The sequence below is a fragment of the Glycine soja genome, unplaced genomic scaffold (assembly GCF_004193775.1).
Source record: "Glycine soja cultivar W05 unplaced genomic scaffold, ASM419377v2 tig00104345_1_pilon, whole genome shotgun sequence".
NCBI classification, from domain to species: domain Eukaryota; kingdom Viridiplantae; phylum Streptophyta; class Magnoliopsida; order Fabales; family Fabaceae; genus Glycine; species Glycine soja.
The window spans coordinates 1-54179 of record NW_021144422.1 but is presented as its reverse complement, the minus strand read 5'-3'; the positions used below and the strand labels follow the sequence as shown (position 1 = coordinate 54179).

Below are 54179 nucleotides of genomic sequence, written 5' to 3'. Positions count from 1 at the left end.
TACAGAGATAGTGGAAAATATCAAGTGGATTGCTTAAGGACTAGACATAGGCACGGGAAGTGGCCGAACCAGTATAAATTGAGTTTGCATTTCTTTCTTCCCTTATCTCATTTATGTTATTGCAATCAATTTTGTCTTGCATGATTAAATTACATTATTAAATTGATTGTTGCTTCTTATTTTGTATTCTAAACCTATCATTTAAAAAGGGGGTTAAAAGTTTGTTAGTGGGAATTTTGTAAGACTTAATTCACCCCCCTCTTAAGTTATTGAGGCCACTTGTCCAACAACATTGAGTAAGAACCTTGAGAGTCTGCTTATACTTTTGTTCCTTTCAACTCTTGGGTCTGGTTCTACTCCTTTTGTCTTATGCATTAATTCTTATTGCACTTTTGTGCCTTTCTTGTAAAATCGGGAGATCTTTTGTCTCTCTTTTTCTTCACGTGCCTTTGGCGGATTTTATTTTCATTGTTTCCCAACTTCATGGATGTGTTGTTTGCATTGCTCTTCCCGCCGATTTAGTGGTGGTTCCTACTCAAGGTTCCTATTTTTTTTTTGTTGTATTTTTGTGTTGTTTTTTGAAAACAAGTATGCTTTGGCTCGGAGGGGGTAGCAAGGGATAAATTTGTGTTTAGGATGTTGAAACATGCCCACGTGTCATTTCAAATCTTGACTAGATAATTTTGTAGTTTGGATTTTGGGACCAATCCCATGATAAACACGCTCTTGATTCTATCTTCTTTTTATTTTTTATTACCCTAATTTTTCCTAGGCCGCCCTTTCAGGTTTTCAACCTATCGGGTGAGACGAGTGAGAACTTCTAATCTACCCTTAGGTTCGCTTGAGGCTTATGCATAGTGTCTCTCATTGCCCCAATGTAGGGCTCTAAGGTATCTATTGTTGTCTTTTGTCATGACCTTGTAGCAAGGAAAAAATAAGGTCACATGAATGTCTATACTTCTTATTTTTATTTGAAACACAGTCAATCAAACATTTTTTCTTCTGTTTTAATTTGCTCGTCGTTCACGGCACCTCCATCAAACATTTTGAACAAGCAATTTCTGATTAAAAAGACTTGGAGATCAACTCAAGAGCGCAGGTCACTTGGGCAAACAAATCATCGACTTACATTCACATTCAAGTGAAAGTTAAATAAGCAAAGATGTAATTGTGAGAGAATGAGAGACAAGGACATCAAATTTATCCATATTATTAGCATTTTGACTATTGTTTACAGTAGTGGCATAAACTTGAAAATCCTAATCAGTCATTGGAGACATCTAACAACCTTCAAATTGCCCCACGCATAGTATCGCTTGACAATGTCAGAATTCACAAGCAATTGTCCTCCTCGAATTTTAGCCAGCCTCCATCAATTAGACTTTGCACCTTATGTTTCAGGGTCATACAATGCTCAATGGAATGCCCCGAAATTCCTCAATGATAAGCATATGTTGCATTCGAGTTGTATCCTCGGGAAAATGGAGGTTGAGGAATCTTTGCTGGGATTATGGCTACCATTGCATTATTGTTTAGATATGAGAGTAAGTTAGCATACGACACCGAAATTGGGGTGAATTTTACAGGCTTCTTTGCTGGAAAATTCCTTCCCTGGTTGGTGTTTTGGTTTATGTTAAAGATGGTGTTTGGTATCGGATGTGCAACATGCGGGTTCTGTGGGTGATTTAGGGGTGACCTTTATGGATGATTGGATGTTCTTGGCTGATAGGATGGTGGGTAATAAGAAGGGTTGATATTGGATGAGTGTTGACATTGTTGAGCTGGTGGGAAATTTGGCCATGTAGGGACAACGGTCACAACATGGGTTCCTCCCTCCTTCTTATTCTTTCCATTTGCCCCAGGCTTAATATTCATCAAAGCAGGATGATCAAATTTTCCTCTTCTCAGACCCACTTCAATACTTTTGCCAATGAAAACCAAATCAGCAAAGCTTAAAGGCACATAACCCACCATCTTCTCAAAGTAGAACACTGGTAATGTGTTTACTATCATTGTTATCATCTTCCTCTCCATCATTGGGACTTGAGCTACAAGATCCCTCCACCTTTGGGCGTATTCTTTGAAAGATTCATGCTCATTCTTACACATGTTTTGTAGCTGCATTCTATTCAGAGCCATATTAGAATTGTACTAATATTGCCTAATGAAGGCAACCATTAGGTCCTTCCAAGAACAGACTCGGGAAGGTTCCAGATTAGTATACCAAGTGATGGCTGCCCCAGTAAGACTTTCCTAGAAGAAATGCATCAACAATTTTTCATCTTTCGAGTATGCCCCCGTTTTTCAACTGTACATCCTCAGGTGATTCTTGGGGCAAGTAGTTCCCTTGTACTTATCGAAATCCAACACCTTGAACTTCAGAGGGATAACGATGTTGGGCACTAGACACAGTTCTGCCATGTCAGCAAAGGCATAATCCCCACCTCCTTCAATAGCCCTCATCCTTTCCTCTATATAATCAAATTTCTCCCTTTCCACCATGGCAGGACGCAGTCTTTCCAACGCAAAATGCAAGGGTTGTGGTTGTGGGCGATACTAAAGGCCCCCAAAGTGTTTGGCAGGGGTATGCCACAAAATGTCTGCCCCTTAGTGGCATATCCGAGGTGAGGCTCAAAGTCGACTATAGTGTGGCAGGGTACTTCATGTGTCTCCCCCATGGGTTGAGAGACATGTGCATGATTTGTTTGGAGTTGTTGGCTCACAATGGGTATGGGAGCAGAGTTATCGACATTCTCATCGAGAGTGTGAAAAATTGGGTGGTGTATAGTTGGCAGGCAAGCCATATGGTGGGAAGGAATGCTTGTTCTCAACTTGCGCAAAATGGGGGCCGCTCGCAGTTCCCAATGATTTGCCTCCCTGACCCACCATATCCGAGGCTAGATGATTTACTTGATTGAAGCCAAGTGGGTGAGTCGGGGCCACTTCTGTGTTGGTACTTGCAGCAACAGCTGTAGCCATATTGACCTCCATCATTTTTTTCATAGTATTTCCTCTATTTCACTCATCACTCTAGCTTTGGCACGTGTTCGGTAAGGGCACCATAAAGCGTGTTCTTTCCTTTTTTATTACAATTCGATGGTCACATGAAGAACACCAAACAAGGAACGATGTAGGGAATGATTGCGGTCACGATTCAATAGCGCCTCGGCCCTGTTTTCTCTTCTTTCTTCTTCTTCTTTCTCTCTTCTCTCAATTTCCTCACCTTCTGGACTTTCTCCATTGATTCGTATGGAGGAAAGCTCCTCGTAGTAGTTTTTTCTTCATTTACATTTAAAGGAGGAAAGCTCACCAGTTCATCGCAACCTACCCTATGACGAAAGTGCGGGTGAAAAGCCAAAGGAGCGTCTTCCAAAAAGGAAAATGTGCAGGAGTCGCCACCAATGTTATTCGAGGAAAACATTAGAAAAACCAAAAAAGGGTCTGCAAATTTTGAAAATAAGGGTTTACAAGTTGTTTATGCATGGGGAAGGTATTAGCACCCCACATGCCCATCACAAGGGACGAAAAACTTTAATCGAGTGTGCGTAACGTGACTTCAAAACTATGTATTTTCCCTTTTTAGGTTTCTTTATTTTTTGGGATCGACAAGGGTGTTGCCCTTGCTCCTACGTATCCTAAGGTGCGATGAGGAATTCAGGCCTACGTAGTTCTTTAAGTCTGAAAGTTTGTTTGTTAAATTGATTTTATGTTTTTTTTTTAAAGATTAATTTTAATTGCGAACAAAAGTCGTTTAAGGTGTTGGACCTTGAAATGATGTTTTAAACTTTGAAAAGTGGAGAGAGTCGTTAAGGCGTTGAACCTTGAAATGATCTTTTGATTTTTGAAAAGAGGAGAGAGTCAGTAAGGTGTTGGACCTTAAAACAATCTCAAGTGATATTTGATAAAAAAAAAAAATAGTAATGAGTTGGTTTTATCTTGGTTTTGTTTATTAACTTTCAATCTCTTTAAAGACAACTTTACAACACTAGTGATTAGTTAAGATTGAACTTTACAAAGAAAAACAAGATCACCGATGATAGATGGAGAAGATGGATGTGCACATAATAACAAGGGGGACCCCTAAGGGTACATAGATCACTTTCAAATCTTAAAAACAAAACTAACCGACGGTCGCATGAAGAACACCGAACGAGGAATGATGTAGAGACTGATCGCGATCGCGATTAGGCAGCGCCTCGGCTTCGTTTCCTCTTCTTTCTTCTTCTTTTCTCTTAATTCTCTCAATTCCCTCAAGTATTGAACCTTTTTTATCCCTTAGCCTCCATACCATGCCTATTTATAGGAAAATGGGCACTTAGGGCAAAGGCAGCTCGCCTTGGCGAGCTGAAACTTAGTGTTGAAGCAATGAGCTCACCCAACCGAGCTGGAGCTCGCCCAGGCAAGTTGGTTTCTTCACCATGAAGTTATTTGGTGGCCCAAGCGAGCCAGAGGCTAGCCTGGGCGAGGTAGGGTCCAGGAAAACCAAGGAAAAAACCCTTTTGCCCTCCCAATACCAGTGTCGGATGTTAACTTACTCCTTTATCTAGTCAATAATGTAATGGTAGCCATAATCCTAGCCAAGATTCCTCAACCTCCATTTTCCCGAGGATACAACTTGAATGCAACATGTGCTTATCATAAAGGGGTTCTGGTGCATTCCATTAAGCATTGTATGACGCTGAAACATAAGGTGCAAAGTCTAATTGATGCAGGCTGACTAAAATTCAAGGATGACAATCGCTTGTGAATTCTGACGTTGTCAAGCGACACTATGCATGGGTCATTTTGAAGGTTGTCTTTAGATGTCTCCAATGACTCATTAGGATTTTCAAGTTTATGCCATTACTGTAAACAACAGTCACAATGCTAATAATATGGATAAATTTGATGTCATTGCCTCTTATTCTCTCACAATTACATCTTTGCATATTTATTTAACATTCACTAGAATATGAATGTACGTCATTGGTTTGTTTGCTCAAGTGACTTGTGCTCCTATGTTGATCTCCAAGTCTATTTAATCAGAAATTGCTCGTTCTCCACGATTGGTGAGGGTGCCGTAAACGACGAGTAAAGTAAAAAGTTAAAAAAACGTTTGATTGATTGTGTTTCAAATAAAAAATAAGAAGTATAGACATTCATGTGACCTCATTTTATCATTCTTAAAGGTTGTCTTATGAGAGAAAAGTGAATTGTCAAGAACAAGAGTCATTCGACTTATCATGTCAATTGAAAATCCTGTAAATATTTCTTGCCCCTTGAAATTCATTTTCAAAAAGATGCACAGTTTCTTTCTTTTTTCCTTGCTACAAAGTCATGACAAAAGACATGAATAGATACCTCAGAGTCCTACACTAGGGCAATGAGAGGCACCATGCATGAGCCTCAAGTGAACCTAGGGGTAGATTAGAAGTTCTCACCCAGTAGGTCGAAATCCTGAAAGAGTGACCTAGGAAAATATTTGGGTTAATAAAAAAAATTAAAAGGAAAAAACAATCAGGAGCGTGTTTATCAAAGGTTTTGTCCCAAAATCCAAACTACAAAAGGATCTAAGTCAAGATTTGAAATGACACATGTGATGCAATCCTATCCCGCAAGGGCATTGGGTAGAAGACTCCAAGTAGATTGGGCTAGAGATCCAAGGGAAGGCCCTAGGGTTCTCATGAACCTTAGGGTAGATTTCGAGCCCATGGGCTAAGCATGAGCCCGCTTATCTTTGTAAATATTAGAATAGGTTTTTTTCTTCGTTTGGGCCTTGTATTTTGGCCATTCTAGTAGTATAGGGTTTTAGCCTTGTATTTCGGGGCATTTTGAGTAGTCTTTGTAGTAAGGACTTTTTTTTTTGTATTTTCATGTTTTTTGTCATGGGGGTGAGCTTAGCTATTATAGGGGGTGTGTAGCTAAGCTCTAGCTTCTCATCTCAAGGAGGTGAGCTTAGCTATTAGAGAGGTATGTGTAGCTAAGCTCTAGCTTCTTTAGGAATCTTCTTAAGGAAGCTTCTCAAGGAGGTGAGCTTAGTTATGATTGGGGTGTGTGTAGCTAAGCTCTAGCTTCTCAAGGAAGTTTTCTCAAAGAAGCTTCTCAAGGACGTTTTCTCAAGAAAGCTTCTCAAGGAAGCTACCTAGTCTATAAATAGAAGCATGTGTAACACTTGTTGTAACTTTGATGAATGAGAGTCTTGTGAGACACAACTCAAAGTTCAACTTCTCTCCCTTTTTCTTCCTTCAATTTCGTGCTCCCCCTCCCTCTTTCTCTCCCTCTTTCTTTTCCTCCATTGAAGCATCCTCTCCAAGCTTCTTATCCAAGGCTCATCTTGGTGGTGAAGCTCCTTCTTCCATGGCTTATTCCTTAATGGATGGCGCCTCCTCTCACCTCCTTTCCTTTGTCTTCCGCTGCATCTCCATGGTGGAAAATCACCATTAAAGGACCCCATTGAAGCTCAAAGATCCAGCCTCCATAGAAGCCCCACAAGCAAGCTTCCATCAACATGGCCGTGTTTAAACATCCCAAACACCAATTAGTCCCTTGCTACCCCCTCCGAGCCAAAGCATATTTTTTCTAAAAACAACACAACAAAAACAAAACAGGAACCTTGAGTAGGAACCACCGCTAAACCGGCAGGAAGAACAATGTAAACTACACATGCATGAAATTGGGCAACAACGAAAAGAAAAAGAAAATAAAATCCGCCAAAAGTGAGTGAAGAAAAAGAGAGACAAAAGATCTCCAGATTTTACAAGGAAGGCACAAAAGTGCAAAATGGATTAATGTGACAAAAGAAGTAGAGCCTGACCCAAGAGTTGACTAAAAGGAATAATGTGACAAAAGTACAAGCAAAAATGATTAATGTGACAAAAGTACAAGCAAGACTCTCAAGGTTCTTACTCAATGTAACCCTTAAACACTTTTTAAGCCTCTCTAATCCTTTCCTTCATAGCCCTCTTACCCCTGACAACGTTACAAGCCCAATAAAGCCCATGTGGATCAAGGAATTACTAATTTTTCTTTTAAGTTGGGATTGTGGAAAGAAACCCGCACACACTTGTGATTGTTGAAAATATATATAAAAAAGAGAATCCTCGAGGTTTCAAAGTTGCACATTGGAAACTCATTCGACCAGGAGCTCGTGAAAAATGCTCAAAGACAATTGTGATTGTAGGGTACATTTGATGTTAGTCGCTAATGCGGACTCCTTAGGATTCCTTTTGAATCCAATGGTGGCCTTTGTTGTATAAATTCTTTCGGGATCAACCCATGTCATCAAGTTTCACCGGGATCGACAGACCCTTGACATCACTCTATAATCTTAAATCGGGAAAGTTTCACTGGGTCATACACCAAAGTGTAACCATCCATTGCCATCCTTCCATGGTGCATGCGGTCAGTCCCAAAGCCATATATTTCTTCTTGTGTAGAATAATCAAAGTTTTTAAATAAAAATAAAGGGACATATCCTATGATCAATATTTTAGTTGATTGATTAAATGTCAAATGGTTCCACTGCTGTCATCCAAAATTGTCAAGTGAATCAAACAAAACATACACTCTGAGGGAGTCCCCGAAGAGATTTGCAAAAAGATAGGATGAAGTCTTATGAGATATCACATCTTTCAAAAAGAGACAGTCAATCTATGTTTGCCACAAAAAGGAAAAAAATCAAATCAAAATCAAAATCACTAAAATAGGAAAAAATGTCATAAGCATTAATTTTCATGATTCAAAATCTTTTGCATTACTAGCATTTCAAGATGAAGGTTGCATGCATCTACATCCCAAAAATCATGTTCATATCAGGCTATAAGTGCTTTGATTTCTCTTTATATACCAATTTCCTAAATCTAATGTCCTATCTTTTAAGTTTTGGATGAGAGGCCCTCTCAAAGAGTCAATCTCTTGCTTTCTCATAAGGTTGAGCCCTTTGGTAGTATTGTCTTATTACATAGGACTCAACGTCCTTTGCTTTATGATTTCATGGAACTCAAAGTCCTCCCTTTTATCTTTCATAGGACTCAAAGTCCTCGCCTTTATCTTTCACAGGACTTAAAGTCCTCACTTTTGTCTTTCATAGGATTCAAAGTCCTTTGTCTTTGTGCTTTCATAGGACTCAAAGTCCTCTATCATTTACATTTCAAAGACTTCAATGTCTTCAGTCATTTACGCTTTCAAAAGACTACAATGTCTTCATTTACATTTCAAATCAAAAGACTACAAAGTCTTCATTTACATTTCAAAGATTTCAATGTCTTCAGTTGTTTATGCTTTCAAAAGATTACAATGTCTTCATTTACATTTCAAAGACTTCAATATCTTCATCCATTTACGCTTTCAAAAGACTACAATATCTTCATTTACATTTCAAAAACTTCAATGTCTTCAGTCATTTATGCTTTCAAAAGACTACAATATCTTCATTTACATTTCAAAGACTTCAATGTCTTCAGTCATTTATGCTTTCAAAAGACAACAATATCTTCATTTACATTTCAAAGACTTCAATGTCTTCAGTCATTTACACTTTCAAAAGACTACAATGTCTTCATTTACATTTCAAAGACTTCTATGTCTTTAGTCATGTGCGCTTTCAAAGACTACAATGTCTTCATTTACATTTAGAAGACTTCAATATCCTCTATCTTTTACACTTTATTAGACTTCAACGTCTTCTGTCTTTCATAGGACTGAATGTCCTTGTCTTTGTGCTTCTTAGGACTCAACGCCCTCTGTTTCTATGCTTTGAAAAAAAAACTTCAAATGTCTTCTCCTCTATAGGACTTTCATGTCCTCCTTTTTTACTTTTTATAATACTTCAATGTCCTCTTGTTTTTTTCGGTTTCACATCCTTGGTTTTCGCCAGTTGCCCAGTCGAATAGCAAGGTCGCTCGAATGAAATTAGTGTCCTTATCTTTACTTTCCTTTTATTTCCAATAAAAGATAAGTAAAGAGGGGCAATTTTCATACTCTAATTTTGTCTAGGGACTATCGTTTGTTGATCTTTTGATCCTTGCTAGTTGACTTACAGTGTTGAACGGCGGTTACAATGCGAAACAGATGATCATTATGTGTTTTGATCAAGAATGCAAAAAATACCTAAAAAAAAGGGAAAAAGGTCTTTTCCTTGGTTTTCCTGGACCTTAGCTCGCCCAGGCTAGCCTCTGACTTGTGACTGTATGAATATAGGGTTTATATGATGCCAAAGTAGAATTAATACAAGGTTGCTTCAACAAACATTCAAAGGTTAAGCATTGCTTCAAGATTAATTCAAGGTCAACCAAACAAGATCAAGAAAAAGATAAGGCCTCAAACAATCTCATTGGTTGATAAGCTTTTGCCTCAAAACACATCATTTCCAACATATCAGGGCACTGATAATCGATTACCAGAAGAAAAGTTTGCAAATCAACTTTTCAAAAGGGTTTTGAAATTTGAATTTTGAAAGCTGTAATCAATTACCATTGGTGTATAATCGATTACCAGTAACGGAACTCCTAAAATTCAATTTGAAAAGTCATGAACCTTCAAAATATTATTGTGTACTCGATTACCAATGAAAAATTAAAAAAAAAAGCTTTTTGAAAAGACACATCTCTTCAAACCATTTTGAAAAGGCATGATGGACCTATATATATGTGTGTCTGACTTCAAAAATTAAGAGAGAGATATTCTAAGAGAACTTAATTATCAAATGCTCTCTCAATAAGTCTTGGGCAAACACTTGCAAATCTATTGAGAATTCATCCAGGAACTTTAAATTGTATTATCATCTCTAAAAGAGAGAAATTCCTCTAGGAACTTCAATTTGTATCATCCACTCTAAAGGAGAGAAATCTTTCTATTCATCTCAGAAAGTCAGTTGTAATCAAGAGACTAGTTGTCTCTTGGATTGTGACAATTGTAATCAAGAGATAGGTTGTCTCTTGGAGAATCTTTGAACACAAGGGTCAGGGATCTCAAGGTGTGTCCAAAGTCTGTAAAGAATTTATAGAGATAGTGGAAAATCTCAAGTGAGTTGCTTGAGGACTAGACGTAGGCACGAGAAGTGGCCGAACCAGTATAAATCAAGTTTATATTTCTCTCTTCCCTTATCTCATTTATGTTATTGCAATCAATTTTGTCTTGCATGTTTAAAGAACATTATTAAATTGATTGTTGCTTCTTCTTTTGCATTCTAAGCCTGTCATTTAGAAGGGGGTTAAAAGTTTGTTTGTGGGAAATTTTGAAACTTAATTCACACCCTCCCCCCTCTTAAGTTATAAAGGTCACTTGTCCAACAAGTGGTATCAGAGCAGGACTCTTGTTTAAAGTTTAAACACTTCAAGAATAATTGTGGCCTCATCTAACTTTCCATATCCTGAGGGAAATTCTATTAATAGGCCTCTTGTTTTTAATGGTGAAGGTTATCACTATTAGAAAACCCGAATGCAAATATTTATAGAAGCCATAGATTTAAATATATGGGAAACCATTGAAATTGGTCCCTTCATTCCTGCAATGGTAGTGGGAAATGCAACTATAGAAAAACCTAGAGAAGAATGGATAAGTATTTTGGAGTCTCAAATTGTAAAAATGCAAAAGAAATATGGGATACATTACAAGTAACCCATGAAGGCACAACTGATGTTAAGAGATCTAGAATAAACACTCTCACACATGAATATGAACTGTTTAGAATGAATCAATATGAGACCATACAAGATATGCAAAAGAGATTTACTAATATAGTTAATCATCTTGCATCACTGGGAAAAATATTTCCTATTGAAGATCTCATTAACAAAGTGTTTAGATGTTTAAGCAGGCAATGGCAACCAAAAGTAACAACAATTGCATAATCAAGAGATCTTACTAACATGTCTCTTGTAACTCTTTTTGGAAAGCTTCAGGAACATGAAATGGAACTTATGAGACTCCATCAACATGAAGAGAATGACAAAAAGAATAAAGGAATTGCACTCAAAGCCTCATCATCTTCTATTCATGAAGAAAGTGACAAAGAGGACTTAAATGTAATAGAAGAAGATGATGGTTTCAGATTTTTTGTGAAGAGATTCAATAAATTTATGAGAAACAAAGGAAACCAAAGGAGATCAAATATCAATCCAAAGAATCAAGGTCGAATAGCAAGGTCGCTCAAACGAAATTAGTGTCATTATCTTTACTTCCCTTTTATTTCCAATAAAAGATAAGTAAAGAGGGACAACTGTCATTCCCTAATTTCGTCTGGGGACTATTGTTCGTTGATCTTTTGATCCTTGCTAGTCGACTTACAATGTTGAACGCCAACTACAATTTGAAATAGATGATCATTTAGTGATTTGATCAAGAATGCGAAAAGTACCAAAAAAAAGGGGGCAAAATGGTATTTTCCTTGGTTTTCTTGGACCCTAGCTTACCCAAACTAGCCTCTGGCTCGCCTGGGCCACCAAATAACTTCATGGTGAAGAAACCAACTCGCCTGGGCGAGCTACAACTGCCTCAAAGTAACCCTTTTCCTATAAATAGGTGTTCTAGGGGTGGTTTTAAGGGTGAGAAGGTCCAGAAGGTGAGGGAATTGAGAGAAAACAGAAAGAAGAAGAAGAAAGAAGAGAAAACGAGGCTGAAGCGCTACCGAATCACGATCATGATCATTCCCTACATTGTTCCTTGTACAGTGTTCTTCATGCAACCGTCGGTTAGTTTTGTTTTTAAGATTTGAATTTGATCTATATACCCTTAGGGGTCCCCCTTGTTATTATGTGCACATCTATCTTCTGCATCTATCATCGGCGATCTCGTTTTTCTTTATAAAATTCAATCTTAACCAATCACTAGTGTTGTAAAGTTGTCTTTAAAGAGATTGAAAGTTAATAAACGAAACCACGAGAAAACCAACTCATAACTAACTTCTTTTTTTTATCAAATATCACTTATGATCGTTTCAAGGTCCAATGCCTTAACGTTTCTCTCCGCTTTTCAAAATTTAAATGGTCGTTTGAAGGTCCAATGCCTTAACGATTCTCTCTGCATTTCAAAATATAAGAAGAAATTATATGTGTAAAAAATATATTTTTTGGACTAAAATAGTGAATCCAAATACTAAATGAACAAAATTAACAGGAATAAAATTAAATAAAAATATTTAAGAAAAAGTAAAAAAAAAAACACTCATATTATAAAGAGTAAAAATATATTTAAACCAAAGTATTATCTTATTCATATAAAATATTATATCACTTTTTACAGTACTATTTTCTTAGTCTTCTTCGTAATATTAATTATTAAAATGTACAAATGCAAATTTTGTTGAGAAAAGTATAACATAAGTTTCAAAAATTATACCATGCTTCTGGTCTGCATTTCTTGTTAAGTGCAAACCGAAATGTTTTAGTTCCGAAACCAAACATGTCCTTTATGGTTAGTAATTCTATATGAGTAAGTATTACTCAATTATTGAATATGTAACGTTTGTCAAATAATTAAAATTTAATAATTTGAATAATTAAATCTTAACAATTAAATTCTAAATAAATGCTATAACGGAATTGTAAACTATAAAAACGTATGTTATATTAAAATTATTAAATATCAGTTATGGTTCTATTAATTAAAATTATGAAATTATTAATTACTAATATTAAATAAATAACACAAATATTGTATATTGATTACTTATTAGTTAAATAAAATAAATTATATTATTTTTTATAAATTAAACTTAACTTACCATAATTAATTAGTAGAAAATTTCTCACATTAATTAACTTATGCATTATTAATCACTAGTATTAAATAAATAACACAAATATTGTATATTGATTACTAATTAAATAAATAAAAAATAATTATATTACATTTTTATAAATTAAACTTAACCGATGCATAATTAATTTCTAGACAATTTCTCACATTTTTTTTAAATTAACTTAACCATAAATTATTTTGCTTATTTTTGTTTAAGTTTATTTTAAATTAAACATATTTTATTTATAATTTATTTAAATCTAATGGTTACACATAATATGCACGAATTACACCTAACTTCAAGGTCATGATTTTTTAATATAATTTTCAGAAATAAAATTTATATATATTATCTTAATAAACTTCAACGCTGTCTATAATTATAGCATAGCAGTATAAAAGTTAAAAAGTTCTTGCTATGTCCTACATTAAATTTCTGATTACTGATATTTTAATGATTTATTTTAATTTGATTTATCCCAATTGAATTGGTTATATTCTAAGAATCATTTTTTAAGGGGTTAAATAAATGTGTTAAATGTAATTATTTGAAATAATTATATTTTTTGGAATATTTTTTCCAATTAATTCTGATTAAATTTGTCAATAATTTATTATGGAAATGATTTTTTACATAATTGGTCACTGTTAGACCCTCTAATTGTAAATGAATTCGTTAATAATGTGTAAGTTGAATATTTTAAAATTAAGATTATTTTAAATAGGCAAAAATAAATAAAATATTTAAATCGTACTGTAAATTACACAAAACTTAAAATAGAAAATTAAAACAAAAACAAATATAGTACTAAAAATTAAGAATAACTCGAAAAATTTATTATTACTATTCTATTAATGAATCCTGAAAAACAATATTTTAGGATTATCTTTAAACCAAAATGTCAAAACATCTTTAGTCTTTAATTTATTATCTCTGATGAATGAATACCACTTTTCTTTTAGATACCAGTCATGAACTCATTTTTTTTAACACCAAGCTGACACGCATAAATTTTTCCTTATACATGATTTAAAGTAATTTTTTCTTCTTCTTTTTTGATAAATTTATCCACAATTAATATTGGTATGTGTTGCGAAAACAAAAAAAAAAAAAAACTTTAATAACTAAATTTAGAATTTCGTGATAAAATAAAAACAACAAAATAACTCACCAATGTTTGGGATTTTCGAACATGATATTCTAACAATACCCTATCCCAAGTTCATTGATTATTGAATTTCAATGCTTTGTTGGTTATAAAGCTTCATCACAAAATTGTTTTGTCCAACATAATGTACACCAAGTTGATGTTTTCCGTTTATGTTGTAGAATTCAAAAAAGAAATGTAATCAAAGAACATTCATATCAAATGTCTTCGTTATTTGAAGTTATATTAAATTGTTTTTGGGATCCTTCAATTATGTATTAGCGTCAATTTTTTAACCCTAAAATTATGAAAAAGAATATCAATTGATTGGAAACGTAAAGTTCAATAAATTCTCCAATCATTGTTCAACTAAAACTTACTATTTTATATATATCACGTTACTACAAAAATAAGTTTTAACGACATTGATTCAATGATGGTTCAACCAAAATTGTCGTCGTAAAAATTGTGGTGACATTTTTGTAAATAGTAATAACATTTCAATGGTGGTTATAAAAAAAAAACATCATTGAAATTGCAAATCGATGATGGTTTTAGGGGAACCATCGTTGAAATCAGTTTGAAAGTGAGGAGTTTTGGCTTTTGAGTCTCATGCCCTTTTAGAGTTTCACTCCATCTCACTTCGTCTCTGTCGCACCCAAAAATGCATCTCTGTTGGAGCTGCCCAACACAGACACCGAAGCTGTCTAGTGTTGCTGTCGAAGCTTCTTTTTACTAAGAATCCTCTGTTTGGATATCTCTTTTTCCCTACAATCTTCCTCTCCTTCTTTTTTTTCTTATTCTTCCCTCTCACCACCACTGCCAAAATGCACCATTTCGCACGAACCGTCTCCCCCTCCACCTAGGTCCTCAACGACCAACAATAGAAAATAAGCCACCTCTATTTATTCTTCTACATCATTGTCAGTGGCTAGAACTAGATTGGTGAATTAACTGGGATTGATTAGATTGCGCTGAAAGTGTGTGGGCACATGTGCAGTAGGAAAGTGATACCGAGAGAGGCGGTCTTGATGAAGATTAGAGCCGATGTGGATGCAAGAAGAGAGAGCACTACTATAACTGGTAACTTATGATTGAGGCTAAGACTTTCTGGTGCATTGTTTGGTTTTCATACAACTACACACTACATGTTTAATGAAAAACTTGAATGACTCTGTATTAGGTTGTGTCTCAAAGCTTGTTTACTTATTATACCCACCTTTTTGGATTTTTTATTTTATTTATGAAATCTTGGTTTATCTTGTTTTGCAAATCTTTATGCCTTTTATTATGTTCATGCAACGGTTCAACTCCCATGATATGTTCCCAAAGGAATCTATTCTTTTCATATTCATTTTTTTTGTTGCATCAATTTGATTCAATTTTCTAATGCATTTATTTACTCTAAAGCAGGTTTAATTGTTAGCTTCCAGAAGAATTCACTTCAACACTTCAAGAAGCCTTCTGCTCACAAACATGAGCCTGTTAATAGTCTGCAAGAGGCAGTCAAGGTGTTTAGTATGTCTATTTATAGTCTATAATAGGTTATCTTAGATATGTCCTTAATATGCTTGATTATTGCACACTTTCAAGTGATCAAGCCAACAATTATGATTAGATCATCAAGAATGGGAATAACATTTACAAAGGAAGTAATTGAGGCTATGGATTCAAACAATGATGTAAAACCTTGTGTCCCTCTTGTTGTGGATGAGTATTTGTGTGAGTATTTAGATGTATGATTTTAAATATTGTCATGCCCGACTTGCATAAACCTCTCATTTTTGGCTCTCTCTAGTCCCTTCTCACACTCTAAGTGTATAGTTGAAGAAGCTTACCAATGGAGTGAGGAAAAAAACTTATGATCACATCTTTCTCTAAAATTGTTTAAGTATTCTCTGATGCAAATTATGCTTAACACTCCTACATTTTTGCAGTAATATTAATTTTTTTGCTTGCTTCTCCAAAAAGGGTCGCACAATTTTTGCTAGTGGGAGTCCATTTGGTCCTATTGAATACAATGGCAAAGTTTATACTTCTAGCCAAGTTTTAAAATCTTCTTCAAATTTAGTATTATTTCTCTCTTTTCATTTTGTAAACAACATAATATCATATATGATTCTTTCCTTGTTAATTGAGGAAACCAATGCTTACATTTTCCCTAGCTTTGGTTTGGGTTTAGTAATGCCAAGAGCATTTATAGCACATGATGATATGCTTCTAACAGCTTGTAAGTAAATATGTCAAATTTAGCATGATACTTCCAATGAACATCATCATGCTGAGTAATTGATTTCTTTTTAATGGTAAAGAAGGGAATACCTTACTTTATTTTAATATTCTTAATTCCTTTGTATTTTGTTGGCTTACATTCACCTCTTTGCCGATGATAAGAGTATTTATAAATACAAATAGCCCCAAAATATTAAATACACTCTTTGACTAAATATATGTGTGAAACTTGGAGCCTATTAATATGTGATAAGCAATGCTTAATAACAAACAATGGTTTTAGATCATATAAAATTTAGAAAGAAATGATATTACCATATTGAATCAGTAGAATAGATTGTTGTGGCTAAAAATATATGTAAAATGTTTTGGAAGGATTTTATTCAAAATTGTGGTAGAAGATTATATAGGGGATCTTATGCAAGACACAAAGGTTCTGAACTTTAAAAAAAAAGTACATAGTCTTTGTTTTTTGTGAAAGTCTTGATTGGTGGAAAAAAAACACATTATCAATATTGGTTGATTGTAATTGTTTTTTTTTTCAATATTATCAAAATCAAATTGCATAAAAAAGATATTTGCTCATTTCCTTAACACTAAGATCCTTGTTTACTATTTAAACACTTAAAAAATGTTAAACTGAAAATTCATCTATTAACATTTTATTTTGAAAAAAAAACTATTATTTTATAATCTAAGAGTGCCCCAATTGTAATATGCACAAGTCTAGTTTGAATTAGCTTATAATTTATTAAAAGTTTTCAAATGTGATATGAATATAAAATTAATTTATATCTAATTTTTATAAATTTATAGAATTAAATAGTGAACTTCTAAAATGTCAAAATATATAAAGTAATTTTAATTTATTATACAATAAATATGATTCATTTTATATCAATGGTAGGTACTACGATCTTGTGAATGAAAAGCCATTCCCCAGGTGTTATGAATGGGAAAAGTTGAAATTCTAGATGGCTAATGTAGTGTTCCACCAAGACATCCTTGAAGTGGTGAATTTGGAAGTTGTTGAAGTGGTGGTGGTGTTATTTTCCTTTTCCATAAACTTACATTTACTTGTAAAGAAAGTAGAACCTTTAATTTAGAATGTGTAGACTAATGATTCATATCATATGTTGTAGTGGTTAGTGATGGATGTAACACCCCAATCTAATCACACCAGAATGAGAAGGATCGAGAGGTTGTATAGGTATGAGACTATGTAGTTGAGGATGAGAATGACTTGAAAGAATTAAGTGGTACTACATATACAAAAGATGCATCTACTTTTCGGTAACCCATCACTTAAGAACTCCATGTTAAAAAGATGTTGGTGCTCCAAAGTCCATGCGAACCATATTAAATAAAATATGGTAAAAAAATATTTATTAATTAAATCCTTAGATAAATGAATAAAATATGTGTTCCAATGTTACATTGTTTCAGAGCATCCATAACCCTAAAATCAATAGTAATATATAAAGTGGAGACCTAAACATCTCTTGTAACATCATCATCATAACCTTACAAACACTCACCTGCAACGCTGGCATTTAGCCCAAACACAAACAAGACAAACAGATAGGGAATAAGATACATCTCAAAATAAATTTAAAACATTAAGGAAGACATAAAGATATAAGATATATTTATAAACAATTGTGTTCCAGAACACAAGCATGCCACATGCAAATCAAACATTACATACACAAATTCACACACGAAATGTGATGGAGATTAGACCCATAGACTTGTATGTGCATGTGGTACCATTTTGGAAAACACTGTGAATGTATTCCGGGAGTCCATGTAGTCGACGAATTGTCACACAATGGGCATCTGACACTATCACTCTTATCAAGATGATATGGATGGCGACGTGTTAGGATGTTTTGACCTTGCAAGGATACTCCAACATGCGACACCTTCTATCCCGACATGCACATTTATATACTATCATACAAATTACAGAATTAATTAAAGTGATTTTATTGAATAAACATAAAGAAGCTCATGTGGGTAAAAGGTTCACATTCGTGTTAATCACCAAATAAAAAACTTATCAATTAAGGGTGTGAAAACATCTCTGGCCAAAAACAAGGTCATCCAATTTTTTTACAAAAGAAAACAAATTAAGCAGTGAAATAACATAAAGTAACATGTTCAGAATATTATGCAAATTATTCAAAAACCCATGTCCCAATGTCACATCCTATTAGAGCATTGTGTTCCAACATCCTCTAGCATGAGGTTCTCCATAGCCATCTACCTAACCATCTGCTCTCACAAACACAAAGTTTGAGATCATCACAGGATCCAAACATAAACTGTATACACAAGGAGTGAGTTATCACATTCCTAACTAATAGAGAAAAACGAAACAACATATATATATATATATATATATATATATATATATATATATATATATATATATATATATATATATCATATAAATGAAATACAACTTACTTTAACACAACTCATGTCATTCCACCATTTATCGCATAATATCACATCTCAATGCTACACGTCTCACACATTTTCACATCTTTCACCTACTCAAGGATCAAAACACAATATCACTCAACCAATCTATATTGATCAGTATACAAACATTATGCAACAAATATACTAAGACTCAATCTTATATGCAATGTGGTACCATGCCAGTGAAAAACCTTGTCGGGCGTTTAGGAGTACATGACAAGGCAGACCACACACTTGTAAGTCAAGTCACTCTCTCTAGGTAAAATCATAAGGAGACTAGTCAGGGTCACTCTATTTTGTGATAACGCTCCAATCATATGAGATCAGCATAGGCTTCAAGGAACATTTAAATCGAGTGTATTTACCCCCAAGGCCTACACTCCGAAGAGTCTGTCAAGTCCAACCCATAAAACATTTGAGCATGCAGACACTATCTATGAATTGTACACAACACAATACTCCTTAATTGTTTTCAAAATAATTTTAACCTCTCGCGCATCAAGATGATTAAAATCATCTGATTCCTACAGTGGATCCCATCATAATACTCATCGTGCATTAACTCGTCGTCCTTAAAGGGTCTTACAGTCGTGTGATTGTACGGTTCATAGCTCACAACTCAATGCACACAACATCTCAATACACATGTGTGATCTCACAATTTATCACATAGTTCATCACATATTCAATTTGTCACTTACTCACAATTTCAATCACAATTTCATGATCTCAATATAATAATTTATCATGCTAATCAAGTAAATCTTATCCAAAATTCAAAAAATTTATACAAAAATACTTCTCAAAACATGAGGAGTAAAACCCATCAAATAATTTCACATAATCATATCAAAATTAAGGAATCAAAATCATAGGTTAAAAACACGAAAACACCAAGAGCACTCAATTTTATCAACCAATTTGCATCAGGACATGAATTGGTCCATCAAACACAACAATATCATAATTATAATAGTAAAAGGCAGAATTATAATTCAGTAAGAATCCCAAAATAAACCCCAATTTAATCCTCTAAGCATCTCTACACATGTTCATTCTAATCCCAATTGCGATAAACTCATCCCTTACCTCTAAGAGGGCTCAAGTGTATAGTCCGACACTAATAGTAGCATCTCTAGCAGTTCCCTAAGATTCCTCAAGCTTTTCCTCTGGTTTCTCTGCTAGGGTTTCCAAGCGTTAGACAGAAGGAGAAGGGATTTGAGCATTCATTTCATTATCTCCGTGTGAGGGACATCTCTCTAAGCATAAATATTTTTCTCACAAATCCCAATACTAGGGATGTTTAGAATGAGTTCCAAACCTGGTGTTCAAATTTCGCAACGATCCAACGGTTAACGAGTCAGGGATCATAGTTTTACTATCATGGGTTTAGGTATGTGGGAAAAAGAGAGAGTTTCGGAAGAGGGAGAAGCGAAAATGAATTTTAGAGAAAAAGAGAGCCTAGAGACGTAATGTTAATTTAAAAACTGACCTAATATGTCTCTATTTATAGCTAGGGTACTCTTAGCATATTATTTACTCTAATTTTCTTTATTTTATATTCTTTTTATTTTCTAAGAACATATATTTATTTTATTTACCATAAAATCATTATTTTAATCAATAAAATTATCTCTTCTTATTTATTTAATTACAAAAACCTAATTATTTTCCTAAAACTCTATTTATTTTTAAATAAATTCTTTTTTAATTTATTTTACGAAAAACTGGGTGTTACACAACACATGTGTTCATAATAAGCTTAAAGTGAATTTCAAACCGTTCCACTCCCGAGGTCAGAGTTATACATCAACTTAGTCATGACCTCCCCGGTTAGGTTCATAAATGTCATTCACTTTAAAACACATATGCACAACATGATGCATGGTTCATAGACTATATGAACATGTTTTATTTTCGAATTCCCTTGGAGATTCCTATCCTGTGGGGATAGGTTCTCCTAACATTTTTCACAACACATATGCATACCATAGCAATTACTTTCACATATACTCATGGACATCATGCATTTAGTCACAATATCAAGCACGAGAACATTCACTAATTTACACAACAATATTATCACATCGCTTCATTCATCAAATCATAAGTATAACATCATGCATCATACTACCACTCATTGTGATATCAATATTACACACTCATTTTTCCTTCTACATTACTATGACATTCATAGAGTATATTAATCATGTATAGAGTTGTACTAATCTATTAAGATGGTTTTTATCTCATTAGAAAGATAAGACAGTTATATCCAACTTCTATGTTGACCTCAAAATCCCTTTCAATAGTTTAGACACCTAAAATTAGGAAATATACTAACTCATCGCATAATTCTGACAACTTAACCTTTACTCACTAAAATTGAAATATCTAGAGTTATATAAATCCTTTTTGAGTGAAATCAAATCCCTTAATTAGATAACATCTAGGGACGCAACTCTTATGAAGACGAAAAAGTATAATCCTATCATTTAAGTACATGTTTTGGTGTTCTAAGTTAACATTTTCTATTCGAAAATCAACATGTGCGTCCAACATCAATTATCAAATTCAATTTCAAGAACATCAAAATGACAAAATGTCAAAACATACAACAATTAAATTCACCCAAATCATAACAAAACAATGTGTTTTAGCGTATTCACAACTCATCCAAGAAAATAAACTTGCTATAATAAAAAACCTAAGATCATACAATCTACTTGTGACTTATTACCACTCAAACAACAAAAGAAAAAAAGAGAACCCACTCCCCTTAACCTCCAATGAAGAAATTTCTCAACAAGAAAAAAGAAGAAGATCTCGTGACCATTCCCAAGAACGTATTGACCCAATGGTTTCGTCCACCACAATCTTTATGACAACTCTTAATGTGGCAAAAACTTGGTTGTGATTTAAAACACAATCTCAAGCCGCCTAAATTCCCTGAGTTTGAAATCTCAAAGGGAAATATAAAAATATTGTCCGAGGGGCTCTGCACCTAACACTAAGCCCACTTAATTCTTTGGTGCATATAAGGCTTGTGGTCTCCTTTATATATAGGGAAAGAAAGGGATTCGTGAGGTTATTGTATCCAATGTGAGACTAAGAGCGTTTTTCATGATCAAGTCACCTACTTTGGAGTTGATTTTCTCTATGATAGAAGTCGATTTTGGTTTTCAAGGTGTATGAATGAATTGTAGCTTTTTCAGCATGTTTTTCAACGATGCAAAAAAACACCTCAAATAGACAACTATAACTCAAGATATGATGTGTTCTATCTAGGTTTGTCATTAGGGGGTGAGAATAGGCTAGACCGGCCTACAGGGGCCTACGACCTGGCCTACATAAAGCGTGGTCTGGCCTGGCCTATTTAATTAAAAGGCTAGGCTCAGACTTTTTTAAAAGTCTATTAAATTAAATAGGTCAGGCTTAGGCTTATTAAAAAGTCTTATAAGTCCGATAGGCCAGCCTATATATATATATATATATATATATATATATATATATATATATATATATATATATATATATATATATATATATATATATATATATTTATATATTTATATATATATATTTATATTATTTTTTGGGTACAATTAATATTATTTTTTAAAAAAATTAGCAGATTTCATTCCTATAATTAAGTAAAATTTTAATTACAAGGTGTGAGTCATGTGTTCCTTTATATTTCTCATTATTTTTATTAGTTTTCCTATTTCTGTTAACAGTTCCTTTTTTCTATTCCTATTAGGTTTCCTTTTTTCTTTTATTACGTTCCTGTATTCTAGAGCAAATAAAAATCATATCCTATCATATCCTATTACGTTCCTATACAAAAATCATATTCTATCATATCTTATTAGTTCCTATACAAAAATCATATTCTATCATATTTTATTACGTTCCTATACAAAAATCATATCCTATCATATCCTATTACGTTCCTATACAAAAATCACATTCTATCTTATGGTGAATATGGAGGAACTAATAATGAAATGACGTTACTATTAATTTTATTGGTAGATATTTTATGTACCAGTTCTGTTCAAATAAAATGGAGATGTAGGTTTTATTTTTTTGTTGTAATAATTAATATGTTGGTTTGATAGACTTGGATGATACTACCTCAAGTATGAGGTTTTCTTTTGTTTTAGATTATTTTATATCATTTGGTGATTTCTGTTTATATTATTAATATATTTTTAGAACTATCAACTAAATTAACGTTAGATAAAAATTAAGGCAAATTATATATTAAGGCCTTGTTTAGCTTATTATAGAAGGTGCGTTATTTTTTTGTTTTTGGTAAAAACAACTAAGAATATTAAAGATTTAATGTGAAAAAGATTTTTAAATAGGATTTTGAATAGACTATCAGGTCAAGCTAGACTTTTTAAAAAGTCATACTATAAAAGGGGTTTTTTAAGTCGGTTCTATGGGACATTTAACGACGATTTTTAACCGTCATAGAATACAGTGTCATAAAATGACATGCTACTTTTTACGACGGTTTTGGAACCATCATCATATATATGGGTTTCTAAGACGGTTATTCAAATAACCATCTTATAATGTGTCATTTATCAAAGACGGTTTTCTTGCAATATTCGACTTAGTATACAGGACTTTCTAAGACGGTTATTAGAAAAATCGTCTTAGAAAGTTAGACATACTAAGACGATTTTTGGAATAACCGTCTTAGATTCTCAAGTCACATGAGACATATTAGGATGATTATTTCAAGAACCGTCTTAGTATGTCTAGCTTTCTAAGACGGTTTTTCTAATAACCGTCTTAGAAAGTTCAGTATTTTTTTTTGCAACAATTTTATTTTTTGTAATATTTGTGGCTGCTATTTTATTTTTTGTAATTTCTTTAACTAATACAATACTAAACATTGATTTTGAAGAAAATTAAAGTATACTCATTATTTTCAATTGAAAAATCATTATATTACATAATACAAAAATTTACATAATTAATTAGATTCTCAAATTTTGCAAGAATTTACATTACTATTCACACCTTAAGTAGAACAGGGACTAAAGAGTAAAACACAAGCATGGCCACTGCAAATCCAACCAAAGTCCAACCAAAGGAAGCACCTGAAACCAACATTGAAAGAAATGAATATGAATGATGATGCTTACAGGTCTTACATCACTGTTGAGAGCATGTTATGACAACATATAACATTATAACTTGATATCAGGCATCCTAGTTAAAGTGAAATAGTATCGTTTACTCAACCACAGAGAGAGAGTGATAAATAAAGCTTAACGCCTCTGTCGACCAATGAATAGATTTAAGTTTATTGCACTCAAGTATGCTTATGTAATAATTAAGGATACAACAGGAAAAAGATGCAATAATTCTAGTCAATGGACATAAGTTTTTTTTTTTTTTCAATGATAGGGGGACAACCATTAAAAGTTGCCATTGTATTAAAACATAATTCCAAGTTTAAGACTCAAGTCACAGTGAAGTTATATTCTGGCCTCAACCAATTACAAACTAGTTAAGAATTATCATTGCTATGGAATAAAGTTATTAGATAGGAGATTATGCAGAACAAAAGAAACATTAGATTATCCAAGCTCATATTAGACCCTTTTGGGATTAAAAAAAACAATAGTGTGATTTGCCATCATATGATTCCTCAGGTTTAGAGATAACATTAGCAATGTATTAATAGCATTGAAGACAGAAAATTTTATATACTACATATAATGAAATGACAAACGTTATTTCTGAATTCAGCTAGTACTACAATTCATCAGTACGTTAACTAATATCTTAATTAATATCACACAGGCAAGGCACAATAATCTTTTATATCTTAATTAATATTTATTTATTGTGAAAGATTTTTTTAGTTGGATATAAAAAAATGATTTTTTTTAGTACAATGAAACGAACAAGCACAAATTGAAAAAAAAAACCTCCCATATATAATTAAAATAATATTATATTAAATTAGAGTGTTTTAGGAGCTACTATTTAATTTAACAATAACATTTGAAATATTTTTTTTAGAGAAATTTCAGAAAATTTTCTTAACTTTCTATATGTATCCATCTATCATTCTTTTATCTTTATTTTAAAGTTAATTTTTAATATATATTTTTTCAAAAATACCGCTAGTTAAAAGTAACCTGATATTATAATATGTTTCTTATAAATCTAAAATACAGTCCAATTTATGTTAAAAATATTTATTTGTAATAAATTTTATTTTGTGTAAATTTTAAATGTATTTAAATGTATTTATTTATTATAAATTTTAGTTATATAAAATAATTATTTATTTTGTGCAATGCACAAACTAAAATACTCATTACTAAAAGAAGTTCTAATTTTGAATTTATAAAGTTAAATAATGGAATCAAACTTTGCTAATCCCATATCCCCTTCCCGTACTTGTTTCCAATCAATTCTTTAAAACTTTAGCAGGACGTACTGTAAGATTGAAACTTTTTTAGTAATCAATGCAATTACTATAGTTTATTTATTTTTTACCGCCGGTACAAGGTTTATTTATAATTTGTGAACAATTAATTAATAATGAGCAAGTGTTAGAGGAAATTATATATATATGAGCCATTAGCATAGAGAAAATTGAAATGAAATCCAGTGATTTCAACAGCCCAACTCCAAGTAATATGCAGAAAAAAAGTTATAAATAAAGCAGCCCATACCAGAACTTCTATTTGAACAGTAGAAGGTTGTTTTTCATGAACATAGAAGGATAGGGAAGTATATGCATATTCATTGGGTACCTGTAGGAAGTCATGACTTCGGGATCTCTTAAAAGCCTTTGTCTTCATAATACATTGACAATGAGCAAGTATAGAACCTGCCACAAAGTGTAGACATGTGGTATGCATCATGTAACAAGTCATCAAAGTCAATACCCCAAAGTATTCATATTAATTGGAGTCAGTTTTTCATTTTAAAAAAAAAATTAATTATAAATATGCATCACACTCAAACAGAAGAACCTAGAGAATATACTAATAATATTTTATAATCCAAGAGAGCAGCAAATGCAATGCATGCCTCACGCCTTGAAAGAAACTAACACATCTCTAATATTTCTTCTAGTTGTTTGTCATATTGTTCAACTAATCATGAATCATGCTTCTAGTTCTAGAGTTCTATTATTCAATCACTATCCATGAGTGCGTGCCAAGTGTCCCAATTTTATTATTTTAAGAAAATGATGCCTCTAGTCTAGTCCATTTTCCTTTTCATTGAAAGTCATATATATTACCTAACTGCTTGCCTCTAAAAAAAAGAAAGAAAAACCTGACACGGTCATCAAAGCCCAAAATGAATTAAAGAGCATTTATAGCAATAGTGAAGGCAATTCTAAGAAATCATTCTTACCTTGAGAGTATTGTGAATTCGATCTAATGCCATGCTACCAAAGTTTGTGAGCATCCCCAGGATAAATTTCTACCATGAAGCTACACCAGTTAGATATCTTTAATCATATGCATTGCACACTCCCTTGCGTTTAAATACCTCAAGATGCATTAATGAATAAATTGTTTGCAAGAAAACGATTTGTGCATATTGGCAAAACTAGGAATAACAGGCTGATGAAGACAAAGAACTGCATTTATTTACTCAGGGAACATTCATTCTCTATAGTGTTCCTTCGTTAAATAGATTTCCCAGCCCCCATGTGAATGAAAGCCATTAAGAAAAAAAAGAGTGCCTATCCAAGAAATAATCCAAGAGAGAAGAGAAAGCTAAGCTTACAGCTGCCACGGGAATCTCAAGAATGTCAAACCATGAAGGCATTACAGAACCATCTACAAAAAGAGCAAATCAGTAGATTAATTATCTTTTAAAATGAATAAGCATACAACATTTTTCATAGCATTGTATCTAAAAGAAAACAGGACTGCAAGGCTATCATGATGTCAACAAATGCCATCTTAGATGATGTTAAAATTTGAATGGATGTACAATAAAAGATACCAAGTAGAAAATCCAGGGTAAGCAAAGGATGAATAGGAGAAGAGATGGCAGGAAACAGATTTAGCATACAGTTATATGAGCAAGGACCATCAATCAGAACAGAAATTCTAATAAATAATTTCCTTGAACTTACGTATGCTATGATCTCCCAAACACCTCAATTACAATATTTGGTGGTTGAGATTTGAGTGCTGATCATAAAATTTCAAGTGGTATGGAACTAGAAAATTAAATTAGACCAATTGAGGAAATCAGAAGGTCAATTTTGTACACAGCATAGCCGATCTATGAACCGGGATGTAGAATGAAAGTGAACAGGCAAATTCAAGGTAATTAAGTTGAAAGTACAGAGAAATTGAGTGTAAAAACATACAGTTGCAAGTGACAGGGGCAGAAGGGAAGGACCATTTGGCATCTCTGAATTGGGAAGAAGTGAATAAGGTTTTGATGGGTTCCCATGAATGCCCTCACCAATCTCTCTGACCAAAGGGCCCTCCTCTATTTTCTCTACTGCTCCTGCCATACTTTCCATCACCCCGCGAGAATGACGGCCGACTATCATCTTCCAGCATCTTGTCGTTGCTGAACCGATAAATCGCATACCCATGACCATGGCCTTCAGAAAATATTCAAACCAAAAAGGAAAATATAAAAAAAAAATCAACACAAGCAAAGGATATATTCTCGCATCCAGAAAAAACATAGACCAAAAAATAAGACACACAAAAATCTTGCAAAAAGAAAAAAACCCTCCTCAAGGCAAAAAGTAAAAATATTCCAATAACAACAACAGAAGCCACGGATCTTCAAAAATAACCCAAGGTCGACCCTCCAAAACACATCAAATACACAAAGAACAACCCACCAAATCTTAAACCACTGAAAAACTCTTTCCGATAATGAAAATAAAAAAATAAAAACTAAATAAGAAAACAGATGCGCAAGTTTTCCGGCATGTTGTGCAAAACAAAACGCAACCGAAACAGAGAGTTGGAATGAAAACTCACCTAGCGGTCGGCGAAACTCGGCGGATCCCCAGCGGTTGAAGTCGCGGTGGTGTGAGGAATCCCTCCATCTGGCGATAGACCCAAGCAACTCGAACCTCTCGTGCTTCCTCTCCTTGAAGAAGTCCTTTCGATCTCAAGGCAATGGTTCAGGCGGCATCAAAACCAACCCAATAGCATGGGCAGCCACAGATAACAATACCTAGGGTTTACCACCACACCCGCCGTGCATGCAAATTAATAAACCCTTGAGGTATATCTCGGCATACCCTAAATTCGTATCGAACTCGTTAGCGGCAGCGCTGGAGCTCGGCCAGCCAGTTTCGGTCACAATAATCGACACGGTCTCGTGAAGGAATTGGAGGAGTGAACCGAATAGGGTTGCGCCGTTGGGTTCTTGAAACTGTGCGTTGGAGGGAGGGAAAGGGGAGGTGAGTGTGGTGACGAATGAGAAGGAGGTGGAGACCTTGATGTTTTCGAAATGAGAAGGTTCAGGAACTAGGGTTGGTGAAATGAGTATGTGGGAGGACGCATTTTGTTTTTTTTTTTTTTTTAACTACGACGGTTTTTTATTAAAACCCGTCGTAAACTTTATTGCATATAACATTCTAAGGCGGTTTTTAATAACTGTCTTAGAATGTACGACGTAAAATGTAATTTTTTTATGATAATTACAAAAATGTCATTGCACCACTTTTTAAATCGGGTCTACAATAACTGTCATAAATCACACGTCGTAAAAAATGCTTTTTTTAGTAGTGTCAGGCCGAGCCAAAATAAAAGTCTTTGATAGGCTATAGGTCAGGCTCAGGCCTAAAAAATTAATCGTAGGCTAGGCTCAGGCCTTTTAATGTCTGGCCTGGCCTGGCCTATTCCCACCCCTATTTGTCATCATAAAACTAACACTAGACTTTGACAATCTTTCAAGCATTATAACTATAAGAAATTAATCTAATACTCTTCTAACACCAAATATAATATGATATAATAAAGACGACAACAACAACAATAATATATACAAAATACACGCATGTATAGGAACATACACACTATCACAATACAAGTACATGTTTAGAACAAAATTAATAATATACAAAATAATCACAACAAATATTTACAAAACATATAACAAAAGAGTTCTAATAAGAGTTTTCCTTAGGGTATTTTGCTAGTACTCAAAACTTGGGGTGTTACAATGGAACACCATTGGAATTGGAGATGATTATAACAATTAGCAAGGAATGAACAACATACTTTTTAAAATGTAAAAATAATGTGTGTATTTGAACAATGTTTGATAATATTGTACATCATTTATATCATATTTATTTATTTATTTATAATTTTGTTTGGACTCCTTGGATATATTTCCTATATTTGTTTTGGACTAGATTGCATATATTTGTTCTTTGTTAAATTACAGGTTGAGTGCTCTTTATAACAAAAGAAACATTAAAAACAAAAAATTATATGACTGTTCCCAGAAAATTGTCATAAAAAACTCAAATCAATGATTAATTTTTAAAAAATCATCATAGAAGTTAGACTTTCTATGATGGGTTTTTGAAAAATTACCTTTAATGTTGACCTTTCTATGATGAATTTATGGAAACTGTCATAGAAATTTCATTTTCTATGATGATTTTCAAAAAAATCTATCATAAAAGTATGGGTCATTTTTTATTTATGAAAACATAACATATTTTATGATGATTTTAAAGCCATCATGAAAAACCATTCACATTTAACCGTCATGGAAAGTCCTACAAAACTATCTTCAAAGGCTTTATTTGTAGTAGTACGAGTTGACTTTTAAAATTATGATATTCTCTTTCATTGGTCTCATTATATATATTGTCCTATAATTTGAATATTTGTAAATAATATAATTTATTATATTAACGCAACTCTATTAATGCTAATAATTGAGATGCATGAACAATAAATACAAAATTAAATAAGACCACAATTTATGCACACGTTACAAAAATGCAAACTTAAATATTAGGTTAAATTTTTTTATTCTATTACTAATTTAATCATATTTATAAGACAAAATGGCATTTACAAAAGTGCCCTTACCTATTTCGTTTATATATATATATATATATATATATATATATATATATATATATATATATATATATAAGGTAAAAGGATAAAGTTTTCTTCCAATACTACCCACCAATCCCTTTTTATATATATAAAGATTACCAACAATTAATTAGTATAATTTTAAGACATTTGCATTAGGAATAATCAAATAAATTCATTCTCTATAGAATTTAGTAAGTGAAATTAGTGAACAATTGTTCCTTCAATCATCAGCAGCATGTGGCCATTTAAGACCAACATGGGGATTCAAATACTTTACATTAAAGAACATTATGATAAATTAAGCACGGACTTGACTTGCTCCTCTAGCCCTGGAAGGGAGTGCTTGTCGTCATAACCATACGCCAATTGTATCATACTTGCAGCATTTAGTGAGGCTTTAGTGAATGAAGAATGGAATATGGGCACCAAACAGACACTCTTGGTTGAGGCTCTTCCATGCATCGGAGATCTTATTCCTGACCCTCTCTCTTGCTATTCTCATCGTGTAGTCTGGGTGATTCCTCATGAGACAATTCACGTATATATGATCCATCATTGCCTGGTTGATTCTCATCCTTTACATATGCACAATAACAGTTATATAATTAATAATTTTAGTATCAAACATAATATTTCCTATTATCTTTTATATAAGAAAAAAATTACTATTTAATTAATAGCAATAAAAATAGTTATGTTAGTTTTTTATTTATTTAATCAATGCTGTCACAAATTTAAATTTTATTTCTAAAATACCTCTAAAATTAAATAGTTTAAGTAGTTGCTATATAATTAATGACATTACGCATACCTCTAAATTAAAATTTTCACACCATAGACTGTAGTTTATACTGTTATGGTTAATAACTGAATCCACTTATATAGATAATATAATATATAGATATGCCCAATCAATAAATTAAGAATATAAATTAAAGGAAATTAGTAATTATGAAGATTTCATATAATTAGAACAAAAGAAATATCCTCATTTATTTTATTATTTCTTATATAACAAGTGGCAGTATCTTTTATCTCTTTAAACAAATGCCTTATTTGTAAGGGTCTAACTTAGTTGAAAATGATACATAATTTATAAATTTCTCAATTTTCGAATTCCACGGATAAAAAAAAGTCTTATTTAGTTATTTAGTTCTTTAACACATTAGGCATGCTTACTTTGAGTAATTAAAAAGAGGAGGGTATTGGCATGCTTTTTTTTTTACCCAATGAAGTTAACAATATATAGTACTCATAAAATCTCTTTATCCTTTCATTTCCCAAGTCATCCCAAAGTCGCAGAATTGTTGCCGGGAAGAAATGATGCCAGAGGTTCAGTCTATGATCTTCACATTTTCCTCAGTTAATCCATGACCCAATTGAAAGAAAGTGTGAATCATCGCAATATGCACTCCAGAGCTTACTATCCCATTCTTTAAGTATTCTTCAGCAGTGGGCAAGTTCCCGGCCAGAGGCAAACCATTTTGCTTGAACTAGGAAGGCTTCGAACAAACTCTTCCACTGCAGGAAAATGGATAATCTAGATAGTATGAGTAAAGTTAAATAAAGTGCTTAATATGGAAAGAAAAAGTAAAATAAATCAAGGAAATATAATGAACCAAATTTCTTACCTAAAGAGCCAACTTACTAAAACATTGCCTCATCTACTTTCTCTAAGTGGTTATTATTATTGTTGGGAAAAACCTCTCACTGACGACATGCATCAAACATATGCGACACGCCCAAACCACGCCACATATAGAAAAAGAAAAGAATTCTGTATGTTTTTTTCCACGAAAGTTAGCATCCGTTTATTTTTGGTCATTTAAAGTTTTTTTTTTCAATTTTAATCCCTGCAAATTTACATTTTTTGAATTTTGATTCCTAACAAATATTTTGCTTATTCTTAATCTTGTAAATTGTATTTTTTTTTTATTTTGGTCCATAAGCTCTAATTTAGGGAGATTATAAAAAAAAAGAATCTTAAAGAGACTAAATTAAATTAAAAAAAAACATAAACTTACAAAACAAACTAAAAATGAACAAAATAAAACTTACAGAAAAAAAATTGAAAAAGTATTAACATACATAAGCCAATAAAAAAAGACATCGATTTAAGACTATTTGACACCTTTTATTTGTGTTTAAAAAACATATATCAACAAATATTCATTATGTCAAATAATATATTAAAAGTTTTCCTCACAAACTTGGGAAAAACTCTTTCCATTAGATTTTGTTGGATAAATTTATAAAAACTTTCTTGTTATAAGTTTTTTGACAAATTTTAATGACCTTTCCCATTACAAAATCAACTCTCACTTAAGTGATTTCTTTTCTCTTTATATATAAAGGCCCCCTTTTTTTTACAGTGATCATGAATGATTCCATTCATGAATATGATTAAGCGTGTAATTAAATTGTACCACCTCTCATGATACATTTTACTACTTCAATTTCCACTCATTTGAAATAATATTACAAATGAATTCATTTTCCCAAAACTTACAAACTAAAAAAATCTCATTTTTACCTTAAATAAGTTTTAACAATTTATAAGTTTCAGAATTTAAAATTAAACTAACACAACTACAAAAAGAAGCTTCTACATCGGTTGAAAACCGGTATCTACGACGGGCCCCACACCGTCTTTGTTCCAGATGTCGTTGTATGTCGACAACAACAACATCGGTCATCCTAGGACCCGTCTTTGTAATGCAAGAATACAACGCCAGTGGCTATAAAAGAATAGACGTTATAAAAAAGGATTCAACGACGCACATATTAGACAACCCGTCGTTGTTTTGGTCCATTTCAACGTCGGGTTAGCAAGACTCGTCGTTGTTGTTGTCCATATCAACGTCGGGTACGCATAACACCCGTATTTGTTTTGTTTCCTGTCAACATCGGTGGCGGGCTCACCACCGACGTTGTTTGGTAGTATGTCAACGTCGGTGGTGAGGACACCGTCATTGTTCTTTGAGGTTTCAACGACGGTGGCTCGAGCACCCGTCGTTGTTGGTAAATAAGGCTATAAAGACGGGTTTTCATAAGGATCGTCGTTGAAGTATTTTGCCTGCTCACAAAATTTGGGTTATACCATTCAAATTTCAAAAACAAAGCTACATTTATATACAACAAACATATATAAATACATTTAAAGGATAAATAACACAATCATGCATCAACCAAAAGAAAAGGGATATCGACGGTGACACTCACAGTGAGAATGTTATAGGTGGTTCAAAGTTCATCAAAGCCTTTCATGCATGCATTGTTTATATATATGAAAATAAAACAAAACCAGAAAGGGTATATATATATATAATTACCACTCGAGCCAATAAGCAAAGGGAGCAATGGACACAGTAGCAAAGAGTTGTCGATAAGCAACAAGGACAAGAGGGCTCATTCCAGATTCTATTGCAAGCATTTAAGTAATGTTCATCACTGCATAGACCAATTGCACAAGAACCATTAAGAGGAATGCACGTAGACCGGCACCCATATTAATTGTCTCTTTCTCACCCATCAGTCTTAATTTGAACTTTGGAGAGAGTGTTGTATGTGATGAATGAAATGCATGAGAGTGATGAAGTAACTTATAACTAGTTGATTCCAGTCATGTGCATGTCAACAAAATTTAATGATGCTTCTGATAGAAAACAAGGCAGCAAGTAGGGTTCACCGCGAATATTGAGAAGATAGATAGAACATACCTGTATACAGCTGCGTTGAACCATTGCTATTCATAGAAATTGTTACTAGTCTTCTGTGTTGGGCCAAAGATCAAATTTGCATCCTTTCAGGCCAAGCAGAATTTAACCTTCGTGCAAAATCTTCCACTTCCCTACAAGAAAAGAAACAAAGTCATCAAATGCAACATAAAAGACAAAACAAAAAAAATAAACCACTCAACAATTAGCTGACAAGATTATCCTCTTTCATAGGTTATATTTTGATATCACCATTCCACAAGTTGTCAACTAAAATTAAATAAATGAATGAACTACTACATAAGACAAATGCAGCACGCTCAACACTGAATTCAATTAAGCAAGACTCCTCTTGATTAATAATATTTTAAATGGAATGCAATCAATGAAACATGCACTAAACCAGTCAGGAAGATTCTGCATTTCATCAAATGACGATATTAATTGCATGCAGCATTCAAAATATGAGAATTTCACCCAACTGCTTTAGCACTAATTACCTGAGCATGTGACAAACTCCTCAAGAACTCTCTTTAATCATATTTTTCATCCCCTGGTCCCCTTCCCTTGGAATCCCTGCAATCTCTTTAATCATAATAATGATAATATCAACCAAAATATTATTAGACTGAAAAAATGACACTAACAGTTGATATAATGTATGCCTAGCTGATCAATTCAACAATTCATGTAAGCCTAGCTAATCAAATTTTAGAACTAGAACATTTTTTAGTTTCATGTATTAACTTATAGTTCATGAATCCACAAACAAGGAGGAAACACACCTCTTCAATGCTTGTGCTGCTAGTCACTTTGCTGCTACTGAACTTTAGGAGCGGAATCAAAGCAAAAGCAAGGTCAAATGATAATATCATCTGCTCAAATGATAAAATCACTTATTAGAACAATCTTATGGTAGATAATCCACATGTTGAATAACTAGTCTTGAACCCAAATTTAGGTATATAATAAACAAACAACAACAAAAGATTATCTCAATTACCTTCAAAATAACACTTGAGGCAGATTCAACCAAAATCTCCAGCCCCAAGGTAGCCATCAGTCATGCAAAAACAATGATACCCTGCACAGGAAATCTTATTAGTTATTAGCATGTACCTCTACCAAGCAACCATCCAATGACTGTGGACACTTCATTTGTTCACTTAACTGCTGCAGTGGCAAGCTTGGTGGTACTATAGCTGGACTAAATTGTTGCTGTGGTAATCAAATGCAGATGCAATGCAGTAGAAGGGGGTAAAGACAATATATTACTACAATTATATGAAATTGAGTAGGTAATACTAAGAATAGAATATTAGTAGCATGACCGAAAATAAAATAGCTGCTGTGTCAAATAACATAACAATTGTCTCAAATACAGGGAAAAAAAAAATACTCCAACGCCATCATTAGCCGTTTTGACTTATTGCTGTCTTTAAAAAAAATGTTTCCCATTTCTTTCGAATTGTGGTGATGATGCCGATGTCCAACGGTGTGTCATTAGCAAACCACTGCAAGTATTCATAATTGTAAGTTAGTACTGCAAATATAAAAATTCAGTTCCAATTGTACTGAAGTTTATGCATACCATGGACCAATCACTCTTTATGTCACTGGCTATGATGTTCCAGATCCAATGCATTATGTAATATCCACATTCATAACAGCCGGTTTGAACGTGACTCTACATATGGAAAACATTTGAACATCGTATACATTACATAAGTTCATGACTTAACTAGACAACACTAACACATGGTACATAGCTGACTTACCTTTACTTCAATCCACTTTGGTGCAACTGCCTTAGCTTCAGGAGACAAGGTCTTCTTCAATTTTGTCATTACACTGCTTTTAAAAAACCACATCAACGCATATACAACAAAATGTCAATCAATAATGACCATTAAAGAAGGCTTGCAAAAAGTTATATGGTATGAGATAACCTATTAATTGTAGCTTTGATATGCATATCAGGTTTCCTACGCAAAGAACAGAACCAAACAACAACATGTTGCCTAGGACACAAAATTACGAGTTGCCAATGTTCCCTGCATGTCATTCACATTAGATACGTATACACCCAAACATCATTTGAAGTATGTTTGTTAAATAGCACTTACTGATGGAAGTAAGGTCCAATGTACACCTCTCGGTCAGATTCCTTAAGCCATCTTTCAAGATATTGTTCGCATTCGCTGCGTCTATCCTTTGCACAAACCAACGACTGTGGCTCAAGGAATGCATACATGAAACCTTGACTGAATATTTGACTCCACTCATGCATATACCTATTCACATGATTTGAAAGTATTGTAGTGGATCATGATATTGAATGAATGAGGAATGAGTTATATGAAGGAATTCACTTACATTAACCATAATTGTATGACAGATATGTTCAGACTTTTGTCTCCTGCTATTATTTCAATAACATCTGAATATGTGATGAATATCGATGTAGATGCATCTACAATTCCAAGAAAGCTCCCATCAAAGCTGATTTGAAGTGGCTTGTCGTAAAGATCGAAACTGTACTTCATCAATTCACGCAACGGATCATCTGCGTCCACATTAGCCGGCTTCGGCACATGTGCATCCTCGTTGTGTGGAATACGTTGTGGATGCTACATGGTTAATGAAAGTGGGTGAGTATTTGTACTGTAATCTATGAATGTTTTACTTTACGTATGTCAAATCAAACATGTTACCTCATCTAATACAGCTTTCACAAGGTGTGTGGGCCAAGCTACAAATGTATTGACGGCCTGCTTCACATATTGTATTTCTGAGGTGGCATAGGGGACCTCAGCCTCAGGATCAATAACTGTTTCTACACTTACCCTGACAACATCATCTGCATATGCCACTGTGTGTATGATTGAATCCCCCTCCATTATTTTCCCCATGGCCACCAACCTTAAATGAACCATAAACAAAGCTTTTTTTAGTGCATATAAAACAAAAACTAAACCATGAACAAAACACAAACCAAACCCAACAATTACAGCTGCAAGAAAAAACAAAACTCCGATTCAATTTGACTTCAATATCTAATTTTTTAATGTACTTAGGTGGAGGATGTTGACGAAGAGAAGGAGAAGGAAGAAAGTAATTTAAAGAAGATTAAGGAAGTGTCACATTTTTTTTTTCCTCAGCAAGGAAGTGTCACATGAATGCTCGTTGGTGAACAAGCATAAGGTCATTTGGATGACAGAGCCTGAGGAGATCACAAAGGAGGAGTATTATGCTTTCTACAAGAGTCTCACCAATGACTGGAAGAGCATTTGCCTGTGAAGCACTTCTCAGGTGAGGGACACTTATGCTTGTAAGCCTATCCTCTTTGTTCCTAAGAGGGCACCTTTTGACAAGTTGACACAAGGAAGAAGCCTAACAATATTAAGCTTGGTGTGATTTAAACAAGGAAATAACTTAAGACTTGCAATTGTAACTTACCTCTTCATCTCTTTTATGTTAAAGTTGTTGACATTGTGCATGGCACAATAAACAAGGAAATAACTGCTGCCTGCTCGTACAAAGATGCTGCTTCCAAGGATTCTGCAGACGAATTTGTGATGTCCCCAGCACAAACTGCTAGACATGAATTTTTAGCATGCTAAAAATTGTCCTACCCCACCCCAGCAACTACAAGATTTAAGTTCTATTGGAACAGTAAATACAGGGCTGAAAACTGTAAATAAGACTGATAAACTTGTGCACCCTATGAAGATTTTAGTTTCTAAAATTCTGTTCAATACTAAATTTCATATACCAGAAGTTAGGTTTGACTAATCTTTCTGGATTCTATATGGTGAGGATGACCAAGTAACTGTTAAATCAATCAGCAAGCAACTCCATGATGTGGTGTGGACTCGAGCTTAGATAAGACACTAGAGTTGTATACATGAATATGTTGTATGTTTCTATTGTAGGTAGAGACACCTGAAAATTTGAAGTTTGTGTTCTCAGACAATATCAATGACCTTAGAAATATTGTATAGAAAGTAGAAATAATAAAACAAGGATTTGTTTCTTTGCTGACCCAAATAATGTCTTCGAAGAGGCCAAAGAAGTCTTGTTTGGGAAATATTTTAGGAAGGCCCTTTCAATAATTGTTATTTGATTAATTTCATGTTTGTTCTCTAAGTTCTCTTATACCATTTGAAGCCAGAGAAGATCTGAAGTAAACTTTTGTTTTGCAAACTTTAGCTTCCTTGACTCAGATAACAGAAACATATCCTTAAATTACTGAAGCAGATTGGCATAATTTACTTGAAGCAGACTAATGAATTCAAGATACAAGTAACTTTTGCCAAGCTTAAAATTAAATTATGTGGAAGAGACACATCACTTTGCCTTCGTATAGGTGCCCGTTATGTGATAGTGAAGAGGAAGATATTGGCCACATCATGTTCTCATGCAGAATCACTAGGAATTTATGGTGGGAGGCTTTGAGATGGGTCAATAGAGTGGGCCCTTTCCCCATTGAACCTAAAAATCATTTTATGCAATTCTCTCATTGGAATCGCAAAAGCTTTATAGACAATAGATGGGAGGTGTTTTGGATAGCCCTCTCTATGACTATTTGGAAGCATAGAAATGTCTTGGTTTTCAAAAACCAGACTTTCATATTCATTTTAACCAATGGTCTAGCAGCTTGCAGGAGGAACTGTCCTAGGGGGGTTTTCTCTGTTCTTTATTTTTAGCTGTTGGGTGCTTTGTTCTACTGTAGTGGGGTTTGGCAATTCTATGCCTTTGTAACCACATATCTTTTACCTCAGTACCTCTAGTACTGAGGTATATATAATACTACATTATTTTTGTTGTGCAAAAAAAACAATTTTTGCACTATTCCCAGTACAGCAAACTGATATGGGAACATATATAAGAAAATCTGGAAGTTGAAAGACAAAGATTTTAATACGAGCTTCATATAATGATAAGGATGATAATAAATATTGATACAAAAATGCATAATAATAAATTATTTAATAACTCATTTTCAGTACCTTCATATATGATAAGGATGAATACTAGAGTAATTTTCTTTGCACAGCTTCAGGTTTTGTTCTCAGATGTGCTTAACGTTATTAACCTTAATTTGGACTTTCTTTTGAAAACATATTAAAAATATTATTATTTAAAGCGTGTTTTAAAACATTTGATTTTATTGTAAATTTTTCAAACACAAAATAGTTTGTTAATATAAAAACATTATACTTACACAAGATTAAGTATTAACTGTATGATAATCTCTTTTTCTGGTACCACTGGTACTGGTTCTCTTATTAATAATATATATATTTTCAGCCTTCCAAAAAAAAAAAACTGTGTGATAAAAATGCTATTAAGTGTTAACTGAGTTTGTATAATTCTAAGTGTTTGTAAAAAACAAAAAAGAAAAGAAGTTCCTATTAATCATAATATTTGGAGGGCCACTGGATTATGTGGATTGGAAAGCAATGCTTTATTTGGCGGTGCAAGTGGGTAGGCAGCTATTGTCATAGTTTTAGGAAATTTGGGATGTTTACAGTGATACAAATCAATTTATTCCATACAAAAATAGTATAACATAAAAATCAAACTTATGGTTACATTAGCATAAAAAATAATATGCATTACCCTATTAAGTATTTAAGGATAAAAATACTACCCCTGCTCCCTAACACAAAACCCATGTCAATTTTCATTTGTTTAAGTTATCAATTTAAATTTGTGAACTTATTATACACATGATTTGTTCTGGTCTCTAACTTTGATCTGACAATATTTGTTCTCAACCTCATCTAACTAACTAATATTCATGTTTAAAATAAAAACTGTCCTTGTGCTGTTCTTTACAAATATAGGAGTCTAGGATAGTGATTAACTATTCAAATAAAGGACAAGTCATTTAAAATAAAGGGCATGAAACACATGTAGAGATTATAAAGGACAACTATTTGTTATAGTCAATTATGTTTTTAACAGAAAAATTGATTCTTAATTCAAATATTGTAATTGGTATGAAGGACTTACTAGAATGTCATTCCACACAATCTCCTTTAGCGTTTCAGGTACGTCTTTCCAATTATTGTGGATAATGGGAACCTTTTCTCGCGCCACTACGCCTAGGTAGCTGTGGAACTTTTCACGCATCGGTCCGGATGCTCTCCCGGTAGCGGGATCCACATAAACAGCCGGTCTGGGCTGATCCACGGTTCTTAATGTCAATGTTCTCAGCCGTGTCGTTGTTCTACTCCTCTTGGAAGTCGCCTCTGATTGACCATCGGACTGTGGAGGAGACGTCGGATCTGTGGCCATGATCCTGTAAATAAAATACACAATTAATATTAACGATTACATTTAGACATTAACAAAAGCAAAGGCGTAATACTAACATAATCATTATATTTACACATTAAACAAAGCACTACTTTCGCACTCAGCCTGTAGGGATGTTTTCCCATAGACCTTCATCATGATCTACACGATTTGCATGTCCATCATCCACTTCATCAGCTTCATTCATTGAAGGCAATTGTTTTGAAAAACCAGACATTTGACCAATGTCAAGGGTTGACTCATCATTATGGTAATTCATTCCACTTGGTCTTCCTTGCAGAGCCACAGACAAACTTGAATTACATGGATCTTGTACATAGAAAACTTGTCTGGCTTGTGCTGCCATAATGAAAGGTTCGTCTATATATGCCACCTTACTAAGCTCTACCAAAGTAAATCCCAATGGATCTTGAAACACACCCGTTGTCCCGTTCACCCACTGACACTTAAAAACAGGCACTCTAAATGATGTATAATCAACCTCCCAAATTTCTTGAATGACACCAAAGTAAGACATGGATGCTCGAATGGGGTTGTTATCCGATGTACTGGAAAAGTGCTCCGAATCAGCATCAACACAGACCCCACTGTTTTGTACCAAACTTTTATCATCTTGGGACTTTGTGTAGAATGAATAATTGTTAATGTCATACCCCTTCCATGTAGGGACATTCAAATTTGGGCCAATGGCTAACAATGTCAGTCGTCTAGAAACACTTTTATCAGCAAGTATTGTTTGTCTAAACCAATTTATGAAAGTTTTGTTGTGCTCTTGCAATACCCTCATCATGTTCATTTTGGGGTGACTATCTCTAACATGTTTTTTGTGAGCCTCTATGTACGGAAACACCTCTGTTGTGTTGTTTAATATATACAAATGTGCTTGTGACACGTCATGTCTAGTCATTATCACAACATTGTATCAACGAGTACCCTTGCCGGCTATTGGCTGGTCATGCCGGGATGCAGGAACACCGACAGGTTTCAATGAGTCAATGTACTGTGAGGCAAACTCAATGCATTCTTCAGCAACGTATCTTTCCACTATTGAGGCCTCTGGTCGATGTCGATTCTTCGTATAACCCTTTAAGATCTTCATGTACCGCTCAACTAGATACATCTATCTAAAATACGTAGGACCACAACACCTTATTTCCCTTACCAGATGAACAACTAAGTGTACCATAATGTCAAAAAATGAAAGAGGGAAAAACATCTCCACTTGACAAAGGACAACGACAACCTCATCTTCCAAAGCATCCAACTGTTTAGGGTCAATGACCTTGGCACATATAGCATTAAAAATGAAACACAAGCGACTGATTGCAACACGGACCTTCTCAGGCAATGTTCCGCGGATTGCAACAGGCAAAAGTTGTTGCATTAACACATGACAATCATGTGATTTCAAGCCAACCAACTTAAGCTCATTCACAGACACAAGACTATTGATGTTTGAAGAGTAGCCTTGTGGGACTTTGATATTACGCAAGCATTCACAAAAACTTCTCTTTTCAGCTGTTGACATTGTGTAACAGGCTGGGGGCAGATATGTCCTGTTACCTTTTGAGATAGGATGCAACACTTGACGTATACCCATGTCAACCAAGTCTTGACGACACTTGAAACCATCCTTTGTCTTGCCTTTAATGTTTAGGAGGGTCCCAATTAAAGAATCACAAACATTTTTCTCGACATGCATGACGTCTATACAATGCCTAACATGATGATCGGATCAGTACGGAAGATCAAAGAAAATAGACTTCTTTTTCCACATGTTTGAAGTGGATGATGGTTTTTTTTGGGACTTGCCGAACATATTTACGACATCCTTGACCCGCTGATATACTTCATCGCCAGTTAATGGATTTGGCGCGGTTTCATGTTCTTGACTTCCATCGAATGCCTTCTTCAAGCGTCGATACGGATGATACTGTTTGAGAAATCTTCGATGCCTAGTATACACAGTCTTCTTTCCATGTTTAAGTTGGCGGAAACTAGTATTCTGCTCACATATAGGACATGCGTGATGTCCTTTGACACTATATCCACTTAAATTTCCGTAGGCTGGAAAGTCATTGATGGTACAAAAAACCACTGCACGCAACTTGAAAGCATGCTGCAAATTTGCGTCCCATACATCAACCCCTTCATCCCACAATTTCTGCAAATCGTCAATTAACGGTCTTAGATATACGTCAATATCATTACCTGGTTGTCTTGGACCAGCTATCATCATACTCAGCATAACATACTTTCGCTTCATGCACAACCACAGAGGGAGATTATAAATGAACAGCAAAACGGGCCACGAGCTATGGTTAGTAGTTAAGGTTCCAAATGGGTTCATTCCGTCCGTTGCAAGACCAAGCCTTAAATTTCTAGGCTCGGCCCCAAATTCAGGATACAGATGATCAATTGCCTTCCATTGCGGGCTATCTGCAGGATGTCGCATCAATCCATCTGATTTTCTGGTATTTGCATGCCATATAAGGTTCTTTGCATCTTCCCCATTAGCAAACAACCGCTTAAACCTTGGTATTATTGGGAGATACCAACACACCTTTGCTGGACGGCGGTCGGCGTCTGAGACTAGTACAGTAGAATCTCCGTTGGTCGGTCTGTACCGAGAAACCCCACACACAGGGCAGTAATCTAGTTCAGCAAAATCATCTCTGTACAAAATGCAGTCATTACAACATGCATGAATTTTTTCGTACTGCATCCCAACTGGACATAAAATCTTCTTTGCTTGGTAGTGATTCTTTGGCAAGATGTTATCAGCAGGAAGCATGTTTGTCAACAACATCAGCAACTCACTAAAACTCTTGTCACTCCACCCAAATCGAGCCTTCAAGTTAACCAGAGCTAACACAGCTGACAATTTTGTGAAAGATATGCAGCCGGAATACAAAGGCATTTTTGAATCAACTTCTATGTTGTCATACAACGCTGCATGTGCCTCTTCAAACCCCTCTTGCCCAAGATCGCGAATCATTTCTTCTATAGGATTTCCGCTGTCTGTAGTAACATCGTCAGCCTGTGACATGTCAGCTGTATCGAGGGATTCCCTATGCCATATCCACTTTGTGTAGCTACGAATTATTCCCTCACAAATAAGATGAGTTCTTATGTCATCAATTGTTTGGCGCCTCCCATTTCCACACTTCACACATGGACAAAAAAATTTTCCCCACATAGGTTGCGCTTTACTTTGAGCAAACAACAAAAACTCTTCAACACCATTCTCGTACTCTTTAGTTATACGTGATGCGTTCATCCAACTTCGATCCATGTTACACCTTCTATGTCAAATGTTAGTGGCTTAGGGGTTACTTGACATGCATCACAAGCATAGAGCACCAATTGCAGTAGAAAACACACCAGAACTGCACCTTTTGTACAAAACGCTGCAGTGGAAAACACATTAGCAATTGCAGTTAGTTGGACCAGCAATGCTAACAAGAAAAATGGTGCATGGCTGTTTCAAGGGATTCGGCATTTTTCAGTTTGTTGGCCTCTATTACCAATGCTTATAAGAAAAAATCAAGAAAAACTGCACAAACGACAACATTGAAATTTAATGACGAAAGTGGTGCAATTGAAATTCAACATCATTTTTTAAACATTTATAAAATCAAATCAGCTGAATTTGGGAAAAATAATCTATGTCAAAGTAGCTGATTTCTGGTGGTAGAAGAAATTTCACTTCCTAATGGTGGCAGGATTTAAAGAGTATCTTTCAGCAGCAACACAATAACTGCTTTAATGATAATTTAAAGTGGAGGGTGGGTACGGGGTCCAATATTAGTTTGCGGAACGATTTATGGCTGCAGGACAACTGTAATATCCAACGAAAGTATCCCCAATTATATGTAATAAGTAAACAGCAGAATTTTCTAATTAATTCTATGGGAGAATTTGTGGACGGCAGATGGGAATGGAAGTTATCTTGGAGAAGGGACTTTTTTGACTATGAAATACAAATGGCAGCTGACTTTGTAGAGGAGATTCATTCTGGTCACATACATCTTATTTGCAACTGTACAATGACAAGGAGACTTTGGTGGGAGCCTTTGAGATGGGTTAATAGAGTGGGTCCTTTTTCCACAGACCCAAAGAACCACTTTTTGCAATTCACTCAATGGAACAACAAAGCTAGTATAAACAACAGATGGAAATTTCTGTGGTTAGCTCTATCCTTCTTCGTCTGGCATCATAGAAATGCTATGATTTTCAAGAACCAGCCGTTTGATCCTGAAAAGGTTATCGATGATACCTTGTTCCACACTTGGTCTTTGTTAAAATGTGTAGAGAAGGACTACACCAGGGACTACACCATCCATATGTAGCAGTTGCATGTGGAGGTCAACACCAGGTTGTCTCATGAACGACAACTCCATTAGCCATCTTCCAGCGGTCAATGACATGGTGTGCATGCAACGGGACTCGAGAAATTTGAACACCTTGCAATACATGTTCTGGGGGTGGTCGGGTAAGGACATAAAAAGGCGGAGATGAAGAGATTTATTGTAGAATATTTCAGTACACCTAGTACTGAATTTTATACATAATATATTTGCTTTTTGCCTTGCAAAAAAAACAACAAAGGAAGGGTAAATGCTGACACCTCTTCCAAGAGGTGCAGCATACATGTAATTAAGTTATGGGGTGTAGCTGGTCCACAATACCATCCTCAAATTCAACCACAATTAGGGTTAATTTATACTTGTTCCTATAGTACCTATGGTACTCTCGTAATTGTATGATATTGGCACAAAAATACATAATAAACATCATACTAGACAGCTCAAAAGAACAATTACACGGCATGAATATGAAGGCATTAAACGAATACATGCTTTCAGGCATCATACATGTTTGTGATTTGTGGAATTTCAAAAACATATTTTAAACTATTACTAGAAACAATAAACACACCTGCAAATAATGAAAGGAGTTCTTTGGTGATTCTTTGGTGCCTGATTCAGCCTGAAAAATAATAACACTTTGGTCAATCAACCACTTCTATGACAAACATTTGTGTAATATGTAGAAAATAATTTGTGGCAATCAACTTGATATGATACAGAATTAAATTGCAAGGCATTTACTAAAGAAAGCAGTGAAGACAGAGTTCCAACAGTCATATATAAAGCTCAAATGATGGAAGAAGGTCTTCACTACATCATATTCTTTCTAGCTATATAAAGCTGAAATCATCATTGCAAGACAGGAATATATAATTAAGAAATGGCTCCAAAAAAACAATTAGTGTAAATTTTGAAATGGAAATGTTCCAATATGATCTGATTTGTATTGTAGAAATTATTGTCCTAGCATTTGGATGGAATCTCTATGCCCTTGCCTTGTTTCATTTGACATGTACTTAGATTTTGCTTTCCTTTATTGAATCTGATATCACAACATCATATCTTGGCATCTACAAATTACAGCTAGCATTTGGATGATGCTATGCTTTTACTTTGGTCATGGCTCAAGTCCAACGAGAAAGATTTTACACTTCACTTTAATCAATGTTCTTCCAATGTAACACTAGGTTTCTGTACTTAGCTTGGGAGTGTGGGGGCTGGACTTTTGTAGCATGGGTTAGGTAGCAGGGTGCTATGGTGCTGGCTTTGTTCCTACTAATAATCATAGGAACCAGCTGGCCCCTAAAATTTGTAACTTCAGTACCACTGGTACTCATTATTAATATATCATATCTATGTTTGCTGACAAAAAAAAATTAAAAGAAACTATTTGTGTAAATTTTTAATATGATTAAGCATATAATGTAATATAAATTACTTAATTTATATGTATAAATTTCATAATAGTGGTTATTCCACTATCTACTATCCTACTATACCAGTTTTGGGGTGAAATGCTCTGCATCTGTATTCAGGAATTGATAATGATGCATACAACTCTCATTGACCATATTAGCCCAGAAAGGGAGCTGGGACTAGCCTAGCCTGAGTCTAAAGGGTGAAGGTTCCATGTGATGGGGTTAAACTGGTGGTATATTGATGGAAAATTTAATGGGATCTTAAATTGTGACCAGTCCTGATATCAATTGGTGGGAGGTATTGGTTTGATTGACTTAGGGATATTGTTGAAAATCAACCTATTGTTCATATGGAATTAGAGGTCAATTTGTTTTTTTAATAGGGCAGAAACATTTATCAGGCTGGAGGGGTAGAGAAGTGAATGTGCAACGGGATGGGTTGAGGTTGAGTACAACATGTTGGATTCTATATCCAGATGATGCAAAGGCCCAAGCTGTTCACTCAACAGAGGCAATGGAGCCTGATAGGGGGGCACATCAGGATTGACTGAGTTATATCTGAGTGCCATGGTACACAGTCCTTGAAGCTCTGAACACAGATGGAGCTTCATAAAGGGCCACATCATGCTTAGTCAAGACATATCTGGACGGTACACTAAGCAAATGGTTTTTTTTCCCTAAAATACCAGAGAATGGAGTTCTTGCTCATAGTAATGCCACCAAAAATAAGAATCCAAGGAATGTAATTAGAAACCTTGGAACAAACACCCCCTTAGATATTGGGAAAAAACTCTAACAAATGAATGAAATTAGAAACCAAGGAATGTCTATTTTTCCTTGATTAGTAATATCAGCCTGTAGAGATTATAAAATTTGATTGCATCATACAAAGAAGGATTGGTGTAACAGAAAAGTGCAACAATGAAAGCTTTCTGAACCAAATTCTCATACAAGGATGTGAGAAAATGGGCTTCAAAGTAGAGTCTGTGGCTATAAATTCCTCAGCAGATGACTATTGTGGTTCATGCTGTTATGGTTGCAGAACAGGAGATAAGAAGGGAACTGACTCCACTTGGTTGGTTGATTCTGTAGGCAATGGTGCAGTGATCCTCACTGGATGTAAAGCTAAGAGATTCATACTTGAAAATGTAAAGAATGGAATGAAGAAAAAGAAGTGCTTAGGAGTGATTGCTGTAGCAAGTTGGAGGAATAAGGTAAGAAAGAAACTCCAAATTCAATACAAGGTAACCATCTCAGCATGTGGCTTTCTCAAGACTCGTCCTCTAATGATTTCTAGTGGACTAGTATGCTACGAACACATAATTTGCACCAAGAAAATAATTAACTAGAAACTAAAAGTTTGCAGTGCAAACCTCCTATCATTTATGCTAAAACACACTGCATTATCCCATCTTCGCGATGAGTCCATGACAACTAAGAATATAGTGAGATTTCAACTCATGTAAGCAGACAAGAATAGACCATAGTCACTGTTTACATTATTTCCTGTTTATATAAATTTCTCGTTAAATATTTAAAGAAAAGGAAAATAGTAAAGTAGAGCTATTCACCAAAATAAATTTTTATATATAAATAACAATAATAAAGAAAATCATTAAGGATTACGTTGTTTATGCCCCTCAATAACTAAAAATTTTCAAATTGAAATTCTATATTTTGTTTCAATTATTTAAATTATTAATAATTGGGAAATAAATAATTTTAAATAATATTAAAAATGTTGTAAGGAATATATCTAGTGGGAGAGCTATTTTTAAATGATTGTGAGTAAAAATAGTAGGCTTAAATATATTTTTGATTCCTGATAAATATCTGATTTTGCATTTACTCTTTAATAAATTTGTATTTTGCGTTGAGTTCTTCATGAAAAAAAATAATTTTATTTTGACCCTTAACACTTATTCTTAGTTCCTAATAAATTAGTAAATTTTGTATTTATTCCTTAATAAAAAAAATTATTTGTTATTAGTCGACACTAAAAAAAATTTATTATTTTATTATGGAGTAAATACAAATTAACTAATTTATGAGAGACTAAAACAAAATATCAAAAATAAAATATAAAATTGTTATTTTAGTAACGACTCAGTGTAAACCAAAAATTCATTAGAGACCGAAGAGAAAAATGAAATATTTATTACAAATCAAAAGCCAAAATAGTAAATTTCCTTCACTTGTATGATTTAATTAATTTATGATATTTAAAATTTATAATAATATTTTGAATAATATGTAAATATAAATAACAATTAATTATATGAAAACTATTAAAATTAAATATTATTTAAAATAAAATAATTAATCTTTTATTCTTTAATAGACAATTCATATTTCATTAGTAATTTTGTTACAAGAGTTGCTTAAGGTGTTTATTAGCAGTATCTTGTACTTGCGAGAGAAAAACATACTAATTGTTATATTTTGTAACATAAGTATTTTTTTTTCTTAACATAATCATACAACATTAATTGATCATAGAAAAAATATATTAATTGTAATAAATATCTACAAAAATGATATTTTTTGAAAAAATTCAATCAGTCTTTCATTGAGGGTTTCTAATGATATTAATATTGCTTGTTGTAAGTATATTAAAATTAAAAACTATAAAAAAAAATTTCATTGTTATTAATCAACACATTAAAAAATAGAAATTACATATTATAAATTAATCAAGTAGAAACACATGTGACAAACATGTCCACTAAAATGAATATCTCTACACATGAGAAGGTTATTAAATAGACCTCACTTTGAATTTCAATCAATAAATAATTTTTTTGTAAATATAAAAAAGCAAAAAAAAAATCACTTAAATATTATATATTTTAAAATCTAAAATTTTCATGTTCTTCCAAAGAAATTGCTGGACACAAGAGAAAGCACCACCAACCAATCTTTATTTGATTTCAAATCGTGAAGGTGGCCATTGCATATGGAGAAGATACGGGGAAAATTCTAAAGTGTATCCTGAAAAGCTTTGAATTGGTCTCTGGTCTTAAGATAAACTACAATAAGAGAAAATTTGGGTGTTTGGGCAAATCCGAGGACTGGTGTAGGGAGGCAACATCTTCTCTCAATTGTAGTCAAATGGATATTCCATTCTCTTACCTTGGAATTCCTGTAGGGGTCAGCTCTAAAAATAGGTCTGTGTGGTAGCCCATTATTAGCAAATGCGAGGCTAAACTTACAAAATGGAAGCAAAGAAATCTATCAATGGGGGGTAGAATAACCCTCATTAATTCAGTCTTAACAGCCTTACCCATTTATTTGCTATCCTTCTTCAAGATTCCTAAGCTTGTGGTGCAAAAGATTACATCTATACAAAGGAATTTTTGATGGGGCAGCCTCCAAGACTCCATTAAGATTCCTTGGGTGAGGTGGGACATAGTCTGCCTACCTAAGAGTAAAGGTGGGTTAGGGATCAAAGATTTGATTAAATTCAACGAGGCTTTGCTTGCTAAATGGGGGTGGGAGTTGGCAAATAATCAGAATCAGTTGTGGGCCACAATTCTATTGTGTAGATATGGTGGTTGGAGGGATTTGATTTCTCATAGGAATTGCAGTTTAGACTCTCCTTGGTGGAAAGACCTCAAGGTTATCTTCAAGCAGCAGCAAAGCAACACAATTTGTAAAAATAGCTTTATTTAGGCCATAGGTAAGGACGGTCCATGGAATACAAACCAAGTACTTATTGGCTTGACAACAAAAAAAACACTCATTGGAAATATATATGTTTAGCAATTAGCATAGACTCGCTGAACAGGAATGGAGAAATATGACATAATTAGATTTTTCCTTTCACAAAGAATGTAGAAGAAACTAAAGACCTTCTCTTTTAGGGGTACAAATAATTTGAAATATAAGTAGAAATTGGCCTTCTGGGCAGAGAAGATGCTAATGAGGATGACAATTTGATAACACTAGTGCATTGACTAGAACTTGCTTTAGACTTGGTCATGCAAATTTCATCATGCTTATGTGTGTTACATTACATGTATTACAGGTGTATGCATGTGAAAACAGAAGAGAATGTCCATGACCTTGAATGGAGGAAAGAGATACAAAAGCAGAAAAATTGCATAAAACTGGATGATGTTGGGCTTTCACATAATAGAGGAAGAGAGAATATATATATGTGTGTGAGTGTGTGTCAATCTCCTGCAGAAGCAGAAGGAACAAAAAGAAGTGGAAACCAAGCAATTCCAAAGTGATAATGCACAGAGAAGAGAGAAAAATTTGAGTGACCCAAGAAGAGATGTTTTTCTTTCTTTAAACTGACCAGAGGAATATTTTTATTTTTTATGTTTAATTTTTTGCTTTTTTCTCTTGCAGAGGGAACAAAACAGCTATAAAGGAGCCTAAAGAGTGTGTGAGAGAGGAGTTATGGGGTCTATATATATGAAGATGGCAAGGCAAGTGTTGAAAAAATTGGGTCGGAAGAATAAAAAACTTGCAGTGAAAACTTTTTTTTTAAGAAAATGTTTCATAAATACTCCATATATTATCCTACACTTAGAGAGAAAATAAAAAAGAAATAAAAATATAAATATAATAAAATTTATAATGTGATAGCAAAAAATATTGATGATGTATTTAAAATGAAAAATGATTCACCTACAATTATTTTTAATCATAAAAAAATGTATGATTATTTTTTTTAATTACATTACGTAAGAAAAAAAGGGTGGAATTTGGGGTGTCAAAATCTGAGTGCATGACACAGATAAGAGTTGTTAAAATACATAAGAAACCAGTTCTGGACTTATCAAGGGTTGTGTGAAACCAGTTCCAGTTAAAGAAAAATGTACATGTATTTATATTGTTCACATTAAATTTTCAAGTAGTATTATATTATTTGAAAATTTGATATTTGTTTCAATAAAAGAAGCTAACGGCCTCACATCGCTAACCTTTCGCAACGGGAGAAGGTGGAGTCAGAGTTGTCTACCCTACGTTGTTAGGAATGTGGTTTCTAGATAATCAGCAAAAAGAAACTTACTAAGATTCACCATATTTTTTTTAGTTAAATAGTTATTATTAAGGGTGAAACTATTTTTTATTCTATAACATGTATGTTTAACTTTTAACTGCAAATCATTTGCTGAATCAATGCTGAAAATAATTTTTACTTTCAGTGATCTGGTTAGAGCACAAATAAGCAAGGAAATTTTTATTTAAAAAAAATAGCTTCAGGGGTTCTTCACTTCTTGACTTACCAATACACTTTGAGGCTTGAGCTACTATTTCAAAATAAACAAATAATTGGCAAAGTTAGTTGTATATGTGTTTTCTAGAGTCAGCATCAGTAGTTATTACAAACTATATAATAACATTTTTTTTCTTTAATTCCATATGTATATATTGTTCGTTATCAATTCGGCCTAACAAATCTTACTATCGAGATTTCGTGGATGTTTCAAATTAAATGATATAACTAATCTTGTACATTTCTTTCAACAATACTTTCTACTTTTGAATGTTAGGAAGAAAAAATTAATTTGATGGGGGAAAAAAACAAAGTGATAATATATATCTATCTTTTAAAAGGATCTTAGTTCTACTATCACAAATATTCTTGGTATGAAAAAAAAAAGGGAAATGATAGTGGAAATGATGGGGGAGGGTGGAGTAAATGAATAAAAATGCAGTTTTTTCTAGGTTGCATTTGTTATTTGCTTCTAATTAATAAGAAGATAAATATGCAACCTTACGCAGCACATTGAAAAAATAAGAAAGTAAAACCCTTGCAGAGGAAAATTTTCATTTGGCAAACATAATCCATGAGAAGGAAAGATAGAAAAAAAATCCAGTTCTCATAATTAATGTCGAACTCACCTATATACCCATCGGGTCAAGTGGCATAAATAGATGTAAAAGGATGTGTTGTATTGTCGAGCCTTTGTCATGTCTCAATAATGTTCGTTATAAAGGTGAAGGGTCTAAGGTGTTAGGGAAGCGGAGAAAAAGGAGACAAACTTTTTGCCAAGAACATAAAGAAAAAGGAGGGAAGTGAGGTGTGTGAATGCGTGGGTCAGAGATGAGGCAGATATGTCGTGGTCATTTGATAGCACTTGTATGCAGACACAATAACGTGGGTGGGTATTTGGCTTGGGCCTCTCTCTAGGAGCATGTGGAGTCTGTCAGAGAGTGAGGGAAAAACTAACAAAAAAGAAAGGAAGAGGTATAGTATATTTTGGTGTGCTTGATACTTCAAAGAACTTCTATTCATTTTAGAGGTTTATTTACAGACATTTTTATCAATGAAGTGTATGGAGTAACTAATAGTCTTAAAATTCAAGTATTAAGTATATGGAAGTGGGCTAAATACTTTAAGCAAGAATTTTTCCACTTATAATATATGTATTCAATTTGACTTAATCACTACTAAAGAGAAGGCCTTTAGTTTCTTCTACATTTCAAATTATTTGTACCCCTAATGGAGAAATATGAAATAATTAGATTTTTCCTTTCACAAAGAATGGAGAAATAGGCAACCAAAGCAAGATTTTAGAAACACTTCATTGTGATGCACAGGAGTTGAGAAACCTCCAAATCACCATACAAGATTTGATGAAAAAGTAAACATAAATGAGAAGAGCACAAAAGGAAAAAGTGTTGAGTTTGGTGAGGTGAAAGGGCATCAATCAAGATTGACATGGGTGCATTTAATACCAACTTACTGTATTGCTAGTAAGATTGCTGAATCAACCCCATGGTAACCATTCAGTCTACATCTTACTGTATTGGCAGTAAGATTGCTGAATCACTTGGCAAAGCATCAATCAAAATTGACACGCATGCATTTAATACCAACTTACCAATCAACAAAAAAACTAAGATACAAAAAGTTACCAACCAATAACAACCCATAAGAAAATTTTATATTTTTAATCATTTCTAAACGCACAAAGTATATTTAATAAACAAAAAGTACCTTGTGGTTGTGGCAGCAATAGATTCAAAAGCTTGTTCAGTCCTTATGCTTGTGGCAGCAATACGTTCAAAAACTTCTTGAGTAACTCTTCCAATTGATATAACTTCCTCTGAAAAAATGTAACGAAATTAATTCAAACCCACAATAAGAAGCTTTGTTCACTGCAGTTTCAAATTTCTGCTTTATTAGTCTTCTTTTTTTTTTATCAGCAAAGATAAATTATATATATATAACCTGGAAGTACCAGAGGTACTGATTACAGAGTTAGTCACCATAAAAATGGTTCCTCAGTCAGACATCATAAGTCTGATTGGGAACCAAAATATGGGAAGCAAAGTATACATATATTGATCCCTACTCCCTAATGAAACCCCTACTACTGCAAAAAATGATGTCTCAAGTTACTAGACCATTGACTAAAATGTAATGTAAAGTCCTTCTCCAATTATGGAGCCAAGTCCACATTAAGAAAGTCGCGTCTTCAAATTACCGAGATTGAAGTTCTTCTAATAATATCCCTAATCATATAACAATATTTAATTGTTTGTTGTTAAGCACATTACTATTTATACACTTTAAATTTATGAAGCTACAAAGTATAAGATTTTTATGATGATATGTTAAAAATAAATTCTGAGTCACTATATGAAAACAAAAACAATGGTATCAATTTTTATTTTGATCAGCAAAGATATTATTTTATAGATATGTAAAGAGTTACCAGAGGTACTATATTACAGCAGTATGGGTACCATAGAAATGGTTCCAAAGTCAGACAAAACAGGTCTGAGAGGGAACCAGTATATGGTACAGTAAATGTACATCTATTAGTCAAAAATATGTATCCTCTACTGATGCAAAAGCCGTGTCTAATGCTACTTGACCATTGATTAAAATGGATAGTAAAATCCTTCTCAAAGTGCCTGAGCCACGTCCATAGAGTGAATATTGCATCTTCAAATAGTTTGTTAGCATTAAAGGTTGCATTAGAGAACACTATGTTGTTCCTAAGCTTCCAAGTGGACCAAGTTAGAGCCAACCACCAGCATTGCCATCTTTGCATCCTAACACTATGTTGTTCCTAACAATGGTATCAATTGAATAATAACTACAATTAATGACTCGAATTTGTTAGGACTAAGCTCAGACATATTTCTTTCTCAAAGTTCTATTCCAGCCATGACCCAAGAGCATTTCTTTTAGACTTTCCCAAAACCTAGTGCCAAATAATTATCCAACTCGAATAGCAGTTGTTGGACTCTAAGTTTCAGTTCAAGCTTAACAATCAGTGTCATACTATTGATCAAAACAAAGCAGGTATATAATATGCAATACTAGACTCAAATATGCAACAAACACTAGACCTAAATCAGTGTCACAGAAATTGGAAGAAAATATTTTATCCAAGCACAAACTTCAAGCCTTATTCCATGTATTGGGGGGAAGTTATGGCTGGCCATATGGGTAGAGGTGTCATAGAGGAGCAGGTATGGAGGAAGGGACCTTGGACTGCTGAAGAGGACAGGTTGCTTGTTGAGTATGTCAGGTTGCATGGTGAAGGCAGATGGAACTCTGTTGCTAGGCTTGCAAGTAAGAAACACCAAACTTTTTTCACTGTTTTGTTTCTTAATATATATGATTGGATTTTCACATTTATAAGTGACAATATAGCAAAAAAAACAACTGAAATTGTTTTCA

General features: G+C 33.8%; 2 protein-coding genes and 2 long non-coding RNA genes across 7 annotated transcripts; 1 reads left to right on the top strand and 3 right to left on the bottom strand.

Moving 5' to 3' along the window:
* The first annotated feature begins 14857 nt into the window (after positions 1-14857).
* LOC114404500 (NADP-dependent malic enzyme, chloroplastic-like) lies at positions 14858-16103 on the top strand. Its single transcript, XM_028367416.1, has 6 exons — positions 14858-14948; positions 15279-15383; positions 15459-15560; positions 15648-15713; positions 15835-15911; positions 16005-16103. The coding sequence occupies exons 1-6, from the start codon at positions 14858-14860 to the stop codon at positions 16101-16103; spliced, it is 540 nt and encodes a 179-aa protein (XP_028223217.1).
* Positions 16104-18113: 2010 nt separating this feature from the next.
* On the bottom strand, positions 18114-27333 carry LOC114404497. Of its 4 annotated transcripts, none has more exons than XR_003665011.1 (7): positions 26962-27333; positions 26367-26419; positions 25989-26068; positions 25379-25455; positions 23625-23704; positions 18570-18655; positions 18114-18374 (listed from the first exon to the last, which is right to left on the bottom strand). It is a non-coding gene; the product is annotated as an uncharacterized LOC114404497 (long non-coding RNA). The 4 variants fall into 4 exon arrangements; XR_003665010.1 differs by having other exon boundaries at positions 25989-26057; positions 26962-27331; XR_003665012.1 differs by lacking the exon at positions 26962-27333 and adding an exon at positions 26589-26667.
* A 6090-nt stretch (positions 27334-33423) lies between these two features.
* On the bottom strand, positions 33424-34583 carry LOC114404496. Its single transcript, XR_003665008.1, has 4 exons — positions 34409-34583; positions 34191-34280; positions 33906-33990; positions 33424-33539 (listed from the first exon to the last, which is right to left on the bottom strand). It is a non-coding gene; the product is annotated as an uncharacterized LOC114404496 (long non-coding RNA).
* Positions 34584-41467: 6884 nt separating this feature from the next.
* On the bottom strand, positions 41468-43027 carry LOC114404499. Its single transcript, XM_028367415.1, has one exon. The coding sequence runs from the start codon at positions 43025-43027 to the stop codon at positions 41468-41470; it is 1560 nt and encodes a 519-aa protein (XP_028223216.1).
* Positions 43028-54179: the final 11152 nt, after the last annotated feature.

What these genes read in the sequence shown, in the direction of transcription:
- LOC114404499 (XM_028367415.1), bottom strand. Translation starts at nt 43,027, where the DNA reads ATGGATCGAAGTTGGATGAACGCATCACGTATAACTAAAGAGTACGAG.
- LOC114404500 (XM_028367416.1), top strand. Translation starts at nt 14,858, where the DNA reads ATGTGCAGTAGGAAAGTGATACCGAGAGAGGCGGTCTTGATGAAGATT. An exon ending in CAATGATGTAAAACCTTGTG is followed by an intron (nt 15,561 to 15,647) that starts TCCCTCTTGTTG and finishes TAAACCTCTCAT; the next exon opens with TTTTGGCTCTCTCTAGTCCC. An exon ending in AAGTTTATACTTCTAGCCAA is followed by an intron (nt 15,912 to 16,004) that starts GTTTTAAAATCT and finishes TTGTTAATTGAG; the next exon opens with GAAACCAATGCTTACATTTT.